The sequence below is a fragment of the Triticum aestivum genome, chromosome 2A (genome assembly GCF_018294505.1).
Source record: "Triticum aestivum cultivar Chinese Spring chromosome 2A, IWGSC CS RefSeq v2.1, whole genome shotgun sequence".
Lineage (NCBI taxonomy): Eukaryota > Viridiplantae > Streptophyta > Magnoliopsida > Poales > Poaceae > Triticum > Triticum aestivum.
In genome coordinates this window covers 497,585,383-497,657,471 of record NC_057797.1, presented here as the reverse complement: position 1 = coordinate 497,657,471, position 72,089 = coordinate 497,585,383, and the positions used below count along the sequence as shown (strand labels likewise).

Genomic DNA, 72,089 nt, shown 5'->3' with positions numbered 1-72,089 from the left:
CCAAGCCATGGCAAGAACGCCGCAACGCTACCGGACCTGCCGAACATCCCTATGGCACAGGATCCGGACAACCCTATGGCACAGGATCCGGACGGCGACGACAACGACGACGGTACATTTACCAAAGTTGATAAGTACTTTGCCGAACATGGGTACGCTGACGAGTTCTGCGGGCCTCTTTCTCAAGAACCCAACCAAGACCACCGCGATCTAGCTGGTACGGTGGAGAAATCCAATTGCAACAAGCGTCGTCTGGCGTTCAGTTCTCAGGACACGCCTCCAGCTCCCGCCTTCACCGAGCCTCAGATAGCTGAGGCGCGAAATATTATCAGCCCCAACACGCTGAAGAAGGCGGTCTGTGAGCAGAACTCGGTCCCATTACAGGAGATTAAGAAGAAGGGCCGGAAACGAAAGACTAACAAGGGCGCCGGTGCGAGCCAGCCGGCACCGAGTTCGATCCGTGCTCAGGACGGGCCACCTTCACCTAAGGATATCTCGAGGAGGGTGCATGTGGCGGGTAGGGCGATGCTACCGCCAAATATGCTGAATGCTGCAACCGGTGCTATGCGGAGTCTGCACGACAGTGTTCTGATTTTGGAGAAGCGGCATCTCAGAGAGAAGGATGTGGCATACCCGGTTTTCGTGGCCAAGGTGCCAGAGAGCAAGGGCTTTGTGGATGGCGACATCGGGGGTATGATCGTCCTGCGGTTTGATGACATCTTTGCTATGTTTAACCTTCATCCGTTGCACTACACCTTCGTTCGGCTGTTTTCGCTGAGCATGCAGATGCGGATCATTAGAGACAATACCCCGGACATCGTGATAGTCGACCCCTTCTACATGCGTGCCAAGCACTTGAGCAGCGCTGGGGACCGCCAAGTTGCGAGTTCACACCTCGAAGGCGTCATTCTGGCAAACGCAGATAAGGATAACTTCCTTGTGCCTTACTTTCCCGAGTAAGTCATCCCTTAACCGCCCCGTAACATATGATTTCTTAGATTTCGATCGTTCTTTTTTTTCTAACATTCCGTGTTCTGTGCAGTGACACACATTGCACACTCATCCTCTTAAGCCCGAAATATTCCATGGCCACGTATTTCGACCCGAACCGTAACTCCATGATAGACTACACAAATGTGAAGAAAGTTCTTGATGATGTTCTCCCCGGCTACGCCCAATCTGGAGGCACCTTCACCAGGCCAGTTCGTAAGTACGACAAGCACATCTTCTCACACAATACGAAGTTCTGATGCGTCAAGCAGCCGCCTGGCGGTTAGAAGGATGCCTACTACGCCCTCCATCACATGCGGGCGATCGTAAGGGACCATCATCACCTTCTGCTACCAGATAATCTCAAAGGTTGGGCCGCGAGCTTGTCGGCAGTCCAGGACGCGGACCTCAGACAAGAATTCTTTCGCATCCAGTCGGAGTTTGCGGACATCATCCATCAAGATGTCCTTCATACCGCGGGGCAGTTCTTCCTCAGATATCAACCGTCCAACAGTGAGATAGATGAAATGCTACAAATGCAGGGTGACAACGACCGTGATTTCATGACCATCACGACAGGCGGCGGCTTCACCCACGCTCCTGTCCGATGAGTTGAGTCGAAAGTAGTGATGTGTAGTTCTGAAACATTGATTGGCTCATGTTGTAATTAAACTTTAATGAATTCGGATGTCTCTTTGGTTTGGATGGTTGTTCAACTTAGATGTAATCGATGCTATTTATTAGTAGGACCATGAATCGTGCTATTAATGTCTTGCTTTTCTCTTCCGATCCTTTTGTTGCATACTTACACATTGCTTATGTATTGTCTGTTGTTTGGCTTGTGCATAGAGATGCCGTCGTATGTCGTGTACAAGGGTAAGGTTCCCGGAGTCTACGATGACTGGGAGGAGTGTCGGAGACAGGTTCACCATTTCAGCGGTAACAGTTACAAAGGGTACACCACTAGGGCGGAGGCCGAATCTAGATACGCCCGCTATCTAGCGGGAGAGAGGAGGGAGCGTTGGAGGAACCGGATGAAGACCAGTTTGATCGCGATGATGCTCATCGTGATGACCACAGCTCTCTTCTATGTGATGGTAGTTTAGATGATCGATATCGACTTGTAATGTGAAGGCAAACTCGATACTCGCGGTCTTGAGACTTGTAATGTTTTATCTTTGTCCGGTCTTTTGAATCCGGAGACTAATATGATGAATTGTATTCGGAGACTAATCTTCTATTGTATTTGATGAATCTGATGTTGCTGTGTGCTGCTGTCTATATTCTATGCAATAATATATTTTGTAACCTGTGCAAAAATCAGAAAAGCAAAAAAAATAAAACCTAATATTCATACTAATGGCGCACCACACAAGACACTAATGGCGCACTGTGATCACCACACTAATGGCGCATTAGCTGCTGGTGCGCCATTAGAATGCCAAAGCACATTTGTACATATGGCCCCTGGGAGGCATTCTAATGGCGCACTGCAGGCTATACTAATGGCGCACTACACGGTGCGCCATTAGAACACCAGATACTAATGGTGCACCAGTAGTGCGCCATTAGAATTTAATTCTAATGGCGTGATGCCAGTGGCGCACCAGTAGTGCGCCATTAGAAGGAAAATTCGGTGCGCCACTAGCATGCCTTTTCCTAGTAGTGCTTACTGATCATCCTCAAAAGAGGCACGGATCACTAGGAAACAACATGAACACATGGCATATTGAGATAAACAAATCAAGGACTTAGTGGAATTGCTAAGTCCTTGAAATCAGCATTAACGAATGCTCCACTTTGCAAGCTTGTGCTAGTCACCACACACATCACAAAAATACATGGGTTGCACCTCTGGATAGATGGCAAAACATATAACAAAACTCATGTAGAGCTCAGGGGCATATCATGCACACATTAAACATGGCCAAAATGACAAATATCTAATTGGAGCAGCAGATCTGACAATTATCTCAAATAGCATTCTTCCAATAGCATTTCGGGCATCAAGATGAACTCAAATGAAAATGATGCAATGAGATGAAATGATGTGCTCTCCGGGATGAACATTTTGATATGCTATATGCCCAAAACGGAGCTAGGATGCAAAGTTATGATGCGATGAACAAGAGCAAAATATTAGGGTTTCAGGGAGAAGTCAACCGTCCAAATCCTCAGATCCAGATCTGGCGCGGATTTCGAGGATTGCCACTGTTACTATTCACCGGAGAGAGCTGGGGCGGCTGGAGCTCGAGGACGAGGAGGAGGTCGGCGGGGCCGGGCACCGGACGTCGAGGAGGCGGGCGCGGTGGCTCCGGTGGAGGTTGCTGGCGTCGGGCGGCGCGGACGAGGCCGGACCAGGGCGGCGCGGCGAGCTCGCCTGAGGTGGCGTACGGCGGCGTGGGTCGCAGGAGTAGAGGAAGAGCGGGGCGGCTCGGCGGCCGCGCGGGAGGGCGAAGGCTCTCGGGCGGCGGCGGCTCCGGGCCGGGAGGGCCCCGCCTGGGCCCCGGCGGGCCGGCGCGGTGATGTGGGCGATGACACATGGCGTCGGCGGGCGGACCGGACACGTCTGTCAGCGGTTTTTCTATTCGGCGGCGGCGGATGGAATGGATCTAGGGTTAGGGGAGAGTGGAACCGCAAATTTTCAGGAGGGGTCTATATATAGAGGTAGAGGGAGCTAGGTGTGTCCAAATGAGGTGCGGTTTTCGGCCACGCGATCGTGATCGAACGCTCTAGATGATGGAGAGGGTTTTGGGCCAAAATGGAGGGGTGTTGGGCTCACACACGAGGCCTTCTCGGTCCCTCGGTTAACCGTGGGAGCATCAAACGAAGTCCAAATGGTACGAAACTTGATAGGCGGTCTACCGGTAGTAAACCAAGGCCGCTTGGCAAGTCTCGGTACAATCCAGAAATGTTTAATCCCCACACACGAAATAAAGGTAGAAATGACCACCGGAGGAGAACGGAGCGCCAGAATGCAAAACGGACAACGGGGAAAATGCTCGGATGCATGAGGCGAACACGTATGTAAATGCAATGCACATGATGACATGATATGAGATGCATGACAATGACAACAACACACGGAGACAAAAACTCGAACCCGAGAAAATAAAATAACTTAACGCCAGAAACGGCAAGAGTTGGAGTACATATTGGGAAAATCATATCCGGGGTGTTACAACACTCCACCACTACGAAAGGATCTCGTCCCGAGATCTAGGACTAAAAGAACGCCGGGTATTCAGAACGGAGGTGATCCTCGCGTTCCCAGGTAGCTTCACGGTCGGAATGGTGTGACCACTTGACTTTGAGGAATTTGATTGACTTGTTGCGAGTCTTGCGTTCAGTCTCTTCAAGAATAGCAACGGGGTGCTCACGATAAGAGAGATCTTCTTGGAGCTCAATGTCCTCGAAGTTGACGGTGCGGTCAGGGGTCTTGAAGCACTTCGGAGCTGAGAGACATGGAACACGTCATGAACATTTGCAAAGTTTGAAGGAAGCTCGAGTTGATAGGCGAGATCGCCTCTCTTGCTGACGATCTTGAAAGGTCCCACGTATCTAGGGGCAAGCTTCCCTTTGATACCGAAGCGACGAGTACCTTTCATTGGAGAGATGCGGAGGTAAACATGATCTCCGATCTCGAAAGCCAAATCACGGTGCTTACTATCATAATATCTCTTCTGGCGGGATTGGGCTGCTTTGAGGTTATCTCGAATGACTTTGCACATTTCCTCTGCCTCTGTGATTAAGTCATTACCCAAAAGCTGACGTTCACCGGTTTCAGACCAGTTGAGAGGGGTACGTCACTTCCTTCCATACAGAATTTCAAATGGGGCCTTGCCCGAACATGCTTGAAAACTGTTGTTGTAGCAGAATTCAGCATATAGAAGACAATCCTCCCACTTCATGCCGAAGGAGATCACACAAGCCCTGAGCATATCTTCAAGAATCTGGTTGACACACTCGACTTGACCACTAGTTTGAGGATGGAAAGCTGTGCTGAAGCGGATGTTGGTGCACATGGCCTTCTGAGAAGAATCCCAAAACTTGGAGGTAAAGATGTTGCCACGGTCTGAAGAGATCACTTGTGGAATACCGTGCAGAGAGACGATTCGAGAGGTATAGAGCTCCGCCAATTGAGCTGCAGTGATTGACTCTTTGATAGGCAGAAAATGAGCCACTTTAGTGAGTTTGTCGATGACAACGAATATAGCATCATTGCCACGCTTGGACTTTGGAAACCCAGTCACAAAGTCCATCTCAATGTGGTCGAACTTCCATTCTGGAATGGCAAGAGGTTGGAGGAGACCAGCTGGCCTTTGGTGTTCTGCCTTCACTCTTCTGCAGACATCACATTCATTCACGAACTGAGCAATCTCGCGCTTCAATCGAGTCCACCAATAAGCCTGCTTGAGGTCCTGATACATCTTCGTGCTCCCAGGGTGGATGGAGAGGAGAGAATTGTGAGCCTCATTCATGATCACTTTACGAAGGTCACCTTTGGGCAAAACAATACGATCCTCGAAGAAGAGAGTATCCTTGTCATCAAGGCGGTAGCACTTGTACTTGGGTTGACTCTTGGCAATCCCAATATTCACCTTTTTCACCATAGCATCAAGAAGCTGAGCTTGGCGAATCTGATCTTCCAAGGTAGGAGAGACTTGAAGGTTGGCGAGGAAACCTTGAGGAACAACTTGCAGATTAAGTTTGCGGAAAACTTCACAAAGCTCGGGTTGATAAGGCTTGAGAATCAGGCGGTTACAATAAGCCTTTCTGCTCAATGCGTCAGCAATCACATTGGCCTTGCCTGGAGTATACTCGATACTCGGATTATACTCTTGAATCATTTCGACCCATCGAGTTTGCCTGAGGTTGAGATTAGGCTGAGTGAAGATGTACTTGAGACTCTTGTGGTCAGTGAAAATGTCCACTTTTCTTCCCAATAAGAGATGTCTCCAAGTCAAAAGAGCATGCACAACTGCCGCCAACTCGAGGTCATGAATGGGGTAGTTCTTCTCGTTGGGCTTCAACTGGCGAGAGGTATAAGCCACAACTTTCTTCTCTTGCATCAACACTGCACCAAGACCTTGGAGAGAGGCATCGCAAAAGACCTCGTACGGTTTGGATTCATCAGGAGGAGTCAGAACTGGAGCAGTGACCAATTTCTCTTTCAAAGTGTTGAAAGCAATGTCACACTCCGGAGACCAAACGTACTTGACGTGCTTCTGGAGAAGATTTGAGAGAGGCTTCGCGATCTTAGAAAAGTTCTCAACGAATCTTCGACAGTAGCTTGCGAGACCGAGGAAGCTATGGAGTTGCTTCATGTTTTGAGGTGCTTCCCAATTCATAATTGCAGACACCTTCTCAGGATTCACCACAATGCCCTTGGCAGAGATGATATGACCAAGATAAGGAACCTCATCGAGCCAAAATTCGCACTTGGAGAACTTGGCGTAGAACTGGTGTTCCCTGAACTTATCGAGTACCAAACGCAAGTGCTTGGCATGATCTTCCATGTTCTTCGAAAAGACCAGAATGTCGTCGAGATAGACCAAAACAAAGTCATTGGTGTAGGCGTTGAAGATGAAGTTCATCATGCAAGAGAAAGTCGGAGGAGCATTGACAAGGCCAAAAGACATGATAGTGTATTCATATGAACCATATCTTGTCCTGAAAGCCGTCTTGGGAATATCTTGCTCACGGATTCGAATCTAATGATAACCCATACGGAGATCAAGCTTGGAGAATACTTGGGCACCTTTGAGTTGTTCGAACAGCTCATTGATGTTGGGAAGTGGGTATTTGTTCTTGATGGTCTTCTTGTTCAATGGACGGTAATCAACACAAAGTCGGTCCGTTCCATCCTTCTTCTTCACGAAAAGAACACCACAACCCCATGGAGAAGAACTAGGTCGGATCAGGCCCATTCTCTCTTGAACATCGAGTTGTTTCTTCAGCTCCTTCAACTCTTCAGGTCCGAGCTTGTAAGGACGCTTGCACACTGGTTCAGTGCCAGGCTCAAGATCCATGACGAATTCAACTGGCCGGTGCGGAGGCATTCCTGGAAGCTCTTCTGGAAAGACGTCTTGATATTCGCAGACGACTGGAATTTGCGAGATAGCATCCAGTTCACCCTTCTCATTGAGAGAAAATAGACGGATGGTATCATCACGAGCGGCAAAGACAATTACATCCTCAGACAAATGAGTCAATTGAATCTGCCTGGCTGCACAATCAAGATGCGCCTTGTGCTTAGAAAGCCAATCCATTCCGAGAATAAGATCAATATCCGAGTTGCCAAGAACCACCGGAGAAGAAAGAAACTTGTAGTCGCCCAACGTGATAGTAACATCCGGGGCCATAGCGCTTGCATTCATGAATTTACCCGGAGAAACAACAGATAACTGACTAGGCAAATCTTGTAAAGGCAACTCATGCTTAGAAACAAATGGTCTCGAGATGAAACAATGCGATGCACCAGTGTCAAAAAGAACTTTTGCAGGAATATCGTTAACAGGAAGGTTACCCATGATGACATCTGACGAGTCCTCTACCTGAGCTGCATTCATCAAGTTGACCTTTGCAGACTTGGGGTTATGCTTGACCACAGCTGTACTTGCCGATATCATAGGAGGAGGAGGAGGGAGACGCCTCTGGTTGAAGCACTTGTTGGCATAGTGACCCTTCTGTTGGCACCTGTTGCACGTGACCTCTGAAAGCGGACGGTGATACGGAGCACTCGATCTTGGAGCTTGAGACGAAGTCTTGTTCTGAAAGCCAGGGTTGGGTGGGTGGGAAGATCCACTGCCACCTTTGCTCTTCTGATACGGCTGACGGAACGGAGGAGGAGGAAGCCAATACTTCTGCTGCTTGGCCACTTGAGTAGAGGAAGAAGGAGTAGCATCTCTAACTCGCTTCTTGGAAGCATCACATCTCAGTTGAGCGGCCTCTTGCTTCAATGCCATGTTGTAGAACTCATCGTACCTCAAGGGCTCAAAGAGAACAAGAGCTAGCTGAATTTCTTCTCTGAGACCACCCCTGAACTGGTATATCATGCTCTTCTCATCAGGGACGTCCTTCTTAGCAAAGCAGGCGAGCTTCTGAAACAACTTGTTGTAGTCATCGACAGACAAAGAGCCTTGCTTCAGGTTGCGGAATTCCTCACGCTTGCTTTCAACCATGCTCTGAGGGATATGATGAGCTTTGAAGTCTTGACGGAATTCATCCCAGGTAATCGCACGGCCTCCTCTTGAATCCTTGTACTGCTGGAACCATTCTGCAGCTTGGTCTTTGAGTTGGAAGGAAGCGAACTTGACAAAGTCCTCAGGCCTGACGTTACTGCACTCAAAATGCTTGCACAGATCCACGAGCCAATCGTCAGCATCAGTTGCCTCAACACAATTGCTGAAAGTCTTTGGCTGATTTGCAAGGAACTGGTTGAGTGTAGCAAAGTGATTCTGATTGTTGCCTTGGTTGACTTGGTTCGCTTGATTGTGCTCTTGAAGAATTTGCATGATCAACTATGTGTTTGCACTGGTTGTGGCCATCACAGCTTGCCATGCCTCCGGAGGAGGGGGAGGTGGTGGCGGATCCTGATGCTGATTCTAATTGCTGCTCTTAGTGGGAGCCATCCTGAAGAGGGTGACAACCGTTAGCACATTACAAGATAAAATGAAGCTGAATCCAAACGGGTTGAAATTGCAACATCAAGTCTTCACATCCGAACATAAGAACGAATGCATTCCACTTGAAATGGTCACAAATCCATAAATTGAGAAGCCACTTAGAATTTAGGTAGAGGAATAAATCAACCAGGTACGGATCAAGAACGAATAGTCGGTAAGAAATCCCAATCTCAAACCAAATATCCGTGGAAGAAGAACTAGAGCTACAAGAATTCCCACCTATGAAACTCCCGAACCTTTCCGGTTATGCAATCAGGTGTTGGGGATACAGGGGAAGCATAATATCTCACCCAAATCTAGCAAATCCTACATCCAGCTGTATCCATCCTTCAACACATAACCGAGAAAACTTTGGAAACCATCTACCGCAACCTTCGAAAAGCATCTGTTATACAAGTTATGGCGATACTCCCGAACTCCCGCCCCAGTACTGGGTGGCGTAGAGGTTATCTCACCAACGAACTGCTTAAAAGAGATTTTCAATGTCGACGTACTAAACTCAGGTATTCCAAAACTGCAACGATAAAATTGTGACGACAACACCTCGGAGCTCAACTCCCTGGGACACTGCCACAACCCCTAAAGACAGGAGGCACCAAAAACAATGTTCTCGTCACAAAACCATCAGAAGATTCCAAGATACCTGCGTGATCCTAAAAAAATTTAGTGAAATTTGAGAAGAGAATAGTCAAAACTCTACGTCAGGATGCCTTACCAGAGCGATGAGGAGACTGGGGAGTAAAAAGAATTCCTAAACTCTCCGATATATAATTCCTAAATGACCCAAAACATTTTTTCTAGACTCAACAACGGCTACTAAAAACGATCAAGCAATGGGTGCTCCTAAGGTCGGGGAAGGCTCTGATTACCAACTTGTAACGCCCTCGATGCGGCTATATCTCCTACGTGTCGAGGCACGACTTAGAGGCATAACCGCATTGAAAGCAATGTCGCAAGTTAGGCAATCTTCACAACATCCCATGTAATATATAGATAATAAAAGGGGAGATACATAGTTGGCTTACACTCGCCACGTCAATCAAAGTACATAAATAGTATTACATCAAACAAATACTCATGGCCCGACTACAGCGCCAAAATAAAAGATAAACCCAACATGCGACACGGTCCCGATCACCCCAACTGGGCACCACTACTGATCATCAGGGAAAGACACATAGTAACGGCGTGAGTCCTTGTCGAACTCCCACTTGAGCTCAAGCGCGTCATCTAGAACGGAGTCATCACGCCCTGCATCTAGTTTGGAAGTAATCTGTGAGCCACAGGGACTCAGCAATCTCGTACCCTCGCAATCAAGACTATTTAAGCTTATAGGTAAGACAAGGTAAAGTATGTGGAGCTGCAGCAAGCGACTAGCATATATGGTGGCTATCCTGTTCGCAAAAGAGAGCGAGAAGAGGAGGCAAAGCGCGAACGAGTAACTAGAGAGCAACCTGCGGCAAGCATTACTCCAACACCGCGTTCACTTCCCGGACTCCGCCGAGAAGAGACCATCATGGTAACTCACATAGTTGATTCATTTTAATTAAGTTAAGGTTCAAGTTATCTACAACCGGACATTAACAAATTCCCATCTTCCCATAACCACCGGCACGGCTTTCGAAAGTTCAAATCCCTGCAGGGGAGTCCCAACTTAGCCCATGACAAGCTCTCACGGTCAACGAAGGAATAGACCTTCTCCCGAGACATTCCGATCAGACTCGGTATCCCGGTTCTGCAAGACACTTCGACAAGTTAAAACAAATCCAGCAACACCGCCAGAATTTGCCGACAAATCCCGATAGGAGCTGCACATATCTCGTTCTCAGGGCACACTCAGATGAGCCAGACGTTGGGTAGGCCAGCCCAGAGTTGCCCCTGGTCGCCCCGGACATCGCTCGGTTGGGCCAACACTTAGAGGAGCACTGGCCCGGGGGGGGGGTTAAAATAAGATGACCCTCGGGCTCCGGAAACCCAAGGGAAAAAGAAGCTAGGTGGCAAATGGTAAAACCAAGGTTGGGCATTGCTGGAAAAGCTTTAATCAAGGAGAACTATCAAGGGGTTCCCATTATCACCCAACCGCGTAAGGAACGCAAAATCCGGGAACATAACACCGATATGACGGAAACTAGGGTGGCAAGAGTGGAACAAAATGCTAGGCGAGAGGCCGAGCCTTCCACCCTTTACCAAGTATATAGATGCATTAAGATAACAAGGCAATATAATGATATCCCAACAAGTAAATAATGTTCCAACAAGGAATGGTCTCCAATCTTCACCTTCAACTAGCAACACTATAAGAGGGGCTGAGCAAAGCGGTAACATAGCCAATCAACGGTTTGCTAGGACATGGTGGGTTAGAGGTTTGACATGGCAATTTGGGAGGCATGGTAATCAAGTGGTAGGCATCGTAGCATAGGCATAGCAAAAGAGAGAGCATCTAGCAAAGCAAAGATAGTAGTGATTTCGAGGGTATGATCATCTTGCCTGAAAAGTTGTCAGAGTTGACTGGATCCTCGAAAGCAAACTCAACGGGCTCCTCGTTAGCGAACTCGTCTCGCAGCTCTACCCAAATAAGACAAAACAAGCAAACAGAACACAATCAACCACGTGCAAACTCAAACAACATGATGCAAACATGGTATGCTATGCGGGATGCGATATGTTATGCATATGCGAGATTTGACAAGGAATGAATGAACCTGGCCTCAACATGGAAATCCAAGTGTGCCACTGGAAAGGTGAGATGAAATCGCTTGAAAATGATATAAAGAACGCCGGAATCGGAGTCACGGTTTGGAAATGGCAAGCAAAACAAATATGGCACCGGTCTGCGATATACAGCACGTAGCCATCTAAATGCAACAAGGTGAACATGCTACAGCACTCAAACATGGTAACAAAATACATGGCAGGGATCCATTCAAGAATCTTAACAAAAGATGAACACTGAGCTATGGCCAATTCATCCATTAACAGGTTCAAACAAGCATGGCAAATATGCATTTGGTAAACAGATTTCAGACTTAGTGAAATTAACACTTGTCTGGAATTTCAGATCAGGTAGCACACTTTAGAGCATGAAAACTATATGCTACAGGGCCTGAATATGGCAAAGTAAAGCATGGCATGGAGCTACTCAAAGAGCTTAACAAAAGTTCCTTAGTGACCTTGAGCCAAAGGGATCAGAAAATACAATTGCAAGCATGTGAACATGGCAAAAACTTAAACAGATCACGGACTTCGAGAAAAACCGGAGCATGCAAATCTAGATATCAAGTAGGCATGTTTACGAGCTGGATGCACCCACTACAGAGCATGTCATGACAATCTAAGCATACACCCATCAAGAATACATATTATACAAGCTAGACATGGCAAGAATAACAACATAGCATGCACGATCAACTACAACATCCTCGGCAAAATCGCTAACAAGTAGACAATCTGCCCAGATTCACGAAATAGCAAAAGTAGACCTCGATTGACTCAAGCTAGGCTGCTCCATAATTGCAAGCAAAGACATGGATGGATAGAGCACTACAAGATTAACAAAACATCCTTACTGATCATCCTCAAAAGAGGCATGGATCACTAGGAAACAACATGAACACATGGCATATTGAGATAAACAGATCAAGGACTTAGTGGAATTGCTAAGTCCCTGAAATCAGTATTAACGAATGCTCCACTTTGCAAGCTTGTGCTAGTCACCACACACATCAAAAAAATACATGGGTTGCACCTCTGGATAGATGGCAAAACATATAACAAAACCCATGTAGAGCTCAGGGGCATATCATGCACACATTAAACATGGCAAAAATGACAAATATCTAATTGGAGCAGCAGATCTAACAATTATCTCAAATAGCATTCTTCCAACAGCATTTCGGGCATCAAGATGAACTCAAATGAAAATGATGCAGTGAGATGAAATGATGTGCTCTCTGGGGCGAACATTTTTATATGCTATATGCCCAAAACGGAGCTACGGATGCAAAGTTACGATGCGATGAACAAGGGCAAAATATTAGGGTTTCGGGGAGAAGTCAACCGTCCAAATCCTCAGATCCAGATCTGGCGCGGATTTCGAGGATTGCTGCCGTTACTGTTCATCGGAGAGAGCTGGGGCGGCCGAAGCTCGAGGATGAGGAGGAGGTCGGCGGGGCCGGGCACCGGACGTCGAGGAGGCGGGCACGGCGGCTCCGGCGGAGGTTGCTGGCGTCGGGCGGCGCGGACGAGTCCAGACCAGGGCGGCGCGGCGAGCTTGCCTGAGGTGGCATATGGCGGCATGGGTCACCGGAGCAGAGGAAGAGCGGGGCGGCTCGGCGGGCGCGTGGGAGGGCGAAGGCTCTCGGGCGCGGCGGCTCCGGGCCGGGAGGGCCCGCCTGGGCCCCGACGGGCCGGCGCGGCGATGTGGGCGATGACACGTGGCGTCGGCGGGCGGACCGGACACGTCCGTCGGCGGTTTTTTTGTCTGGTGGCGGCGGATGGAATGGATCTAGGGTTAGGGGAGAGTGGAACCGCGAATTTTCAGGAGGGGTCTATATATAGAGGTAGAGGGAGATAGGAGTGTCCAAATGAGGTGCGGTTTTCGGCCACGCGATCGTGATCGAACGCTCTGGATGATGGAGAGGGTTTTGGTGGGTTTTGGGCCAAAATCGAGGGGTGTTGGGCTGCAACACACATGAGGCCTTCTCGGTCCCTCGGTTAACCGTTGGAGCATCAAACGAAGTCCAAATGGTACGAAACTTGACAGGCGGTCTACCGGTAGTAAACCAAGGCCGCTTGGCAAGTCTCGGTCCAATCCAGAAATGTTTAATACCCACACACAAAAGAAAGGTAGAAATGACCACCGGAGGAGAACGGAGCACCGGAATGCAAAACGGACAACGGGGAAAATGCTCGGATGCATGAGACGAACACGTATGTAAATGCAATGCACATGATGACATGATATGAGATGCATGACAATGACAACAACACACGGAGACAAAAACCCGAACCCGAGAAAATAAAATAACTTAACGCCGGAAACGGCAAGAGTTGGAGTACATATTGGGAAAATCATATCCGGGGTGTTACAGTGACCGACAAAGAAAATTGGAATGAGGAGCTTCTGCTACAATTCTATGCCACTCTTCATGTTCGCGGCTACAATAGGGATCCGAAGACTTGGGTCCTTGAGTGGATGACAGGCGATGTACACCATGAAGCCAAAGCCCAAGATATAATTGAGCTTACTGCCCTGCCCACTCTAGGTGAATACTATGAACCTGGTTGACAGCTACACGGGAATGCTTTGGAGAGCATATTCCAGAAGCCTAAGCCGAACATGTGCCAAATGCTGAGTATGATGAAGCCACTGCCACAAGATGCTGAATATCCAAAGGAGTTCTTTGTTGACAACTTGGAGTATCTACCCCGCACCATCTATCATATCATAAGGCGAACTCTCTGTCCTGTCAAAGGACATTCTCCTGCAGCGAGGCTTGAAGGAGCAATGAAGACATTGGTTTTCTATCTCTCAAATGGCATCAGATCAATGCTCAGGATTTCTTCATCGGGCAACTTGCTGCATCTGGCTCTGATTTGTTCGATTTGAAATTTTATGCTCCATGGGTAATGCGCCTCATTATGCTTCACTCTACTATCAACTATCAGCCCTTTGCGTGCAACCACCTTATCTTCTTACCAGAGGTTGATATGTCTGTAGAAGCCATCTACCCTGAACCTGCCAAGGAGCTTATATATCTTCACAATGCAGATCACCAAAGCTTCACTCAACCCATTGAAGGAGTTCTTGCTGCTACTCGAGTTTATCCTCTAGCTGGTAACACACGTGCACCTCATCGTGCAACAACTGAAGCCACTGAGAGCACAATTGCACAAAGGCCTCGGAAGCGATCTCGCGTTCTCAATGACCGAGAGCTTTGGTGGGCATGCATAAAAAACAGATAAGCATCATGACTGGCTCAAGGGTCAGATGCAGAGCCTCTTGGTGGATGTTAATCGCATTAGAAATCTTGCCACCAAGAATGCATTTGTCACTCATGAAACCTGTCGCCGGTCGTGGAAGATGATCTTCAACAAGATGGCTTCACTAAGAGATTCAAATTTGATTCCACTCCTCCCAGGAACGTTGTCTTGCATCGGACTCCCTCCCTCGAAGACTCTGGGTACTCCTCAGCGGCAACTGTCGATGCCAGAGTCGTCGATGACGAACATGATGCTACTTCACCAACTACAACTTCGCCTCGAATCGACACTGCACCAAGTTCTTTTGTACCACCGGACTACAACGTCGACCCTGAACCTTCTCCTCCTCATGGGAATGAGTAGATGCTCTATGTCTTCAAACCTTTTTGGTCCTTACTGACAAAAGGAGGAGAAGCATTTGAGTTGATAGTCTTCAAGCGGATCATTATTGGGTGGTTGCTATACCTTTTTGCCAAGTGTTTACAACTCTCGCTTTTGATACTTTGGTCCTTCGAGTTGTAACACTTAAACCTGATGGTCGTCTGCTACATTTTTCTGCTACACTTAAACCTGATGTGATGCGACGATAAATTCCGCATGTGCGATGATAAATTCCGCACGAAGTCATTCCGCAGACGTCCATTTTTCATTGTGCATGTCATTATCTTCATTATATCCGTTCATGCATGATCAATTGTCTTCATAAGTTAAAAGGGATCTCCACAAATAAAACCTGCCATGTGCATTTGCATTCAAAGCAAACTATTTAGATGCACATCTTCAGGGGGAGCCTTTTGCTAGTTATGAAGACAATACCTTATCCTTACAATTTCACATACTTTTATCCCCGTTGAAAACTTCAACCAGTTTGTCATCAATCACCAAAAAAGGGGGAGATTGTAAGTGCATCTAGTGCCACCCCTAGTTGGTTTTGGAGTATTGACAACAAACCTGGTTGAGGGACTGATGTGTTTGTGAGAATTGCGGGATAACACGGGTAGTAGTCCCTCACTGATTCGGTTTAACTACCAGAGATGACCCCTAAAAATGTGTGAAGACATTGAAGACAATAGTGGTCTGTGAAGAGTTTCACATTGAAGACTATGACATGAGAAGACATTGTATGAACACTATGGATTGCAAAGACATAGTTGATTCGTAGTTTCCGTTTCTTCTTTGTTGAGTCATAGGAACCACCGTACTGTTAACTGGGGTCCAAGTGAACAAAGTCAGAGTGACTGAAGTGATGCTCAACCAAATCCTATGTCTTCGAGTGAAGACTATGAGAGTGAATCTTATCTAGAGCTGGATAAGTCAGCTTTACTTGTTGACCAAGTCAAGCTGCTGCATGTGTTTGAAATCTGACCGTTGGACACGTGCCGATTCCTTAGTGACACAGGGTCACTTCGGACAAATCAGGTCGGGTTGCCTCGTGGCTATAAATAGCCCACCCCCTACACCATAAATTGGTGGCTGCTCAGAGTTAGTGCATGGCTTTTGTCGTTTGAGAGCAACCCACCTCAAAGCCTTTGAGAGAGAAATCCTCGCGAGGACAAAGCCCTAAACACCCAGAGCCAAAGAGTGTTAGGCATCACTGAAGTATTTCTGTCCACGTGACCTGAAGACTTGTTACACTTGAGGACTGTGAATCCTCCAGCCGGTTAGCCGTCGCGTTCTGAGCATCCAAGAGTCATTGTGGATCGCCGGTGAACGAAGTCTATGAAGGTTTGGAAGTCTACCTTGAAGACTTACCAGAGTGATTGGGCGAGGACTGTGTGTCCTTAGCTCAAGGGGAATAAGGTGAAGACGCGGTCTTCGGAGTTGAATCTCAGCCTCCCTAACCAGACGTACAGTTGTCACAACAAATGGAACTGGTCTAACAAATACATGTCCTCAGCAAGCAACTGGTGTCGGTGTTCTGGGAACAAGGGTCCCCGGACTTGCCTGCCTGCGGCCCATGGCGTGGCTCTGCGAGCCGGCCCGTACGACCCATCTTCAACAGCAAGGACTCAAGACCCTCGCGAGGCGGACGACACAAGACCTCCTCAGGAGCGGCCTCATCAGGCTGGCTCGCGAGGGTCGGAGAGATCAAGGCCAGGCAAACCTCGCGAGGTTCCGATTACATGAGCCATGACGATCGAGATCAGGCGGGCGTCAGGCGGGCGCTAGCGCGCATAGTGTCCTTGTTTCCTCTTTGGTGCTAAGGAAGCAAGCGCAGGCGCGAAGTACTAAGGCGTCAAGCAAAGGTTTCCATATCAGTGCAACGAGACCAAGACCAATGGGGCAGCAAGACGTAGGTCACCATGGATCCCAAGACAGCGTCACCACTAGAGCCTTTGGCAGGTGAAGACTGCTTTTGTCAGGATAAGCTGTACTAGTTGTCCCCCTTCGAATTGGCCATTGTTGGCTCCCTTCCCGCTCAATATTTGGGGAGAGGACTAGGGCCTCTATAAATAGGATTATCCACCACAGTAGGAGGGGGATCCAACTAGGCTGGAACTCATTCAGCTCATCCTCTCACCCACCAAGCACAAGAACACCTCGCCTCAGGAGGCTGTTCTTCCCCTTGTACTATTCGTCCTCAGCCCAAGAGGCAATCCACCACCACCACACTAGAGTAGGGTATTACACCAAAATGGTGGCCCGACCAGTATAAATCTTGTGTTCTTTGTGTTGCGAGTTCTTCGAGTTAGCCAGTGAGATCTTAGCGAAGCTAGGACATGGATTGGTAGGGGGAGATCTTCGCGTGCACCCCAACGTGCGAACCTTGAGGGTTTTGCCGAAACCCTTTGATCCGACATTTGGCGCGCCAGGTAGGGGGTGCACCGGAGTTTTTCTTTCGTCGATCTATGCTCCGCCACCACCTCGCTTCGCCCTCATGACAGGCATATCGCTCCCTGCTCCGACGACCGGTGCCGACAGCGGGGCCAAGGGAATCCTAGCGTGTGGCGAAGATCATCACGTCAAGCCGTTCTTTCGCTAGGTTGGCGCTGCTTCCAAGCGCCCCGGGGTTTCGCCCGGCTGGGCCGCGCCCAAGGCCGACCTCACCTTCGACTCAGGGGATCATCCCGCCTCCACTATCGGCTCGGGTGCGCTCCCAATGCTTTGCATGCCCACCATCTGCCACGTGTCCATCACCAAGAAGCTCATCGACGGCGGCACCGGCCTCAACATGCTTTCCGTCGAGGCCTTCAGCCTTCTTCACGTACCGCTCGAGCGGCTCCGCCCTAGCAAGCCTTTCTCAGGGGTTGGTGGAGGCTCCGCCCGCTCCCTGGGGCAGATCCACCTCCCCATGACCTTCGGCACGCGCGACAACTACCGCACCGAGCTCATCGACTTCGACATCGCCCACATTGGCCTCCCGTACAACGCCATCCTCAGGTAGCCAGCTCTAGCCCAGTTCATGGCAGCGACCCATCCGGCTTACAACCTCATGAAGATGCCGGGGAGCGAGGGTGTCTGAGGGAGTCCTGGATTAGGGGGTGTCTGGGTAGCCAGACTATACCTTCAGCCGGACTCCAGGACTATGAAGATACAAGATTGAAGACTTTGTCCCGTGTCCGTATGGGACTTTCCTTGGCGTGGAAGGCAAGCTTGGCGATGCGAATATTTAGATCTCCTACCATTGTAACCGACTTTCTGTAACCCTAACCCTCTCCGGTGTCTATATAAACCGGAGGGTTTTAGTCGATAGGACGACTTCATCATACAACAATCATACCATAGGCTAGCTTTTAGGGTTTAGCCTCCTTGATCTCGTGGTAGATCTAATCTTGTACTACCCATATCATCAATATTAATCAAGCAGGACGTAGGGTTTTACCTTCATCAAGAGGGCCCGAACCTGGGTAAAACGTCATGTTCCTTGCCTCCTGTTACCATCCGGCCTAGACGCACAGTTCGGGACCCCCTACCCGAGATCCGCCGGTTTTGACACCGACATTGGTGCTTTCATTGAGAGTTCCTCTGTGCCGTCGCAATCAGGAAGGATGCCTCTTCCCGTCTTTAAAGACGGCGCCGTTACTAAGGGAGCCTTGGTTGTCGGCCAAACTCTCCAGCTAGGCGGTTTTCTCATGACCGCCTGTTCGGCCGTTGCGCCAACGGTGACCTCTCGGGTCATCAAAAGCAATCTTCACGTCAGCTCGGAACTCGTCGAGCAGTTAGATCCAATGGAGCTCTCTTCCGTAAACGAGCTCTTGGATCGCATCGCCGCCTTGGGGGTCACTACGGATTATGACCAGGTTGGGCTTAAACCCGATCTAAGAGAAATTAATTCTCCCCAAGTCACCCATCACGTTGCCGTGGTAGAGGCACAGTGCGGCGACTCTTCATCTATCTTAAGGACTAGCTACGTCCGGATTCCCGATCCCTCCAAGCCGGATACCCGCGGAGGGGAGGATGTAACTCAAGACCTGAACTTAGAATCAGGCAACGGGCTAGATTCACTGGACAACATCCAAGAATCCAAACTTCAGAGTTCGGAAACTCCTTGGCCTCTGAGTCTTAGATTGGGTGAAGTTCCGGATTTAATTCCACCCACCCACCCGAACATAAGCGATCTATCCCAAATCAGGCAAAAGCCCGAAGAAACAGTACATCATTACTGGGCAAGGTTCCTCCTGGTTATGAACAGGATAAAGGACTGCCGCGAGGAAGACGCAATCTCAATCTTTTGCAATAATTGCACGGACAAGGGAATCCTCAACGCCACAGGTCGTCGTGATATTACACGCTTCTCTGACTTGGCGTCCATAGTACAAAAGTACTGTGCGATGGAAAGCGCCCGGAAAACCGAAACTAAATTTTGGGACAATCCGGCCCTGAATAGAAACCTCGTCCGAAATAAAAGGGTGCATCATCATCAGACACCCGGGTTAAAAACCAAAAAACCAAAACCCTCTACAGGGCATGGAACCGTACTGGAGGGATGGCTTAATGGACCCTGTAAAATTCATAGTACAGAGGACGCCACACCAACTCATAGCCTTAGAGCATGTTGGATACTCTGGCAGGTGGCCAAAAGGGGCGAAGATCTCCTAATTCCGGAGGCCGCAGAAAACCACCTCAGGGACTCCAGTACAGTCTTAACAGTCTTCGAGACTTTCGCATCAAATAATATGCGAAAAAGAACACTCCGCAGCCTCGCCGAAGTCTATCAAGTAGCAACAATAAACCCATGGAGTGACACGGCTATTACTTTTAATGCCAGTGATGAACCTAAAATCCGAACAGCTCGAGCACCAGCCGCATTGGTACTCAGTCCTATAGTGGACGGCTTTCGCCTCACCAAGGTACTCATGGACGGAGGCAGCGGATTGAACCTCATTTATGAGGAAACCCTTCAAAAAATGGAAATAGACTGGAACCGCATTGAGCGAAGCAGCACAACCTTTAGAGGAATAATCCCCAGTCGGGAAGCGCGCTGTGCAGGAAAAATCACACTAGATGTGGTGTTCGGCACGCCGGATAATTATAGGTCCGAAGAGGTCACATTCCAAGTGGCCCCGTTCAGTAGCGGATACCACGCTCTGCTGGGGCGGGAAGCGTTTACAATCTTCCAAGCAATACCCCATTACGGGTACATGAAGCTCAAGATGCCCGGGCCGAACGGAATCATCACTCTCGCTAGTGATCCGGACATAGCACTCCGCGCCGAAAACAAGACAGCCGCATTGGCCCTTGAGGCACTGTCCGAAGCCCTAGCGGCTGAGGAACTGACTACGCTGCGCTCCACGATAAACAGGGACGATGTGATACTCGATAAAAGATCCAAGTCCACCTCCTTTAAACCAGCGGATGAAATAGTCAAATTCCAGGTCCATCCAACGGACCCCAATAAAACAGCTTCCATCGGGGCACGATTAAACCCCGATGTAGACGCCGCACTGCGAGAATTCCTACGGGAGAACTGGGACATTTTTGCCTGGCACCCTTCAGACATGCCAGGAATCCCACGCAGGCTGGCCGAACACAGCTTAAATATCCTAAAAGGATTCAAACCTGTCAAACAAGCCCTTCGGCGTTTCTCTGAGCCCAAGAGACAGGCAATGGGAGAGGAGCTAGCCAAACTATTGGAGGCCGGATTCATCAGAGATATAAAACATCCGGACTGGCTAGCAAACTTGGTGATGGTACCAAAGAAGGACAAATCCTGGCGCCTGTGCGTTGACTTCAAAGACCTTAACAAGGCTTGCCCAAAGGATCCCTTCCCCCTCCCCCGCATCGATCAAATTATCGACGCCACTGCAGGACACGATTCGTTGTGCTTCCTCGACGCATACTCCGGTTACCATCAAATCAAGATGGCCGAGTCAGACCAAGCCGCAACGGCATTCATCACCCCATACGGCCCATTCTGCTTCAACACAATGCCTTTCGGGCTCAAAAACGCCGGCGCAACATATCAGCGCATGATTCAGACATGTCTGGCAAACCAGATCGGCAAAACAGTAGAGGCATACGTGGATGATGTGGTCGTAAAAACAAGACATGTCGAATCTCTAGTAGACGACTTGAGGCTTACATTTGACAACCTCCGAGCATATGACATCAAGCTAAATCCGGAAAAATGCGTTTTCGGCGTTCCAGCCGGAAAGCTCTTGGGCTTCATTGTATCCGGTAGAGGAATCGAAGCAAATCCAGCCAAGATCCGAGCTTTGTCACAATTGGATATCCCAAAGGACCTCAAACAAATACAAAAATTAACCGGATGCGTGGCGGCTCTAAGCCGCTTTATCTCCCGGTTGGGAGAAAAGGCGCTACCCCTCTATCGCCTCCTTCGGCGCACCGAACACTTCGAGTGGACGGATGCCGCCACGGCCGGACTCGAGGAAATAAAAGCCATATTGGCAACAAACCCCGTCCTGGCCGCGCCAAACATCGGCGAACCAATGCTATTGTACATTGCAGCAACCCATCAAGTTGTCAGCGCAGTACTCGTCGTCGAGCGGGAAACGGACGGACACAAATTCCCCCTTCAAAAGCCGGTTTACTATGTGTCCACTGTCCTCACCCCATGCAAATCACGGTACCCACATTATCAAAAGATTGCATATGCGGTATTCATGGCATCCCGGAAGCTACGACACTACTTTCAAGAGTGTTCAATCACAGTAGCATCGGAAGTACCACTCAACGATATTATAAACAACCGTGACGCAACGGGCCGGATTGCAAAATGGGCCATCGAGCTCCTCCCGTTCGACATAACTTATAGGCCACGGCGAGCTATCAAGTCGCAAGTTTTGGCCGACTTCGTCGCAGAATGGACGGAGGCCGAACTCCCTAAAGAGTACGGCACATATTCAAACTGGATCATGCACTTCGACGGTTCCAAAATGTTGGCCGGACTAGGGGCCGGCGTCGTTTTGACGTCCCCCACAGGAGACACAGTTCAATATGTACTCCAGATTATGTACACGGACTCCAACAATGCAGCCGAATATGAGGCCCTTTTACATGGTCTCCGGATGGCAGTATCCATGGGCATTCAACGCCTAGAGGTGCGCGGGGATTCGAACCTCGCGATATCCCAAATAAATGGAGACTTCGATGCCAAGGATCCAAAAATGGCAGCTTACCGCAACGCCGTCCTCAAAATGTCAGCTCGGTTTGAGGGGCTCGAATTTCACCATATAGCCCGAGAAAACAATCAGGCGGCAGACGTCCTGGCACGCATCGGCGCAAAACGCGATGCGGTCCCCCCCAACATCTTCCTGGAAAGGTTGTTCAAGCCATCCGTAGTATGGGAAGGGGAACATGGCAATATTAGCCCGGACCCAACCGCACTGTCCGACGCCGAACAATCTGACATAATCGGAGGCTCTGCCAATGAAATCACAACCTCAGCCCACGTACTAATGGCCGTTATCGCCCCATGGACAGAACCATTCCTAGCCTACCTTACTAGGCAGGAACTCCCAGAGGACCAAAACGAGGCACGCTGTATAGTGCGGCGATCTAAAGCCTATAAAGTCCATGAGGGAGAACTTTATAAGAAAAGCACTACCGGAGTCCTTCAAAGGTGCATCTCCGAAGAGGAAGGGCGGAACCTGCTGGCTGAAATTCATGCCGGACTCGGTGGCCATCACGCCGCAGCTCGGTCCCTTGTAAGCAAGGCTTTCCGTACAGGCTTTTATTGGCCGACGGCCCGGGCGGACGCTCAGGACTTGGTCCAACGATGCGCCGGTTGCCAGCTTTTTGCAAACCAAAGCCATATGCCACCCACCGCCCTCCAAACTATCCCCATCACTTGGCCTTTCGCGGTCTGGGGGCTTGACATGGTGGGACCCCTTAAAGGCGGAACCCACAAGAAAAAATACTTACTGGTCATGGTGGATAAGTTCACCAAATGGATAGAAGCCAAGCCTGTTAAGACGGCCGAATCCGGACCTGTGATAGACTTTATATCCGGGGTCGTACACCGTTATGGCGTCCCCCACAGCATCATCACCGATAACGGCACGAACTTTACGGCCGATGAGGTAAAACTCTGGTGCAAAAACATGGGCATCAAGCTCGATTATGCTTCCGTCTATCACCCACAAACTAACGGTCAGGTCGAACGTGCAAATGGTCTCATCATGAGCGGCATCAAACCCAGATTAGTGCGGTCCCTCAAGGAATCTAACACGCACTGGGTAGAGGAGCTCGACTCCGTACTCTGGGGGCTGCGGACCACGCCGAATCGCACCACCGGATACACACCATTTTTATGGTGTACGGCGCAGAGGCAGTCTTGCCCTGCGACATAATTCATGACTCACCTCGAGTGCGCATGTACGAAGAAAGGGAAGCCGAGCTCGATCGGCAGGACGGTTTGGACGCCTTAGAGGAGGAGCGCGACGTGGCAAAAGCCCGTTCCGCATTCTATCAACAGCAGGCTCGAAGATATCAAAGCAGAGAAGTGCGGGCCAAAAACTACAACGTTGGCGAATTAGTTCTACGCCTGCCAGACAAGAAAAAGGACAAGCTGAAGCCCAAGTGGGAAGGTCCCTTCATAATCGACCAAGTCCTGACTGGTGGAGCATACCGCCTGCGAGATGCGTCGGATAACCGACTCGAGCCGAACCCATGGAACGCAGCCCGTCTCCGAAGATTCTACGCCTAGCGCGGACTCTGTGTTTGTCTCCTTCCTCTGTCCATTTTTTACATTTTCTGTCTTACATTTCTCTCCTTCCCCTCTTTTCTTTTATAGCCCTTAAAGGCTCCTCAAGTGATGTGCTACTCGCGCTCATTAAACCTGGGGGCTTCTTTAACAGAAGCTTATTTATACGGGCTTCACGCCCACCACATGTGTCAAACTTCCGCATGTACCTTTTCTTCACCATTATATGCATCGATATGACTTAAGTTTTGGACAAGCTGGGTTGCCTGGCTCCTGTGCTTACCCCTACGTTCCCGATTGTTCGGCTAGGTGGTAAAGGGAGCACCTCTGCGATTGTTACTGCCGGATCAGCCGGATGTGTACCTCAGACTGGGTGAAGCCGAAAGCTAGCGTTCTTAAGGGAATATTCGGTCGGTGAACTAAAAGATGACCTTTTTTACTTATTTATATATATGCCCCCAGATGATTTTCCTGCGTTTGCAGTCCGGACATGCACTTTAGGGCATGCCTCCCAGAGAAAGGAACCCCTAACGGAACTATTCTCTCTCGAAGATGTTTCTTACTAACCATGTAATATAACATAACTAGTTGGGCACTTGTCTGATAAAGCACTAATGACCCCTACGCCTGGTCTCCATGCATACCCCGGTTCTTACATAACCGGTAGGGTATTCGGACACACTCCGGACCGTCAGGTCCTGAGGTTGAAGCGAAAAGGTCGGCAACGACAAACGATCTACAATCCGGCTAGAAGGCATTACACATGTCAATTAAAAATTACATAGTCACTCCGACTGATTGTATTCCTCTTCAATACCATCTAAGAGGTTGTCTAACTTACAGTCCTGTTGGGAATACTTTGCGGCCAATTCTACTTGGACGTACACTAAGCTTACAGGGATCTCCTTCCCGTCAGGCCCCACAGGTCCGACCTCGGCCATGTGGTTTGGGTCAGACTTCGTGTACCGCGTCTTCACCATGGCCCAGGCCTCCCTAGCGCCTTGTCAGTAGGCCGATATCTTCCACAACCGGAAGCGCCGCCGAGCTCCCTTAAGCTTCTCCGAAAGCTCTCCAAGGCCCTCGGGCATGGAGTGGGAAGGCCATAAGGCTCGGGCCACGCCTCGCATCGCCTGCCGAACTCGCTCGTGCAGTTGTGAGAGCTCGGGAAGAAGGTCACCCATAGAACCGGGCATCTCCTCTGCGGGACGACCCGATAGCATACCTACAGACATTACTCTGTTAGTCGACTTCCTCGCCGAACTCTTTTCTTTCAAAGATTCGCTTAAGCACTTACTAAATATGCCGCGTCGAAGCCGCTGATTCTCCTTAGTAGAGTCCGACAGCTGGCCACGAACATCTTTAAGTTCAACGTCCAGCTTGGTGTTGGCATCCTAAAGATCATTCTTCTCCCGCCTCACCCTTGTCAACATACTCTCACCGGCCTTTAGCCGGCGCAAGAGTTGTTGCCTCTCCGGATCTAGTCCGGCGCCATCTGCAATATGATTTGTCAGATTTACACCCACGCCGCACTTCGCAAGATACTAATCTTTCGAAGGGTATCTTACCAGAGGGGGTCTCTTTGGGCTCCCCTGCCGCGGCTAGTGCGGCCTCCAGTTGGGCTTTGCACTCTTCCAGCTCCTGGGACAGTACGGTATTTTTCTCTGTAAGAACCTGCATAACAAATGATCCTTAAATCAGTTACCCTAACTGTTTCAAGTCTCGGGGGCTACTGGTATATATATATATTTACCAAAATTTTCTTACCCGTATGTCTTTTACATATTGCTCCGTGGCTCTGGCTAAACCATTTTAAGCGGCATGGAGATATGCATCTCCCGAATTGAAGGCATCTAATGCCTCTTGGGAGAAACAAGCGTCGCGAAGAATTGTCCGGCGACGCCTGTGGTTCATGGCACTCTCCACCTCGGAATTGGTGGCAGACAGCCTGTCTGCATCCTCTGTCGGAGGAGCGTCCGGTGCGCGCCTTGTGTTCGCTTCCGCTTCTAGGCCAGGCGTTGGAGCCTGGCTGGTGGAGGCGCGATTGGCAACCTCTCCGGATGTAGTCCAGCGAGGTCTCTTCGTCCTGAAGACAGCACGAACGTTAATATGCCCTGGAGGAATAACACCAGGGAAAAAGAGGGTGCGCTATACCTTTGCGCTGGTGTCTCAGTCCGGACTACACTCCTTTTTACCCCACGGGGCCCTGCGGCCCCTCGTTGGCTAGCCATCGCAGGTTCGGCCTCCCGCCTCGGAAACCTCCCCTGCAAAATACGGCCGTTGTCAGGAAAACTAAAATGCGTGAGAATGGATTCCTTCTCAAGGGGATGAGACTCCGCTCTCTGTTACCTGGGAGGCCGGGATTAACCCTGGGTAATCAGCCGTAATGGCCACCAAGGTATTGTCCTTGCTTAGCTGATGAAACACCCCGTCAATCAGCTCCACCGATATGTCCGAATCCTCTTCGGAGTCCGGATCGAGGGACCGTTCTGGATCCTCGGGCTGTGGGGGATGGCTGTTTATATCCTTTACTTCCTGACGCAGTTCCTGCGTTGAAATCGGAAGACTACATATTTAATCATGGGAATATAAAACGGATGGGCAAGCACAATTGTCCACTTACCCAACTTGGAGGGTTGTACATAGAAAATCCACCCTGCGGGTTGACGCGGAGGAATTCCTCCTCTTCTCCCTTGTACAAAGAGGATAAGATCTTTACTAGAGCGACAACTGAGGCTGGCCCCTTACGACCGTAACGGGTGGTGTCATCCTCCCCGTTAAAATCCCACATGGGGTGGCCTCTATATTGAAGCAGCTGCACCCCCCGCATAATGCATGCGGCCATGACTTCAATCATGGTTAGTCCGGAATGAGCCAATAGTCTTATCCGACCCATCAGGTGAAGGACGTCCCTGTCGCCTTCTCTCTGAGAGCTCCGCGGACGCCAGCTTAGGCATTTCTTTAAGGAAGCACTGTTGAATTCGGGGAGACCGGCCCGGATAGGATCCAGCAGCGAGACATCATCTATATAAAACCATTCTGAAGGCCAGTCCTCGGACGTCTTCTTTGGGGTTCCATATAGATATCTAGTCCCGGCGATACGCCACACTTCGGCTCCGCCCACTTGATATATAGACCCCTCTTGAGAGCGGGGCACCAGGCAGAATAACCTCTTCCACAGCGTGAAATGAGCCTCAACACCCAAGAATAGCTCGCAAAGGGCGACGAAGCCTGCGATATGCAATATAGAGGCGGGCGTGAGATTGTGCAGCTGGAGGTCGTAGAACTCCAGAAGCCCACGGAGAAATGGATGAATTGGAAATCCAAGTCCTCTTACTAGATAAGGGACGAGGCACACCCGCTCTCCTTTGGAGGGATTGGGGGTGCTCTCCGCTTACTCTCCGCCATTATAGGTGGCGAGTCCGGCTCGGACCGGGACCATATAGGCCTGAGGGAGAAATCCCTTGGCCTGAAGCGACACTAGCTCGCTGTGCGGGATGGAGCACCTCTCCCAGTCTCCAGGTTTAGGACTGGAAGGCGAGAGGAGGAGCTACGACAGCTGGCCATGTTGGAATGGACCTTTGGTGGAGGCGCTCTGATGATTACTCGCGGAGAGGAGAAGGTGTGGTTTGGATCTGAATCCCCATCCCATTAAATAGGCGGCTTGTTTATGCGGCTAGGGGTGTGAATCTAAAAACACCCCGACTTTTCGCATTCGTTTAACACGTGGAAGACGGCCATTATTGGGCGTGGAAGCCAAGGTGCGCTACATTACGAAAATCGGACATTATTCAGTAGGTACACGGAATTTGGAGAAGAACCCGCCTTGCAATGCCGAAGACAATCTGCGCGCCGGACTCATCGTCATTGAAGCCTGGTTCAGGGGCTACTGAGGGATTCCTGGATTAGGGGGTGTCCGGGTAGCCGGACTATACCTTCAGCCGGACTCCAGGACTATGAAGATACAATATTGAAGACTTCGTCCCGTGTCCGGATGGGACTTTCCTTGGTGTGGAAGGCAAGCTTGGCGATGCGGATATTTAGATCTCCTACCATTGTAACTGACTTTGTGTAACCCTAACCCTCTCCGGTGTCTATATAAACCGGAGGGTTTTAGTCCGTAGGACAACTTCATCATACAACAATCATACCATAGGCTAGCTTTTAGGGTTTAGCCTCCTTGATCTCGTGGTAGATCTACTCTTGTACTACCCATATCATCAATATTAATCAAGCAGGACGTAGGGTTTTACCTCCATCAAGAGGGCCCGAACCTGGGTAAAACATCGTGTTCCTTGCCTCCTGTTACCATCCGGCCTAGACGCATAGTTCGGGACCCCCTACCCGAGATCCGACGGTTTTGACACCGACAGTGTCCTCACCATAAAGGGGGACGCCAAGGAAGCCTTGATGACGCTCAAGCTCGCCCTCAAGACCACCGTAACAGCACAACCCTCCGACTCAAATACCTCCAAGGCCAAGGGAGCCGCACCAACCAAGAAGAAGCAATTTTTCACTCAGGGCAAGGCAGAAACCAAGTGAGTGCAAGCTGAGGAGGACGGGTCCTCAGGGGCAACCTTTACCATAGGCCCCAACCTCGAGCCTGGCCAGGAGGAGGCGTTGGTGAAGTTCTTGCACGCAAACAAGGAAGTGTTCGCTTGGGAGCCCGATCAGCTGGTGGGGATCCCAAGAGAGGTGATAGAGCACCACCTGAAGGTGTGCCCCAACGTACGCCCTGTGAAGCAGAAGGCGAGGCGGTAGTCCACGGAGAAGCAAGCTTTCATCGTCCAAGAAACCCGCAAGCTGGAGGCTGCGGGTGTCATTCGCGAGGTTCGGCACCCCGAGTGGCTGGCAAACCACGTCGTCGTCCTCAAGAAAGGCGGCAAGGAGCGGATGTGCATCGACTTCACCAACCTCAACAAGGCCTGCCCCCAAGATCCGTTCCCGCTTCCACGCATCGACCAGATCGTCGACTCCACTACCGAGTGCGACTTGATGTGCTTCCTGGATGCATTCTCAGGATATCACCAGATCAAGATGGCGGTAGAAGATGTGGAGAAGACGGCCTTCCTAACCCCGTGTGCGGTGTACTGTTACACTTGCATGCCTTTTGGACTGCGTAGCGCAGGCGCAACCTTCCAGCGGCTCATGCACATCGCCTTGGGTCGGCAGATCGAGAGGAACGCTGAAGCCTACATCGACGACATCATGGTGAAGTCTCGGGAGGCGAGGACCTTGATCCAAGACCTGGAGGAGACCATTGAAAGCCTTCGCCAGGTGGACTTGCGGCTCAACCCAGAGAAGTGTGTGTTTGGAGTCCCTTCCGGCAAGCTGCCGGGATTCCTTGTGTCCCACAGGGGGATCGAGGCCAACCCAAAGAAGGTCAAGGCCATTGAAGACATGAGTCCACCGCAAACCCTCAAGGAAATGCTGAAGCTTGCTGGACGGGTGACCGCGTTGGGACGCTTTATTTCCAAGCTGGGAGAGCATGCCCTACCCTTCTTCAAGTTGATGAAGAAGAAGGGCCCATTCAACTGGACCCCAAAGGCCGATCGAGCATTTCAAGACCTCGAGAGATACCTGACTAGCCCTCAAGTGATGGTGGCGCTGCGACCTCTCGAGCCCCTAGTGCTCTATCTTGCTGCCACTCCCTACTCCGCCAGCGCGGCTTTAGTGGCGGTTCAGGAAGAATACCAAGCCAAGGGCGCATCGCGCCGAGCTACACCCCCAGCAGAGACGATGCAAGACCAGGAGGGCGCCACAAGGGCCGCCGCAGCAACAGTAAAAGAGCAAGCTCAGTAGGACGACGCTCCCAAACCCGCAAAGGCCTCGACAAGCGATCAAGCATTGGGGGCTCCACCACCTCAAGAGGCACCCCAACTCCCGGAAGACGCAAGCCTCATCGACACACCTACCCTTGTCGAGCACCCGGTATACTTCGTCAGCACGAAGTTGCGGGACGCAAGAGCATGGTACCCCATGCCTCAGAAGCTCCTGCTCACACTCTTGGTGGCCTCACAAAAGATGCGACACTACTTTCAAGGCCACCCCATTAAAGTCATCTCGGCCTACCCACTGGAGAGGGTGCTCAGGAGCCCCAACTCTGCTGGAAGGGTCGCTGAGTGGAACATCAAGTTGCAAGCATTCTAGTTGGAGTTCAGCACTACCAGGGTCATCAAGGGAGCCGCACTCGCTGATTTCGTGGCAGAATGGACAGACGCCCCGGTGCTTGAAGTAGGCGAAGATCGGTCCCTCTCACCGGGAAGTGAGGCGCCTGACGGCTGGGTCATGTATTTTGATGGTGCCTTCGTACACCAGGGCGCGGGGGCTGGAGCGGTGCTCATCTCACCCACTCAGGACAAGCTCTACTATGCCGTGCAGCTCTGCTTTCAGCAGGGCGAGAAGGTCTCCAACAACATCGCAGAATACGAAGGCCTCATAGCTAGCCTGAAAGCTGCGGCGGCCCTGGGGGTGAAGCGCCTTACCGTTAGGGGTGACTCGCAGCTCCTCGTCAACTTCTCCAACAAGGTGTACAAGCCGAAGGACGAGCACATGGAAGCATACCTCGCGGAGGTGTGCAAGATGGAGAAGCAATTCCTGGGCCTGGAGTTGCAGCACGTGCCCCGTGGCACCAACAAGGAAGCTGACGACATCGCTAGAAGGGCATCCAAGCGACAGCCCCAAGAGCCTGGCGTCTTCGAGGAGCGGCTCTTCAAGCCATCAGCAACACCACCGCTTTCAAGAACAGCTCAGCCTCGGGAGGAACTCCTGCAGCCGCCTACCACAGGAGCCCCAGCCTATGGCCCGACCTCGGGAGCACGCCTACTCTTGGCGCTTGAGCCCCAGGAGGGATGCTGGACCAAGGAATTTAAGGAATACCTGATGCAAGGGACGTTGCCGGAGAAGGAGGAGGACGTGGAGCATGTGGCCCGGCAGGCCACAACATACTGCATCCAAGACGGTGAGTTATACAGGAAGCAGCCAAATGACGTTTCACTGCGTTGTATCTCCAGGGAACAGGGGAAAGAGCTGATAGCCGACATACACTGCGAGGACTGCGGGCACCATTCGTCATCGCGAACCCTCGTCGGCAAGGCATTCCGCCGCGGATTCTACTGGCCTACGGTGCTCAATGATGCATGTGAGCTAGTAAAGTCCTGCGAGGCCTGCCAATTCCACGCCAAGCAGATCCATCAGCCAGCTCAGGGCCTCCAGACCATTCCACTCTCATGGTCGTTCGCAGTGTGGGGGCTAGATATCCTGGGCCCATTCCCTCGGGCGCCTGGGGGCTATCGATACCTCTACATCGCCATCGACAAGTTCACTAAGTGGGCGGAGGTTGAAGCCGTCCGCACCATCCCAGCTGGCTCTGCGGTCAAGTTCATCAAGGGCCTTGTGAGCCATTTTGGGGTCCCCAACTGCATCATCACCGATAATGGCTCGCAGTTCACTAGTAATCTCTTCAAGTCATATTATGCTAACCTTGGAATGCAGATCTGCTACGCTTCGGTAGCGCACCCCAGGAGCAATTGCCAGGCCCAACGTGCCAACGCGGAGGTCCTGAGAGGCCTCAAGACCAGGACCTTCAAGAAGAAGCTCGAGGCATGCGGTAGGGGCTCGCACGATGAGCTCCAGTCCGTGATGTGGTCCATCCGCACCACCGCCACCAATCCGGCGGGCGATACCCCATTCTTCCACGTCTACGGAGCAGAAGAATTCCTCCCTCACGAGTTCAGACATCGCTCCGCACGGGTCTTGGTGTTCGATGAAACGCAGTAGGATGCCAGGCGGGGGACGAACCTCGTGATAGGGGAGGAACGTCGCCGCGAAGCTGCACTACGGGCAGCAAGATACCAGCAGGCGCTGCGGCGGTACCACTGTCGCAGCGTCCGCTCCAGGACGCTCGAGGTGGGTGACCTCGTCCTGAGGCGGGTCTTCTCCAGGGAAGGGATGCATAAGATCTCACCCATGTGGGAGGGCCCGTTCAAGGTCGTCCATGTCTCCAGGCCTGGCGCCGCGCGCCTGGAGACACAGGACGGGGTACCCATCCAGAACGCGTGGAACATTCAGCACCTCCGAAAGTTCTACCCCTGAAGAAAGTCCCAGCACCTATGAAGAAGGTCCGGCGCCTATGAAGAAAGGCCCAGCGCCTATGAAGAAGGACAAGCGCCTGTGAAGATCGCCTCCCGTGACACTCTCACGTAATAACGAGTGGGGTTGTACACGCCCCAGAGTCTCAGGAGTACCGCCCTTGGGCCTCGGGGGCTCCCTCCCATCTCTTAGTGGTAGCACTTAGCTCCGCGCTGGTGAGAAGACGTCGAAGACTAGACTAGGTGCCGGACGTGCCTTTTCATTTGCTTTCTGAAGTTGGCTCACCCCTCTTTAATTGAAATTTGCTTTTCGGTGTCTCTTGTTGGTCTCGCCCTTTCGCTTTCTGCCTCTGTCTCTGCCTTCATTTCTTTGGTCGGGCTATACTCTCTCGCGCGTTTCTCGCAAGGGGGCTAAACAGATACCTTCGTGAGCTTCCTCCTATTTTTTACGAGGTACCCTCGTTCAAGCCCGCAAGCTGGCGCACCTCTCTCTCTCAATCCGTGCCCCTCGGGTACCGCGATACGAAGCGCTCGGTCAAGGCCAGCGGCGCCTGTGACCAAGCCTTGGGTGAACGATAAAGCTATTAATGAATTTTTTGCAGCTCCTAAGCGCCTACCAGGCCAAGGAGGCCTTGGCAGGCACCAGGAAGCAAGTGCCTCGTGAGGAGGAGGCTACTCCGAGCAAGTCAAGCTAAGTTATCCCTACATAAAATGACGATGTTGCGACACAGCACAGGAACGACAAACATAGCATAATGATTGAGATCATAGTTCGATACACGCCCCTCCGGGGCCCATTCTGGTTTCTTTCTGATGCAGGAAGGAAAGGAAGAACAAAATAAAAGTAGTGTGTGCCCCTACAGCGACCCGTGAGGGCAGGCTCTTGGCGCCATCCCAAGCTCAGCCAGACCCCTCCTCGCGCTTCACGGAGACACAGCGACGAGACGACCCACTGCCTCCTTCGAAGCAGGCATGGCGGCGTGGCGGCTGGTCGTAACCGCCGCTGTTGAAGCTGTCGCTGGAGGAAGAGCCGCCGTAGCTGGACGAGACATGGTCAGCCCCAAGGGTGGGTTCGCCCTCATCCTCATCATGACCATCACCAAGGCCGAGCACTTCCTCGCCGTCGTTGACCTCGGGGCAGCACCTGGCGCGGCGACCATCTTCCCCAAACATCCTCATGTAGAGAGTCGCGTCACTGTCATACTTGAAATGGAGGGTGTACCGCCTGCCCAGGCCACGCACGTAGGCAAACGGCTGCCAGCCACGGGCCAGGGCTATGTTGCCCGCGACGGAGACCGTGACCGCGACCCAGGAAGCCCTGCTGCAGCAGCCGTCCGCCTGCAGCTAGAACCCGCCTCGACCAGAGGCTGGCAGCTCGTCACGAAGAAACGCGGGAGCTGAAGCCAGTTGTCGGCCGGATTCTCTAACTAGACGACGAACTCCGGCAGCACCTCCACCGAGTTGAAGTGTGACCGGGGAGGCCACGCAACCACGGTGTGTCTCCCTTCATCGACAGGACAGCCACGACCGGAGCGACCCCTGCCACGTGAAGCGGCGCCGCCACGGCTGCACGGGGCTGCGGCGGGGGTAGCGGTGTGCTTGCGGGGACGGTTGCATCCACGCTTGGGCATCGAAGAGCCAGGCCCCTCGGGAGGGGCCTTCCCCTTCTCCGCGGCGGAGAACCTCTTCGGCGGCGCCATTGGTGTCGCAACTAACGATGGAGCAAAGGGGGAGAAGCGAGCCGAATGGGAAGAGATGGGCGACGGGTGCTCTGCCCCCCTCCCCATTTATAGCAGAAGGAGGCCAACCAGTGCCCCCCATGATCACAGGTAATGATGGTTTTTCCCTGCATGCAGCAGAGACTCGTCAAATCAGGCAGTTGCCGAGGCAACATGGGGAAGCGAAGACGCCCATGTCCAATCAATCTCCAAGCGTGAACGAAGGCCGCAGGCTAATGGGGCCCGCGGCGCTCCGCGCTCGCCCTTCGGCTTCGCCTCGAAGCCAAGCCCGAGCGCGCCTTGGGGCCGGGGGCTACTGTCGGCGTTCTGGGAATGGGGGTCCCCAGACTTGCCTGCCTGCGGCCCACGGCATGGCTCTGCGAGTGGGCCCGTACGACCCATCTTCACCAGCAAGGACTCAAGACCCTCGCGAGGGGCCAAGCCTCGCGAGGCGGACGACACAAGACCTCCTCAGGAGCGGCCTCACCAGGCTGGCTCGCGAGGGGCGGAGAGATCAAGGCCAGGCAAACCTCGCAAGGTTCCGATGACATGAGCCATGACGATCGAGATCAGGCGGGCGTCAGGCGGGCGCCAGGCGGGCGCCAGTGCGCACAGTGTCCTTGTTTCCTCTTTGGTGCTAAGGAAGCAAGCGTAGGCGCGGAGTACCGAGGCATCAAGCAAAGGTTTCCATATCGGTGGAACGAGACCAATACCAACGGGACAGCAAGACGAAGGTCACCATGGAGCCCAAGACGGCGTCACCACCAGAGCCTTTGACACGCGAAGACTGCTTTTTTCAGGATAAGTTGTACTAGTTGTCCCCCTTCGTATTGGTCGTTGTTGGCTTCCTTCCCTCTCAATATTTGGGGAGAGGACCAGGGCCTCTATAAATAGGATTAGCCACCACAGTAGGAGGGGGATCCAACTAGGATGGAACTCATTCAGCTCATCCTCTCACCCACCAAGCACAAGAACACCTCGCCTCAGGAGGTTGTTCTTCCCCTTGTGTTGTTCATCCTCAGCCCAAGAGGCAATCCACCACCACCACACTGGAGTAGAGTATTACACCACAACGGTGGTCCGAACAGGTATAAATCTTGTGTCCTTTGTGTTGCGAGTTCATTGAGTTAGCCCATGAGATCTTAGCGAAGCTAGGACGTGGATTGGTAGGGGGAGATCTTTGCGCGCACCCCAGAGTTTGAACCTCGAGGGTTTTGCCGGAACCCGTGATCCGACAAGTGGTCCTATCCTTACCTTTCTCTTTACTTACAATTTGTCTTCATGAAGTCATTGTCTGCTTGGATGATCTGATTGTCTTCACTGAGTGAAGATTGTTGTTGATTGGCTTCATACTATCTTCCATCTTGATCCATACTACCTAGCTGTTGGTAGTCTTGATATGTCTCCAATGTATCTATAATTTTTGATTGCTCCATGCTATATTATCTCCTGTTTTGGAAATTATTGGGCTTTATTATTCACTTTTATATTATTTTTGGGACTAACCTATTAACCGGAGGCCTAGCCCAGAATTGTTGTTTTTTGCCTATTTCAGAGTTTCGTAGAAAAAGAATATCTAACGGAGTCCAAACGGAATGAAACCTTCGGGAACGTGATTTTCAAAACGAACATGATCCAGGACACTTGGACCCTATGTCAAGCAACCAACAGGGAAGCCACGAGGTAGGGGGCGCGCCTACCCCCCTCGTGGGCCCCCTGTTGCTCCACCCTCGTGGGCCCCCTGTTGCTCCACCGACGTACTCCTTCCTCCTATATATACCTACGTACCCCCAAACGATCAAATACGGAGCCAAAACCCTAATTCCACTGCCGTAACTTTCTGTATCCACGAGATCCCATCTTGGGGCCTATTCCGGAGCTCCGCCGGAGGGGGCATCGATCACGGAGGGCTTCTACATCAACACCATAGCCTCTTCGATGATGTGTGAGTAGTTTACCTCAGACCTTCGGGTCCATAGTTATTAGCTAGATGGCTTCTTCTATCTTTTTGGATCTCAATACAATGTTCTCCCCCTCTCTCGTGGAGATATATTCGATGTAATCTTCTTTTGCGGTGTGTTTGTTGAGACCGATAAATTGTGGGTTTATGATCAAGTTTATCTATGAACAATATTTGGATCTTCTGAATTCTTTTATGTATGATTGGTTATCTTTGCAAGTCTCTTCGAATTATCAGTTTGGTTTGGCCTACTAGATTGATCTTTCTTGCAATGGGAGAAGTGCTTAGCTTTGGGTTCAATCTTGCGGTGCCCTTTCCCAGTGACAGTAGGGGCAGCAAGGCACGTATTGTATTTTTGCCATCGAGGATAACAACATGGGGTTTTTATCATATTGCGTGAATTTATCCCTCTACATCAAGTCATCTTGCTTAAAGCGTTACTCTGTTCTTATGAACTTAATACTCTAGATGCATGCTGGATAGCGGTCGATGTGTGGAGTAATAGTAGTAGATGCAGGCAGGAGTCGGTCTACTTGTCTCGGACGTGATGCCCATATACATGATGATACCTAGATATTCTCATAACTATGCTCAATTCTGTCAATTGCTCAACAGTAATTTGTTCACCCACCGTAAAATACTTATGCTCTTGAGAGAAGCCACTAGTGAAACCTATGGCCCCCAGGTCTATCTTCCATCATATTAATCTTCAACACTTAGTTATTTTCATTGCCTTTTATTTCACTTTGCATCTTTATCATAAAAATACCAAAAATGTTATCTTATCATATCTATCAGATCTCACTCTCGTAAGTCACCGTGTAGGGATTGACAATCCCTTATCGCATTGGTTGCGAGGATTTATTTGTTTTGTGTAGGTGCGAGGGACTGGCGCGTAGCCTCTGATACGTCCATTTTGCATCATGCTTTTACGTCGATATTTATTGCATTATGGACTGTTATTTCACTTTATGTCACAATACTTATGGCTATTCTATCTTATTTTACAAGGTTTCCATAAGGAGGGAGAATGCCGGCAGCTGGAATTCTGGGCTGGAAAAGGAGAAAATATTAGAGACCTATTCTGCGCAACTCCAAAAGTCCTGAAACTCCACGGAACATCTTAAAATAAATAAAGAAAAATCCTCGCCAAAGATGAAGGCCAGGGGGGCCACACCCTGCCCACGAGGGTGGGGGCGCCCCCCCCCCCTAGGGCGCACGCCCCTACCTCGTGGGCCCCCTGGTGGCTCTCCGACATCCATCTTCTCCTATATGAAGTCTTTCGATGATAAAAAAATCGGAAGGAACTTTTCGGGACGAGACTCCGTCACCACGAGGCGGAACCAATCTAGAGCTTCGACAGAGCTGTTCTGCCGGGGATACTTCCCTCCGGGAGGGGGAAATCATCACCATCGTCATCACCAACGCTCCTCTCATCGGGAGAGGGCAATCTCCATCAACATCTTCACCAACACCATCAAACCCTGGTTCTTCTCTTGTATCCAATTCTTGTCTCAAAGTCCGGGATTGGTGCTAGTAGGTTGCTATTAGTGTTGATTACTCCTTGTAGTTGATGCTAATTGGTTTATTTGGTGGAAGATCATATGTTCAGATCCTATATGCATATTATTACCCCTCTTATTATGAACATGAATATGCTTTGTGAGTAATTACGTTTGTTCCTGAGGACAAGGGAGAAGTCTTGCTATCAATAGTCATGTGAATTTGGTATTCGTTTGATATTTTGATAAGATGTATGTTGTCTAGCCTCTAGTGGTGTTATGTGAACGTCGACTACATAACACTTCACCATTATTTGGGCCTAGAGGAAGGCATTGGGAAGTAATAAGTAGATGATGTGTTGCTAGAGTGACAGAAGCTTAAACCCTAGTTTATGCGTTGCTTCGTAAGGGGCTGATTTGGATCCACATGTTTCATGCTATGGTTAGGTTTACCTTAATACTTTTGTTGTAGTTGCGGATGCTTGCAATATAGGTTAATCATAAGTGGGATGCTTGTTCAAGTAAGAACAGCACCCAAGCACCGGTCCACCCACATATCAAAGTATCAAAGTATCGAACGCGAATCATATGAACGTGATGAAAACTAGCTTGACGATATTCCCATGTGTCCTCGGGAGCGCTTTTCCTATTATAAGCGTTTGTTTCGGCTTGTCCTTTGCTACAAAAGGATTGGGCCATCTTTCTGCACTTTATTTACTTTTGTTACTTGTTGCTCGTTACAATTTATCCTATCACAAAACTATCTATTATCACTTATTTTAGTACTTGCAGAGAATACCTTGCTGAAAACCGCTTATCATTTCCTTCTGCTCCTCGTTGGGTTCGACACTCTTACTTATCGAAAGGACTACGATAGATCCCCTATACTTGTGGGTCATCAAGACTCTTTTCTGGCGCCGTTGCCGGGGAGTGTAGCGCCTTTGGTAGGTGGAATTTGGTAAGGAAGAATTTATATAGTGTGCTGAAATTTACTGTCACTTGTTACTATGGAAAGTAATTCTCTGAGGGGCTTGTTCGGGGTATCTTCACCCCATCCAGTAGAGCAAAGAGTTTCTCCTCAACCTACTGAACCTATTGAAAATGAAACTCCTTCTGAATTTCCTTCAGGTATGATGGAAAAACTGCTAGCTAACCCTTTTACAGGAGATGGAACAAAGCATCTTGATGAGCACTTAATATATGTGGATGAAGTTTGTGGATTATTTAAGCTTGCAGGTATACCCGATGATGTTACTAAGAAGAAGGTCTTCCCTTTATCTATGAAGGGATACGCATTGATATGGTATAGGCTATGTGATGATATGAGATCATGGGACTATAAAAGATTGAAGCTGGAATTTCATCGAAAGTATTACCCTATGCATCTTGTTCATCGTGATCGCAATTATATATATAATTTCTGGCCTCGCGAAGGAGAAAGCATCGCTCAAGCTTGGGGAGGCTTAAATCAATGTTATATTCATGCCCCAATCATGAGCTCTCAAGAGAAATGATTATTCAAAATCTATATGCTCGGCTTTCTGATAACAATCGCACCATGCTCGATACTTCTTGTGCTGGCTCTTTTATGATGAAGACTATTGAATTCTGATGGAATTTATTGGATAGAATTAAACGCAACTCTGAAGATTAGGACCTCAACGAAGGTAAGGAGTCGGGTATGACACCTAAGTTTGATTGTGTTAAATCTTTTATGGACACCGATATTTTCCGCAAGTTTAGCACTAAATATGGACTTGACTCTGAGATAGTAGCTTCTTTCTGTGAATCTTTTGCTACTTATGTTGATCTCCCTAAGGAGAAGTGGTTTAAATATCATCCTCCCATAGAAGTAAAAGTAGCTGCACCTATTAAAGTTGAAGAAAATACTGTCACTTATAATGATCCTATTGTTCCTACTTCTTATGATGAGAAACCACCTTTCCCTATTAGAATAAAGGATCATGCTAAAGCTTCAACTGTTGTTCGTAAAAGAAATATTAGAACTTATACACCTCCTGAGCAAGTTAAAGTAGAACCTAATATTGCTATTGTTAAAGATCTCTTGTCTAATAATATTGATGGGCATGTTATTCAGTTCGAAGGTGAAACTACTAGAATTGCTAAACCTTGTGCTACAGATAAACATAGACCTGTGGTAGGCGTGCCTGTTATTTCTGTTAAAATAGGAGATCATTGTTATCATGGCTTATGTGATATGGGTGCTAGTGCTAGTGTTATACCGCATACTTTATACGAAGAAATTAAGAATGAAATTGCACCTGTTGAGTTAGAAGGTATTGATGTCACAATTAAACTTGACAATAGAGATAATATTTCACCAATTGGAATTGTTAGAGATGTTGAAGTCTTGTGTGGGAAAACTAAATATCCTGCTGATTTTCTTGTTCTTACTTCTCCGCAAGATAGCTTTTGTCCCATTATATTTGGTAGACCCTTCTTGAACACTGTGAATGCTAGGATAGATTGTGAAAAGAATGTTGTTACTATTAGCTTGGATGACATGGTTCATGAGTTTAATTTCTCTAAATTTAGTAAACAACGTCGTGAGGAAGAATTACCTAGTAAGGATGAAATTATTGGTCTTGCTTCTATTGTCGTACCTCCTAGTGATCCTTTAGAACACTATTTGCTAGACCATGGAAATGATATGTTCATGAATGAAAGAAGGGAAATAGATGAAGTATTCTTTAAACAGGAACCTATTCTGCAACATAATTTGCATGTTGAAATTTTAGAGGATCCTCCTCCACCCAAGGGTGATCCCGTGTTTGAGCTTAAACCTTTGCCTGACAATCTTAAATATGCTTATCTTGGTGAAAAAAAGATATATCCTGTTATTATTAGTGCTAACCTTTCAGAGCATGAAGAAGAAAGATTATTGAAAACTCTGAAGAAGCATCGTGCTGCTATTGGATATACTCTTGATGATGCTAAGGGCATTAGTCCCACTCTATGTCAACATAAAATAAATTTGGAAGTAGATGCCAAACCAGTTCGTGATCCTCAACGACGTCTGAATCCTAAAATGAAAGAAGTGGTAAGAAAAGAAATACTCAAGCTTCTGGAGGCAGGTATAATATATCCTGTTGCTGATAGTGAATGGGTAAGTCCTGTCCATTGTGTCCCTAAGAAGGGAGGTATTAGTGTTGTTCCTAATGATAAAGATGAATTGATTCCACAAAGAATTATCACAGGCTATAGGATGGTAATTGATTTCCGCAAATTAAATAAAGCTACTAAGAAAGATCATTACCCCTTACCTTTTATTGATCAAATGCTAGAAAGATTATGCAAACATACACACTATTGCTTTCTAGATGGTTATTCTGGTTTCTCTCAAATACCTGTGTCGGCTAGAGATCAATCAAAGACTACTTTTACATGCCCTTTTGGTACTTTTGCTTATAGACGTATGCCTTTTGGTTTATGTAATGCACCTGCTACCTTTCAAAGATGCATGATGGCTATATTCTCTGACTTATGTGAAAAGATTTTTGAGGTTTTCATGGACGATTTTTCCGTCTATGGTTCCTCTTTTGATGTTCTTGAGCAATCTTGATCGAGTTTTGCAGAGATGTGAAGAAACTAATCTTGTCTTGAATTGGGAAAAGTGCCACTTTATGGTTAATGAAGGTATTGTCTTGGGGCACAAAGTTTCTGAAAGAGGTATTGAAGTTGATAAAGCCAAGGTCGATGCTATTGAAAAGATGCCATGTCCCAAGGACATCAAAGGTATAAGAAGTTTCCTTGTCACGCCGGATTTTACAGGAGGTTCATTAAGGACTTCTCAAAAATTTCTCGGCCTCTGACTAATTTATGGCAAAAAGATATACCATTTGTCTTTGATGATGATTGTGTAGAAGCATTTAAAATACTTAAGAAAGCATTAGTCTCTGCACCTGTTGTTCAGCCACCTAATTGGAATTTACCCTTTGAAATTATGTGTGATGCTAGTGACTATGATGTAGGTGTTGTTCTAGGGCAAAGAGTTGATAAGAAATTAAATGTTATTCATTATTCTAGTAATACTCTAGACAATGCTCAAAGAAATTATGCTACTACTGAAAAAGAGCTCTTAGCAGTTGTATTTGCTTGTGATAAGTTCAGATCTTATATTGTTGATTCTAAAGTAACTATTCAAGCTAATCATGCCGCTATTAAATATCTTATGGAAAAGAAAGATGCTAAACCTAGACTTATTAGATGGGTTCTCTTGCTACAAGAATTTGATTTGCATATTGTTGATGGAAAGGGAGCTGAGAACCTCGTTGCAGACAACTTGTCTAGGTTAGAAAATATTCTTGATGACCCACTACCTATTAATGATAGCTTTCCTGATGAACAATTAAATGTTATAAGTAATTCTCGTAGTACTCCATGGTATGCTGATTATGCTAATTATATTGTTGCTAAGTTTATACCACCTAGCTTCACATACCAGCAAAATAAAAAGTTTTTCTATGATTTAAGATATTACTTTTGGGATGACCCACATCTTTATAAAGAAGGAGTAGATGGTGTTATTAGACGTTGTGTACCTAAGCATGAACAGGAACAGATCCTACGCAAGTGTCATTCTGAGTCTTATCGAGGACACCACGCTGGAGATAGAACTGCACATAAGGTATTGCAATCTGGTTTTTATTGGCCTACTCTCTTCAAGGATGTCCGTAAGTTTGTCTTGTCTTGTGATGAATGTCAAAGAATTGGTAATATTAGTAGACGTCAAGAAATGCCTATGAATTATTCACTCGTTATTGAACCATTTGATGTTTGGGGCTTTGTTTATATGGGACCTTTTCCTACCTCTAATGGATACACACATATTCTAGTTGTTGTTGATTACGTTACTAGGTGGGTAGAAGCTCTTCCAACTAGTAGTGCTGATCATAACACTTCTATTAAAATGCTTAAAGAAGTTATTTTCCCGAGGTTTGGAGTCCCTAGATATTTAATGACTGATGGTGGTTCACACTTTATTCATGGTGCTTTCCATAAAATGCTTGCTAAATATGATGTTAATCATAGAATTGCATCTCCTTATCACCCACGGTCTAGTGGTCAAGTAGAGTTGAGCAATAGAGAGCTCAAATTAATTTTGCAAAAGACTGTTAATAGGTCTAGAAAGAATTGGTCCAAGAAACTTGATGATGCATTATGGGCTTATAGAACTGCATATAAAAATCATATGGGTATGTCTCCGTATAAAATGGTTTATGGAAAAGCATGTCACTTACCTCTCGAACTAGAACATAAGGCATATTGGGCTATTAAAGAGCTTAATTATGGTTTTAAACTTGCCGGTGAGAAGAGGTTATTTGATATTATCTCACCTGATGAATGGAGAACCCAAGCTTATGAAAATGCCAAGTTGTTTAAAGAAAAAGTTAAAAGATGGCATGACAAAAGGATACAAAAGCGTGAGTTTAATGTAGGTGATTATGTATTGCTATACAACTCTCGTTTAAGATTTTTTGCAGGAAAACTTCTCTCTAAATGGGAAGGCCCCTATGTTATCGAAGAGGTCTATCATTCCGGTGCCATAAAAATCAACACCTTCGAGGGCACAAATCCGAAGGTGGTAAACGGTCAAATAATTAAACATTATATCTCAGGTAATCCCATAAATGTTGAAACTAATATTATTGAAACCGTAACCCCGGAGGAATACATAAGGGAAACTTTCCGGAACGTTTCAGACTCCGAAAAGGAATAGGTATGTGGTACGGTAAGTAAACCGACTCCAAAACAATTTTTAAGGCAATATTTCTCCGTTTTGGAATATTTAGAAAAATAGAAAAATAAGTAGCAGTACGGGAAGGACACAAGGGCCCCACGAGGGTGGTGGGCGCGCCCTACCCCCCTGGGCGCGCCCCCCTACCTCGTGAGCACCTCGTGTGCCTTCCGGACTCCGTTTTCTTGCACGATACGTATTTTGGTCGGTAAAAATTCATTATATATTCTCCCGAGGGTTTTGACTCCCGTATCACGCAATTATTCTCTGTTCTTGTTTCGAGCTGTTTTTCTGACAGATCTAGATTATCATGACGTCCCCAAGTGCTTCCAAGGACAAGTTCTTCGAGAAGGTCATCAACCCTTACCTCGCAGAGGTGCTGCGACACCCTCAAACCATTGAGATGCGTGATGGGTTGTTGCACATCCGCGATGTTGAGGGACCAAAGGGAACCGGAAGCATGGAGACGAGGCTCGAAGCAATGGAGCAACAAGTTTTCAAGTGCCAGGGGATGGTGGAGCGTGGAATCAACGCTAGCCACATGATGCTCGCGGAGTTCACTAACAACTACTAGCCGGATGCCAAGAACACCGAGGAGGCCATCTTCAAGCTATATGAGAAGATCGAGCACCTCCAAGCCCAAATCTATGACCTGCAAAACCAAAACTGTGAGTATGAATATAGATTCAAAAGAATGAGTTTGGCTGCAGATTCGAGGATTCCGGAGACTCGATCATCCTTCTATGATGGTGAACCGATGCCTTGGAAGATGGATGACAAGCCTGCATCATCAACAACACCTCCACCTTCTTCACCAACAAAGGATATATAATCACATGGGTATGGGCACTCCCCTTGGCAACTGCCAAGCTTGGGGGAGGTGCCCCGGTATCGTATCACAATCACAACTCTTATCTTTACCGTTTTTCTTAGTTCGATCCTATTAGTAGTATCTTGATCTAGTAGAATAAATTTTATGGCATAATCTAGTTTTGAGTTTTGCTTTATGATCTCTCTTTGTAATCGAGCCCGTGAGTTATATATAATAAATATTAGTGTTGAGTCAAGGGCTTGATTATTTTGCCATGATCTTGGGCGAATAAAAGAAAAGAGAAAAAGAATAAGAAGAAACAAAGAGTTCATATTGATCTTATTGAGAGTAATGACTTCACATAGAAAGAGTATGATGATTAAAAGTTGTTGGGAGTTGGCAAACATAGCTTTGGTCATTGTTGCAATTAATAGGAAGTGATAAGGAAAGAGAGGTTTTCACATATAGATATATTATCATTGACATCTTTTATGATTGAGAGCACTCATTAAAATATGACATGCTAAAGAGTTGATGTTGGACAAGGAAGACAACGTAATGAGTTATGTCTTTCTTATATCCAAGATAAAGTATGTTCTCATGGATCCTCTAACTTGTTGAGCTTGCCTTTCCCCCTCATGCTAGCCAAATTCTCACCACCAAGTAGAAATACTACTTGTGCTTCCAAATACCCTTAAACCAGTTTTGCCATGAGAGTCCACCATATCTACCTATGGATTGAGTAAGATCCTTCAAGTAAGTTGTCATCAGTGCAAAGCAATAAAAATTGCTCTAAATATGTATGATTGATTGGTGTGGGAGAAATAAGCTTTATACGATCTTGTGATGTGGAAGTAATAAAAGCGACGGACTCCATAATAAAGGTTCATATCATAAGGGGCAATATAAAGTGATGTTCTTTTGCATTGAGATTTTATGCATCCAACCATAAAAGCGCATGACAACCTCTGCTTCCCTCTGCGAAAGGCCTATCCTTTATTATTATCTTCTACCTTATGCAAGAGTCATGGTGATCTTCACCTTTTCTTTTTCATTTTATCCTTTGGCAAGCTCAGCATGTTGGAAAGAACATGATATATATATATATATATATATATATATATATATATATATATATATATATATATAATTGGATGTAGGGGAGCATGAACCATTATTGTTGACATTACCCTTGAGGTAAAAGGTTGTGGAGCAAAACTATAAGCCCCTATCTTTCTCTGTGTCCGATTAAAACTCTGTAACCACAAATATTGCGTGAGTGTTAGAAATTATGGAGGACTAAATGATAGTTGAGTATGTGGACTTGCTTTTTGGCTCTGACATAGACTCTTTCCGATGTTATGATAAATTGCAATTGCTTCAATGACTGAGATTATAGTTTGTCGGAGCCCAATAAGGTTTATGATTTATAATTTTGCATTGTGGATAGATCATCACTTGAACATAAGTAATCATATGACAAAATCTATATATGCTATTGTTATGAGAATAATCATGATGCCTTCATGTCCGTATTTTATTTTTATCGACGCCTCTACCTCTAAACATGAGGACATATTTATTGTTATCGGCTTTTCTCTTGAGGACAAGCGAGGTCTAAGCTTGGGGGAGTTGATATGTCCATTTTGCATCATGCTTTTACATCGATATTTATTGCATTATGGATTGTTATTTCACTTTATGTCACAATACTTATGGCTATTCTCTCTTATTTTACAAGGTTTACATAAGAAGGGAGAATGCCAGCAGCTAGAATTCTGGGCTGGAAAAGGAGCAAATATTAGAGACCTATTCTGCGCAACTCCAAAAGTCCTGAAACTCCATGGAACATCTTAAAATAAATAAAGAAAAATCCTCGCTAAAGATGAAGGCCAGGGGGCCCACACCCTGCTCACGAGGGTGGGCCCTACCTCGTGGGCCCCCTGGTGGCTCTCCGACGTCCATATTCTCCTATATGAAGTCTTTCGATGAGAAAAAATCGGAAGGAACTTTTCGGGACGAGACTCCGCCGCCACGAGGCGGAACCTTGGTGGAACCCATCTAGAGCTCCGGCAGAGCTGTTCTGCCGGGGATACTTCCCTCCGGGAGGGGGAAATCATCACCAACGCTCCTCTCATCGGGAGAGGGCAATCTCCATCAACATCCTCACCAGCACCATCTCATCTCCAAACCCTAGTTCATCTCTTGTATCCAATTCTTGTCTCAAAGTCCGAGATTGGTGCTAGTAGGTTGCTATTAGTGTTGATTACTCCTTGTAGTTGATGGTAATTGGTTTATTTGGTGGAAGATCATATGTTCAGATCCTATATGCATATTATTACCCCTATGATTATGAACATGAATATGCTTTGTGAGTAATTACGTTTGTTCCTGAGGACAAGGGAGAAGTCTTGCTATCAGTAGTCATGTGAATTTGGTATTCGTTTGATATTTTGATAAGATGTATGTTGTCTAGCCTCTAGTGGTGTTATGTGAACGTCGACTACATAACACTTCACCATTATTTGGGCCTAGAGGAAGGCATTGGGAAGTAATAAGTAGATGATGGGTTGCTAGAGTGACAGAAGCTTAAACCCTAGTTTATGCGTTGCTTCGTAAGGGGCTGATTTGGATCCACATGTTTCATGCTATGGTTAGGTTTACCTTAATACTTTTGTTGTAGTTGCGGATGCTTGCAATAGAGGTTAATCATAAGTGGGATGCTTGTTCAAGTAAGAACAGCACCCAAGCACCGGTCCACCCACATATCAAAGTATCAAAGTATCGAACACGAATCATATGAACGTGATGAAAACTAGCTTGACGATATTCCCATGTGTCCTCGGGAGCGCTTTTCCTATTATAAGAGTTTGTTCCGGCTTGTCCTTTGCTACAAAAGGATTGGGCCATCTTGCTGCACTTTATTTACTTTTGTTACTTGTTGCTCATTACAATTTATCCTATCACAAAACTATCTGTTATCACTTATTTCAGTACTTGCAGAGAATACCTTGCTAAAAACTGCTTATCATTTCCTTCTGCTCCTCGTTGGGTTCGACACTCTTACTTATCGAAAGGACTACAATAGATCCCCTATACTTGTGGGTCATTAGCCTCCTACTGGATTGATACCTTGGTTCTCAAAAACTGAGGGAAATACTTACGCTACTTTGCTGCATCACCCTTTCCTCTTCAAGGGAAAACCAACGCAGTGCTCAAGAGGTAGCAAGAAGGATTTCTGGCGCCGTTGCCGGGGAGGTCTACGTAAAAGTCAACATACCAAGTACCCATCACAAACCCTTATCTCCCGCATTACATTATTTGCCATTTGCCTCTTGTTTTCCTCTCCCCCACTTCACCCTTGCTGTTTTATTCGCCCTCTCTCTCTATCCTCCCTCTCTTTCTCTATTTGCCTCTTTTTTGCCCGTTCCTCGTTTGCTTGTGTGTTGGATTACTTGCTTGTCACGATGGCTCAAGATAACACTAAATTGTGTGACTTTACCAATACCAACAACAATTATTTTATTAGCACTCCGATTGCTCCTCTTACCGATGCTGAATCTTGTGAATTAATGCTGCCTTGCTGAATCTTGTCATGAAAGATCCGTTTCTGGCCTTCCTAGTGAAGATGCCCCTACCCATCTAAATAGCTTCGTTGATTTGTGTGATATGCAAAAGAAGAAAGATGTGGACAATGATATTGTTAAATTGAATATATTTCCTTTTTTGCTTAGAGATCGTGCTAAAGCTTGGTTTTCGTCTTTGCCTAAAAATAGTATTGATTCTTGGAATAAGTGCAAAGATGCTTTTATCTCTAAGTATTTTCCTCCCGCTAAGATCATCTCTCTTAGAAACGATATTATGAATTTAAAAAACTTGATCATGAACATGTTGCACAAGCTTGGGAGAGGATGAAATTAATGATACGTAATTTCCCAACACATGGTTTGAATTTGTGGATGATTATACAAAATTTTTATGCCGGATTGACTTTTGCTTATAGAAATCTTTTAGATTCGGCCGTGGGAGACACTTTTATGGAAATCACTTTAGGAGAAGATACTAAACTCCTAGATAATATTATGGTTAATTATTCTCAATGGCACACTAAAAGATCTACTAATAAAAAAGTGCATGCGATAGAAGAAATTAATGTTTTGAGTGGAAAGTTGGATGAACTTATGAAATTATTTCCTACTAAGAGTGTTTCTTCTAATCCTAATGATATGCCTTTGTCTACTTTGATTGAGAATAATAATGAATCTATGGATGTGAATTTTGTTGGTAGGAATAATTTTGGTAACAATGCGTATAGAGGAAACTTTAATCCTAGGCCTTATCCTAGTAATTCCTCTAATAATTATGGTAATTCCTACAACAATTCTTATGGAAATTTTAATAAGATGCCCTCTGAATTTGAGACTAGTGTTAAGGAATTTATGAATTCACAAAAGAATTGCAATGCTTTGCTTGAAGAGAAATTGCTTAAAGTTGATGATTTGGCTAGGAACGTTGATAGAATTTCTCTTGATGTTGATTCTTTAAAACTTAGATCTATTCCTCCTAATCATGATATCAATGAGTCTCTCAAAGCCATGAGAATTTCCATTGATGAGTGCAAAGAAAGAACCGCTAGGATGCGTGCTAAGAAAGATTCCTTTATAAGAGCGTGTTCGTCTAGTTTTCATGATAATAAAGATGAAGATCTAAAAGTTATTGATGTGTCCCCTATTAAATCTTTGTTTTGCAATATGAATCTTGATAATGAAGGGACTGAATATGATCCACCTTTACCTAGAAGGCACTCCAAAAATTCGGAGTTTTTAGATCTTGATGCTAAATTTGATAAAAGTGGGATTGAAGAGATCAAAACTATAGATGTTAATGAACCTACTATTTTGGATTTCAAGGAATTTAATTATGATAGCTGCTCTTTGATAGATTGTATTTCCTTGTTGCAATCCGTGCTAAATTCTCCTCATGCTTATAGTCAAAATAAAGCTTTTACCAAACATATCGTTGATGCTTTGATGCAATCTTATGAAGAAAAACTTGAGTTGGAAGTCTCTATCCCTAGAAAACTTTATGATGGGTGGGAACCAACTATTAAAATTAAAATTAAAGATCATGAATGTTATGCTTTGTGTGATTTGGATGCTATTGTTTCCATGATTCCAAAGACTTTGTGTGATTTGTTAGGTTTTCGTGATTTTGATGATTGCTCTTTAAACTTGCACCTTGCGGATTCCACTATTAAGAAACCTATGGGAAGAATTAATGATATTCTTATTGTTGCAAATAGGAACTATGTTCCCGTAGATTTTATTGTTCTTGACATAGATTGTAATCCTTCATGCCCTATTATTCTTGGTAGACCTTTCCTTAGAATGATTGGTGCAATTATTGATATGAAGGAAGGAAATATTAGATTCCAATTTCCGTTAAGGAAAGTCATGGAACACTTTCCTAGAAAGAAAATTAAATTATCTTATGAATCTATTATGAGAGCCACTTATGGATTGCCTACCAAAGATGGCAATACCTAGATCTATCCTTGCTTTTTATGCCTAGCTAGGGGCGTTAAACGATAGCGCTTGTTGGGAGGCAACCCAATTTTATTTTTATTCCTTGCTTTTTGCTCCCGTTTAGTAATAAATAATATATCTAGCCTCTGTTTTGGTTGTGTTTTTTGTGTTTAATTAGTTTTTGTGCCAAGTAGAACCGTTGGGAAGACTTGGGGAAAGTCTTGTTAATCTTGCTGTAAAAAACAGAAACTTTAGCGCTCACGAGAACTGCTGCCATTTTTATTTGGAAAGTGATATTTAGTTAATTATTTTTGAAGGTGATTAAAAGATAAATTCCTCACGTCCAGAAATTTATTTTAGAATTTTTAGGGTTCCAGATCTTGCGATAGATACAGATTACTACAGACTGTTCTGTTTTTGAAAGATTCTGTTTTTCGTATGTTGTTTGCTTATTTTGATGAATCTATGGCTAGTAAAATAGTTTATAAACCATAGAGAAGTTTGAATACAGTAGGTTTAACACCAATATAAATAAATAATGAGTTCATTACAGTACCTTGAAGTGGTGTTTTGTTTTCTTTCGCTAACGGAGCTCATGAGATTTTCTACTTTAAGTTTTGTGTTGTGAAGTTTTCAAGTTTTGGGCATGGATTTGATGGATTATGGAACAAGGAGTGGCAAGAGCCTAAGCTTGTGGATGACCATCGCACCCCCAAGATAATATAAGGACACCAAAAAGCCAAAGCTTGGGGATGCCCCGGAAGGCATCCCCTTTTTCATCTACTTCCATTGGTAACTTTACTTCAAGCTATATTTTTATTCACCACATGATATGTGTTTTTCTTGGAGCGTCTTATATGATTTGAGTATTTGGTTTTTAGTTTACCACAATCATCTTTGTTGTACACACCTTTTGAGAGAGACACACATGATTCGAAAATTATTAGAATACTCTATGTGCTTCACTTATATCTTTTGAGTTATACAGTTTTGCTCTAGTACTTCACTTATATCTTTTAGAGCTCGGTGGTGGATTTGTTTTATAGGAACTATTGATCTCTCATGCTTCACTTAGATTATTTTGAGAGTCTTAAATAGCATGGTATTTGCTTAAATAATCCTAATATGCTAGGTATTCAAGATTAGTAAAAACTTTCTTATAAATGTTTTGAATACTAAGAGAAGTTTGATGCTTGATGATTGTTTTGAGATATGGAGGTAGTGATATTAAAGTTGTGCTAGTTGAGTAGTTGTGAATTTGATAAATACTTGTGTTGAAGTTTGCAAGTCCCGTAGCATGCACGTACGGTAAACGTTATGTAACAAATTTGAAACATGACGTGTTCTTTGATTGTCCTCCTTATGAGTGGCGGCCGGGGATGAGCGATGGTCTTTTCCTACCAATCTATCCCCCTAGGAGCATGCACGTAGTGCTTGGTTTTTAATGACTTGTAGATTTTTGCAATAAGTATGCGAGTTCTTTGTGATTAATGTTGAGTCCATGGATTATACGCACTCTCACATTTCCATCATTGCTAGCCTCTTCGGTATCATGCATTGCCCTTTCTCATATTGGGAGTTGGTGCAAACTTCGCCGGTGCATCCAAACCCCGTGATATGATACGCTCTTTCACACATAAACCTCCTTATATCTTCCTCAAAACAGTCACCATACCTACCTATTATGACATTTCCATAACCATTCCGAGATATATTGCCATGCAACTTGCCACCATCCCTTTTATCATGACACGTTCATCATTGTCATATTGTTTAGCATGATCATGTAGTTTACATAGTATTTGTGGCAAAGCCACCGTTCATAATTCTTTCATACATGTCACTCTTGGTTCATTGCATATCCCGGTACACCGCCGGAGGCATTCATATAAAGGCATACCTTGTTCTAGTATCGAGTTGTAATCATTAAGTTGTGAATAAATAGAAGTGTGATAATCATCATTTAATAGAGCATTGTCCCAATAAAAAAAGAAGGCCCAAAAAAGAAATGAAAAGGGACAATGCTACTATCCTTTTTTCCACACTTGTGCTTCAAAGTAGCACCATGATATTCATGATAGAGAGTCTCTTATTTTGTCACTTTCATATACTAGTGGGAATTTTTCATTATAGAACTTGGCTTGTATATTCCAACAATGGGCCTCCTCAAGTGCCCTAGGTCTTCGTGAGCAAGCAAGTTGGATGCACACCCACTAGTTTCTTTTGTTGAGCTTTCATAGATTTATAGCTCTAGTGCATCCATTGCATGGCAATCCCTACTCCTTGCATTAACATCAATCGATGGGCATCTCCATAGCTCATTGATTAGCCTCGTTGATGTGAGACTTTATCCCTTTTTGTCTTCTCCACATAACCCCCATCATTATACTCTATTCCACCCATAGTGCTATATCCATGGCTCACGCTCATGTATTGCGTGAAGGTTTACAAAGTTTGAGATTACTAAAGTATGAAACAATTGCTTGGATTGTCATCGGGGTTGTGCATGATGAGAGCATTCTTGTGTGACGAAAATGGAGCATGACTAAACTATATGATTTTGTAGGGATGAACTTTCTTTGGCCATGTTATTTTAAGAAGACATAATTGCTTAGTTAGTATGCTTGAAGTATTATTATTTCTATGTCAATATTAAACTTTTATCTTGAATCTTTCGGATCTGAATATTCATGCCGCAATTAAGAAGAATTACATTGAAATTATGCCTAGTAGCATTCCACATCAAAAATTCTGTTTTTATCATTTACCTACTCGAGGACGAGCAGGAATTAAGCTTGGGGATGCTTGATACTTCTCCAACGTATCTATGATTTTTTATTGCTCCATGCTATATTATCTTCTGTTTTGGACATTATTGAGCTTTATTATTCACTTTTATATTATTTTTGGGACTAACATATTAACCGGAGGCCCAGCCCAGAATTGCTGTTTTTTTTGCCTATTTCAGAGTTTCGCAGAAAAAGAATATCAAACGGAGTCCAAACGGAATGAAACCTTCGGGGACGTGATTTTTCGGAACGAACATGATCCAGGAGACTTGGACCCTACGTCAAGCAACCAACAGGGAAGCCACGAGGTAGGGTGGCACGCCTACCCCCCCCCCCCAGACGCGCCCTCCATCTTCGTGGGCCCCCTGTTGCTCCACCGACATACTCCTTCCTCCTATATATACCTACGTACCCTCAAACGATCGGATACGGAGCCAAAACCCTAATTCCACCACCGTAACTTTCTGTTTTCACGAGATCCCATCTTGGGGCCTGTTCCGGAGCTCCGCCGGAGGGGGCATCGATCGCGGAGGGCTTCTACATCAACACCATAGCCTCTCCGATGATGTGTGAGTAGTTTACCTCAGACCTTCGGGTCCATAGTTATTAGCTAGATGACTTCTTCTCTCTTTTTGGATCTCAAAGCAATGTTCTCACTCTCTCTCGTGGAGATCTATTCGATGTAATCTTCTTTTGCGGTGTGTTTGTTGAGACTGATGAATTGTGGGTTTATGATCAAGTTTATCTATGAAGAATATTTGGATATTCTGAATTCTTTTATGTATGATTGATTATCTTTGCAAGTCTCTTCGAATTATCAGTTTGGTTTGGCCTACTAGATTGATCTTTCTTGCAATGGGAGAAGTGATTAGCTTTGGGTTCAATCTTGCGATGTCCTTTCCCAGTGACAGTAGGGGCAGCAAGGCACGTATTGTATTGTTGATGTCGAGGATAACAAGATGAGTTTTTTTTATCATATTGCATGAATTTATCCCTCTACATCATGTCATCTTGCTTAAAGCGTTACTCTGTTCTTATGAACTTAATACTCTAGATGCATGTTGGATAGCGGTCGATGTGTGGAGTAATAGTAGTAGATGCAGGCAGGAGTCGGTCTACTTGTCTCAGACGTGATGCCTATATACATGATCATACCTAGATATTCTCATAACTATGCTTAATTTTGTCGATTGCTCAACAGTAATTTGTTCACCCATCGTAAAATACTTATGCTCTTGAGAGAATCCACTAGTGAAACATATGGCCCCCGGGTCTATCTTCCATCATATTAATCTTCAACACTTAGTTATTTTCATTGCCTTTTATTTTACTTTGCATCTTTATCATAAAAATACCAAAATATTATCTTATCATATCTATTAGATCTCACTCTCGTAAGTGACCGTGTAGGGATTGACAACCCCTTATCGCGTTGGTTGCAAGGATTTATTTGTTTTGTGTAGGTGCGAGGGACTGGCGCGTAGCCTCCTACTGGATTGTTACCTTGGTTCTTAAAAATTGAGGGAAATACTTACGCTACTTTGCTGCATCACCCTTTCCTCTTCAAGGAAAAACCAACGCAGTGCTCAAGAGATAGCAAGTCTTCGTACTTTTACTTCATTGCTTACTTGACTATGGCTTGTCTAGTGTAGTCTACCTTTCGTTGCATGTTAATAGGTTGATTTCTACTGGCTGTCTTCAGAACCCCTGTGTATTGAAGACTTTCATAAAAATCGCCTATTCACCCCCCTCTAGTCGATAACTAGTACTTTCACCCTTGATCCGGACTAAGCCCTCCGGTTTATATAGACACCGGAGGGGACTAGGGTTGTACAAAGTCGGTTACAGAAAAAGGAATCTTCATATTTGATCGCCAAGCTTGCCTTCCATGCCAAGTACAGTCCCATCTGGACACGGGTAGAATCTTCGGCCTTTGTATCTTCACGGCCCATTAGTCCGGCCCATATCCAATAGGTCGGACGCCCGAGGACCCTTTAGTCCAGGACTCCCTCACCCATTGACACCTATTGCAAGCTCTCTACAGATGAGGGTCCACTCCTTGCCGATGCCACTGAGTACCGGAGCTTTGCCAGGGCTCTTCAGTACCTGACGCTCACTCATCCTGACATTGCCCATGCTGTTCAGCAAGCGTGCCTCTACATGCACGCTCCCCGGGAACCTCATCTCAACCTCATCAAGAGGATTCTTCACTACGTATGTGGCACGCTCGACCTCGGACTTCAGCTCCACTCCACGCCGGTCGCCTCACTCACTGCCTACTCCGACGTGGATTGGGCCGGCTGCCCTGACACACAACGCTCCACTTCTGGCTACTGTGTCTATCTCGGTGACAACCTGGTGTCCTGGTCCTCCAAACGCCAGGCCACAGTGTCCCGCTCCAGTGGCGAGGTTGAGTACCGAGCCGTGGTTCGTTCTTCTTGAGCTTCAACGTCCTGTTCCATCCGCGTCCGTTGTCTTTTATGATAACGTCAGTGCTGTTTACATGGCATGTAACCCGGTACAGCATCGCCGAACGAAGCACATCGAGATCGACATCCACTTCGTTCGCGAGAAGGTGTCTCTCGGTCATATCCGGGTTCTTCACGTGTCGTCCTCGCAGCAGTTTGCCGATATCATGACGAAGGGCTTACCTTCTCAGCTCTTTGAGGACTTTCGGTACAGTTTATGCATTCGACCGACGCACAAACTGCGGGAGGATGTTAAGGTATGACTTTGTATAGCTAACCTGCGCGTATTATGTTTGCATACGGCTGTACATATACGTGTATAGGGTTCTTTCTTGGTTTTCAAGACTTGTAATCCTGCTATAAATATATGAGCCGATCGCCCCTTGAGAGTCGTCTTTCCTGAATCCGTTTCACGTTCATACCCCGTGTAATTTTTTTCTACATCATCTGCTTTGGAGATGCTCTTGCGACGACTGCTCTAACCAGTCCGCGAGTGCACGGACCATTTAGCAGCCGCGGTGTGAATGCTAGGGCGAGAAGGCGCGGCCGCAAAGGTTGAAAAGGCGCCGGGACTGAACTGCGCCGTCGGGCGAGCCGAAAGTTTTGAACCAACTCGAGACGTGCGTAAAGCTGCAACCCGCAGCCTCACATGGTTTCACGGGAGAGGGACGTACGTGCGCGAGCCGGCGCTACGTTGCGATAGATCGGATTAGATAGAGGAAGAATTGCTGTCCGCCACGAACGGGTGAAGCCTAAAACTTTGTCGCTTTGACTAGGCCAATGACCAGTGCGTGCATGCGTGTATCTGGTACAAGTGCCAAATTAAAGACACGGATTGCCTGCTTGATACGGGTCAATGTGACATCGCCATGCTATCTGCCGCAGCGCCACTTGGTGGAGCCTGAGTTGGTCTCTGTCCGGCCGGCTCCAATCCCATCACTCGATATTTTTTTTCTTTCTTTTTCCTTTTGGAAAAGCATCACTCAAATCTCACTGGCATACTAGGAGTAGCAGTGGCTAGCTACAGTGCGGTGGTACTACGAAGTGTTCGGGAGCGAGCGACCCATCGGCCGATCGATTTCGTTTCATTAGACATTTTCTGCTGAAAGGTCGCTGTATCTGTATCACAGTGTTCTTTGCGTGGACTCAACTGACGGCCGATTACATCCATCGATCTCCTTGAGGACTCTCGCTCTCACATAGTCACATTTAGCACGGTTTTTGCTAGCTGCACGTTCTTGAGCTAGCCCCAGTACTGCACGGAGTTTTTCCGGTTGAAATAGTGCCGGCCGGGCGCTGTCGATCTCTCGTTTTCTCGTTGTAGCCATCGGCCGAGAGTACACGCGCACGTCTGATCCAGCAACGGCCTTCATGCTTTGCTTTAACATGCATGGAGTATCTATTTCTATATAGAACGTATGAAAAGAGAGTCGAGGTGCTAAACTGACGTTTTGTACGTACGTTCACATGGTCCGTCCATCGGCCATCCGTCCATCGCGATCGACGGGTCAATTGATCGGCGGTATCTCATCACCGGCGTGAATTGGCGCATCCTTTGCCTGGACGGAGGGAGTAGTACGTAGTCCAGAAGTGAGAAGTGTATTGCCTCTGTGAATCTCCCCTTGGCCTCTGTATCTACTTTTTTTTTTTTTGAGGAGTCGGCCTCTGTAGCTACTGCTAGCAAGTAGTCTCGCAGCAAGAGGCAAAGCTAGTGGCGTGCATGCATGGTCCGGCGCCTACCTAGGAGGCGGTTAGACGGTGGCCCACACGGAGGCGAAGCAGGCGTGCATGAGTTTCTGGCCCAGCAATAGCTAGCCGGCCCACCACCAGATCAGCTTTGCCATTATCCGATCTACGCACCCCTCAAAAAAAAAATTTATCCGATCTACGCGTCGGCTTGTAGTTTGCCACTTGCCACGCCGCATGCGTACATTACACCGACATACTCCTACGTAGACGTGCACGTGCGGGCGTGCTTGCTTGGCTTTCCTTAGTTTGGTTTGCCGAGACGTATCGAACACCCACTCGCGCACGTTATTCACCGGTTCCTCCTCCTCTGGCTTTCGAGGCTGCCCATGTCGTCGCACTACGGAAATATAAATCTTTTTAGAGATTTCAATATAAAGTGCTCCATCCGCTTCATAATATAAGAGCGGTTTTGACACTACATGAAGAAAGTACATACAAAACAAAATAAATGAATCTACACTTTAAACTATGTCTATATAAATCCGTATCTAGTCCATATTAAAGTCTCTAAAAAACTTATTTTAGGAACTTAGAAGTACAATAATACAGTACACTTTTGGCAAAAGAAAATACAGCACACTGGAATGTGTGTATAAACTGAAGGGTGGTTTTCCGCATGTTTCCGAAAATGACGGCACAATCTAATTCCGTGGATACGGCACCTTCTTTCTACAGTACGACTTGGTAAAGCACAGAACCAGATTCCTGTTCATATTCAATGCACGTGCATATTCTCTGAGATGACAGGAAAATGATAATAATTTCATTTCTGTACGCACAAATATGTGGTGATTCACGAAAGGGAAATTAGTTGCGGAAATGGTAGCTGGCGAATGGTCGCCAAGGAGGAGGATCTGCCAGCGACCCCCCGCCCCCACTGTCACTCGATCTGGATCCAATGGTGCAGTTTTGGGTGACCTTTTTACGCTAAATTAAACAAATGTCATGGCAGCTTTGCAAAAACGCCACCCAGGTTCTCAACTGCTAGGCGAACGTTCGCAAATGCCGCATCCTGTGGTGAACGTTCGCCAGATATGCCCGTTCGATCCATTAGTTGTGCTTTATGAAGAGAGGGAAACAAACCTATTCACAATTTGCTAGTACTCCCTCTGTCCCAAAATGGGTGTCACTGATTTAGTACTGTACTAAATCAACGACACTTATTTTGAGACGGAGTGATTATATCATACCAGTCATGTAAATGTGCTTGAAATCTACATATATGATCTACATATATGATGTATGATGAACAAGAGACTAAAATGTACTCCCTTTGTAAACTTCTATAAAATCTTTTAGATCACCAAAGTAGTACTTCACATCAATTTGTCCCCGCATCACTATCCAGATTATTTTTAAACAACACGTTGGAATCTGCCCGAACCACAAAAGCTTCCGTCGATTTGAACCAACTTCAAGGTTCGATCATGAAAAATGGGATTCCGAATGACGATTACAACATATGAATATATGTAGTACTAGTTAGGCATATGTTAGGTCTAGGCCTTGATTAGCTTGTTAGGCATGCCACATGATTGTGATCAAGAAGCTAGATTGTAAGAATATAGTACAAGTTAGATTGTCGTTAATCTATCTTGCCTTCTGCCCTCCCACAATACATGATCATAAAAAGTTAGGTGTCATTCTCATACGACATGAATGCAGAGTGGATACGTGGAAGACCAGGGGAACGCACGGGCACAGCGTGTCTAAAAAGCTTCGGCTCTTAGATATCATTCCCTTTCCTTTGATAAATGATGAGTTGAATTCGATCTGAATGTACGTACGTTGCTTATATATATATACGACATTACGACTCATGCCTAACACCGAAAGCTGGCCATTTTTCATGTGCCGGCTAGCTGCCAGGTAGCATGCAGTAGCACGACCAAACCCAAGGGGAAACCTCCGTGTCAAATTTTGATACTTGAACCCATTATTAAAGCAAAGGGAAAGATGGCCACCCCTGCGTGCTAATCTTTGTGCCGAATAACGAATGAGTTAGTAGTTAATGCTAACGTTGGGACTGTGTCTAAGCAGTTTCGTGTTGGATAAGGACAAATAATTGAGTGTATCTTCATTCATAGCTGGACACTACGCTTCTTCTTTTTTGCGGCAAATAGCTGGACACTACGCTACTACCACTACTCCATACTCTAGCTAGACAGTTGGGTTGACACGCTAATAGAAAAACATATGCAGTTGAATGCATGCATGCATATAGTTCGGCATTTAGTCGGTACAATATCGGCCATATTCTTCTAGAAGCACGGGATGGGGATGATATGTTATAAGTTCCTCCATACCTTCGTTGGTATCATCCCATTATAAGTGCCGGCAAGAAGTTGGTACGTAGAATAAAGCTCGACACATGGGTACCAGATTACAAGCACACGTATATATTCTACTAGTTAACAAACTACTTAGAAACTGAAGATATGCACGTGTCAGACGCATGTTCGTGTCATTATCACCATCATATAGATGCATGGTAGTTTACTCGCAAAAAAAGAAGATGCATGATAGTGCTAGCATCTGGTGATTAAAGCAAGCGATGACTTCAGCAAACTTGGTTAGTAATTAGTACCAGTACTCATGGATGTGCACTTAATACAAAATGCCCTTCACAATATATTCTAGATTATATTCTCGTTACGGTTCTCTCCATTTTATTTCTTATGAAAGTATATCCTCATACCTTGAGTTTGAAAAATGATGCATGTACATACCTGCAAGAACTCTATGGCACATGAATGCATGGTTGATATAGTTACACTTGACAAAGACGTAGCTATATGTCATATTAGCTGGCAAATTGAAAGAACAAATGCTCAATGCAAGATGTTATAAAAGAATAATCAGCACACACAAAGTCAGAATTTTAGGTTAATTGTCAGAAATTTGAGAAGGTTCCCCTTTTTTTCTATGAGTTCAATTTTGCAAACAATGTTCCTAAAGTCATCTGATATTTAACTATTTGACTTGAGTTTTGTGTCTACAATCCAAAGGTATTGGTACTGAATGGATGTACTTTCATCTAAGACTTATGTACAGTTCATAAAAGAGAAGAGAAATGATAAACAATTAAGCAAGGAACAAGGTCTCCCTCTGTTCTATGTTAGTTGTCACTAATTTAGTACAACTAGTACCAAGCTAGTTAAGAGTCACCCATTACCCACAAAAAAAACACCCATTATTAAAGTAAAAATAAACAAAACAATAGCTTTAGATAAACAAATTTGGGGATCAGAAGAAGGAAAGAAATGTTCACCAGCAAAATTAATTGACCAACACTTACCCACATTATTGCATGATGAATGCATGCGTATTCCTCATCTACTGCTAAGACATGTCCCGATGGATCGCAAGCACCTTCGATCCACTGATCTCTCACGGGTCTTTATTATTTTTGTGCTCCCCAGTGTACGGCCATGCAGCACCTGGCGACGATGCCGTGGTCGTGGACGATGAGGTGGACGGCCCCGTTGTGCCTGAGCTCGATATTGCCGCCGCGGGAGACGCTGGGCTCACTCGGATGAGCTGCTGTGTCGAGAAGTCGAGTATGTGCGGCGACGACGAGGACATCGACGGGGGCGACATGGCGCCAAACGGCAGGTTGACAGCGCCCCCGGCACTGCCAGCGCCCTGCAACAGCTGTGCATACCGCATGAGGTCAGGGTACGGCACCACGGTCTGGTGCGGCGGTGGCCGCATTGCCGGCGCCCCCACGGTGGCGGGGTAGTGTTGTTGTTGCTGCAATCTGTCGGGAATGCCGCGCGTGACGACGAAGCCGAGGTCGGTGCGTCCCTGGACGCGCTCGGGGAAGTTGAGCTTGGCCTTGGTGCCCTTGAAGCGCAGCGCCGCTTCGTCGTAGGCGATGGCGGCGTCCTCAGCCGTGTCAAAGGTGCCGAGCCATACACGAGCCGCTTTCTTGGGGTCCCGGATCTCCGCCGCCCACTTTCCCCATGGCCGCTGCCTCACCCCTCTGTAGTGCCGCTTCCTCCCTGCAGCCACATCCCCCAGATGAACACAATTGATAATTAATTTGTGGTTTCGTCAGAGCTAACGTAATACACTTATACACGTACGTATGCGCATAAAATATTCGTGCAGGATTGAATAAGGCGAGGAGTTGAATTTAAGCACTTCGCTGGTAGCGTATCTTCGTGCACGAAACAGGCAAAATTATTGTACTTCTCTCCAGAGTTTATACAGCAATTTTACCACTAAATTAAGCTCGCCACATATTAGGATGAAGAAGACAAGGAAATTAGTAGTTATATCGACGTGTTTGGATGATTCAAAGTTTCCAAATGGCTGCGATTCATCTAGCAGAAGGCGCGCGTGCTATGCTCTCGCCATCCGACGTGCACACGGACAAAAGAAGACTACGTTTGGATACATCGATGGATGCTAGCAGCTATTGTTGATTACCTTGTTCCTCAGCGATGGCCGCGGCAGCCGCCGCATCGTGCTGATGCTGCTGTTCTCCTGAGACAGCGGCGGATCCGGCGGGGTAGTAGGCTTGTTGCTGTTCCGGTGTGGCGCGGATGACGTGGGACAGAGCGGAGACCATGGCGGTGGCGTCGTGGTCGGCGCGCGCCGAGTAGTAGTACTGCGCGTACGCCTCCGGTGACGGGGAAGGGTCGGCCACATCTGCTCCCGAGCTTCCGCCGGCGCTGGCAGCTCCTTGCTGCTGCAGAGCGCGCGCGATGAGGGGGTGATACGGCTGCTCCTCCACCTGCTCGTGCTTGGCTGCTGACGGCGGCGGTGGCGGCTGTTCCTCCTCCTCGTCGGCGGGTAGGGGCCTCTTCCCATGCCTCCGGGGATCCACCTTAGTTGATCGACCTGTCGACCTGCCGCCGCTTCTTTCTCTTTCGTCGCGCCGGGGATCGAGATCGAGCTATGGCTGTTGCTTTGGACTTTGGTGCCTAGGCGCGGACAACGTACTGATAAGAACGCGGAGGGAGAGAGAGGAGACGAGCTCTTCTGAACGCCTTTAATGATAGCTAGGGGAAGTGATAGAAGGAGAAGTCTGTTGTTACTCGGCAGAGGCGCGCAGTGTCCCAGTTCTAGCACCTTTGGCTGAGCACTTTGTACGGAGTATTTCGGTATTGCCATTAAATTTCTTAGTGCAAAATATGTACTGTACAAAATTTCAGCATTTTGGAGTCTGGACAAGAAGTAATATATCTTTTACACTCTAAACAGACAAATTATTACAATATGATGATGTATGAATAACATTGCGCGTTCATTCAATGGAGATAATACCAAATTTACTATGTGACACGTGTGTAAGAAATCAAAAAATATTCGAAAAAGAGATAATACCAATTTTTTTGCACTAAATACTCAAATTATTACACTTTTATATGACATATTTTAGATCTGTATGAACTAATCTCAACGCCAAGTCACTCAACATTTGGTATTCTCGGGTACCACTCCAGGTCAAGATATTTGGTTGGCTTATATTCTCATTCCGTGAGAAGATAAACTCCAAGGCCTACTCGTTACACCAGAACATTGCTCATGACTCCACGTGCCCCGCATGCGCCGCCGTTGTTAAAGGCACATCTCATACATTCTTACACTGCCCCGTGCCACTATCATCTGGGGAATGTTATGTTACTCAGCTTGATTTCTTCCTTGCGAGCAGCGACCCAACCCTAAGGGACGATGGACCGTCTTCTTGACCCTCATCTCTGATATGCCCGAGGCCAGCCCCACCCAGGGAAGCTCTACTTGGGCTTCCTCCGCTGCCGGAGTATCGAGACGCAATCCATCGCTCATTTCTTCCACGCTCATTGCCTTTCCAAGGTTTTTTGGCGCCTGAAAGCAATGTCGTTGGAAATGAACAAAGACTCGGGTTGAACACATAATAAATAATGCAACAACATAGAGCGTAAATATCGATAGCTTATTCAGATCCTGTTGGGATTGGCTGGGCTTCACGACACATCTACCTGATTACCATCGGCGTATTACAGGCGGGGATGGAGGTGGAGGAAAATCAATGATTGCCTATATTGGCATCAACGTGTTGTCTGTGCTAACACTGGTGCAATTCCGCATCTTCTTGTGGCTCTAGGCCTATAAATTTGTCACATTTCTTTGCGATATGGTGATGAGTGATATTTTTCGCTCATCACACAATTGTTTAAAACAGATAATCCCTTATATTCTCACTAATGACTAATGAATGCGAGAGATTGAGAAATGCTTTGTTTAATGTGTTTCTGGGGGGAAAGGGCCTAAACATGGAATAAAATCATCCCAAACAAGGAAATACGAAGTTTGGTGGAAGAGGCAAGTCAATTGGAGGCGGACTTGTCTCAACAGAGTGCAAGACGCCGCATGGTACAAGCTAGCATCAGCACCAGATGGTCCACCTGACCAACTTCTATAAAGGGTTCACCAGAATACCAACAGAGAGAGCACCATTCGCGAACGGAGAACTAGAACTAATCTTCCACTCCTAGCCGCCATTTCCCATCTCATATAATAACCACCACCACCATCATCACCACAATCATTCTCTCCAATTAGTCATACTTGTAATCGGTGTATCATATCCGACAACTATTGTAAGGCATGTTATCAATCAACCATTCATCTTTATGTCGTCTTCAGTGAATTCATCTTGCGATTTGATCGCCATGTGTGAGTAATTCGATAAGGACATGGGTAGAGGCAAGGTATCTCAACCCTATATATTAGCTCAAGGGATCATCGGAATGACTTTCTGTATTTGATATTATTTGTATGTGTTAGACTGCAACGATGTTTTCTCTTGTCTTCCTCTCGTTCTAAGGCCCTACATGTACCCAAGATCCTGTAGGTTGATCAAGGAGAAGGTAAAGAGCGAGGAGGATGTAGAACGATATCCCGAATAATAGTGAGAGAAGGGGTTAGTGTGGTAGCGGAGAACTATTCCTTGCAGACGAATGAGGTGTAGTCAATAAACACTCGATGCTTTTGTATGAATGTTTATTCATAATAATCAAAGTAACCCCAAGTGATGGTAAGGGTTGTTTGTTGGACAACTGACTCTTGATTGAGGAAGCACACCGGTCAAGTCATACTTTGGACACACCCCCCACATCCTCTCGGTTGTCTTCCAGAGCTATGTGTATTATCAAGATGACATCACACACACAAATATAAGGTTGAGAGTAAGACCTGATACCCATGCCTGTTTTTCGTACTAGTGTTTACACCCAAAAAGTTGTTAAAAGTCCAGTTGAAAAACTAAAATTTAATTCATTAGAAATAAATTGCCATAGCCTTGTTGTAGTGCACATCCCCTCATGGGTTTGATAACTCAATGTCACTCCTTAGGAAAAAGGCCCGAGGACCTTCTGCTAACCAAACTAGATCTCAAAGGACACCAACCACCTTTCCTGGTCGCGTTGTTGGGGAGGAATTGTGTCACTAGTCACTGCATTTAGTTTTCCTTGAAGTATTTATTTCAGTTTTTGTTCTTGTCTTTATTTTTTTTCTAGTTATGTTACCGAAACCCCCAAAAAATTACCATGGCGTGAAAACTTGGAGACTTTCTTGCTCCCAATGAAAACTTTATGTGTGCACCAATCACACTACCTGATGTTGCTGCCAAACAATATGAAGTGCCACTTAGTCACAATGGTTCACGAAGACCAATTTGGAGGCGCTCATAAGAGGATGCCGGCATGCACTTAAACAATTTTACCGAGTTGTGTGATATGACACGTATTTAGGATTATGAGCGGGCGCTTTGAAGTTGCATCTATTTCCTTTCTCCTAGAGAGGAAAAGAAAACAAATGTTTTCTAGCATTGCCTAGAGGAACTATAGCTTCATGGACTGCGTGTTGTAGAAAAATTTTATCTAAGTTTTTCCCTGATGCAAAACTTATGAAACTTCGATCGAGATCACTGGTTTTATGTAGGAATATCGCAAGCCACTAGTGATTGCATGGGATTGCACAAAGGGGGCTATAAAAAAGTGCCCCAACCATGGATGGAAGAATGATTAATTCTTCATATATTTCATAATTCTCTTAATCCCATGTCGGAAATTTTTCTTGATACAACCACAAGAGGAATTATAATGGAAATGCCTATTTATGAGGCCTAGAAATTACTTGATGATATGCAAGAAAACCATGCCCAATGGCATATGGAAAGGTTTGCCACAAGAAAGGTCAATGCTATCTCCGGAGAGAAAAACAAAGAGCTGACCACAATGACCAATGAACTCATCAATAACATAAGAGGTAAAGAAGAGGAAAATGATAACGATATTACTGAAGTTGATGTTAATGAATTTAACTTTAATGCTCACAACAATTATAATCCAAACTGGAAAAATCGGTCTGCTCCTAAGCCATCGTATCCAACTAATAACAAAGAACCTAATAATTTTGGAACGAGCAATGGTAATAGAAATTCTTTGGATGAAACTCTTAAAACTTTTATCACTGCAAAACCAAGCAAAATAAAAATGTTTATCAATATTCTGAAGAATCATGATAACTTAGTTGTAGCATGGAGACACACACCGTGAAAATTGCAGAGAGCCAAATAGTGATTCTATCCAAGTTTGTTAGAAAGCTGGAAGCTAATCTGGTTGAGAGTGTCAAGATGATGTGAAGTAGCAAAGAATCTTCAGAGGAACTCGATAATAGCCATATACCCGAACCATCATATTTTATTACAAACTTCATGAATATGTTGACACTAAAGCATCTGCTACCTGACGATGTCCCGGCTAGGGGGGCTCTCACTACGTCGGATCCTAACTTGGCGGGCCAGGCCGAGGAACCCTTGTCAATTCTAGAGTGGGCCACATCGGGCGGCCCATGACACATAAATGGAAGGATCCAGAAGACTTGGCGTGTACTCCAAGAAGCTTTATTTGTAGAAGATTCAATTTCCTCGTAGGTAACTGACTAGGATATTGTAACCCTAGGATCCCCATCTATATAAACCGAGGGCTAAGGCTCACACAAAGGACACACTACCCCAGACACAACCCAATGGAAGAAAACACGACATTTAGAAACAACACCCATTTGATGTGGAGGATGTATACAGATCTACAAGACACATACCTCGAAGAACCAGTGGAAGTGCGCGCTCCATGGAGGATGCACAGTGGAGCCCATGGAACTAAAAAAATAGTGTAACACCCTCGATGCGACTATAGCTCCCACGTGTCGAGGCACGACTTAGAGACATAATCGCATTGAAGGCATATGTCGCAAGTGAGTTAATCTTCACACAACCCATGTAACACATAAGGGAAAGAGATACATAGTTGGCTTACAATCGCCACTTCACGCAAATACATGAATAAAGCATTACATCATACAAATACAATCAAGGTCCGACTACGGAACCAAAATAAAAGAATAACCCCAAATGCGACGAAGGTCCCCGATCGACCCCAACTGGGATCCACTACTGATCAACTGGAAACGGAACAACACAAAGGACAAGATCTTCATTGAGCTCCTCCTGAGCTTGGTTGCGTCATCTACACGGACTCATCGGCACCTGCAAGCTGGTTTTGGAAGTATCTGTGAGCCATGGGGACTCAGCAATCTCGCACCCTCGCGATCAAGACTATTTAAGCTTATGGGTAAGGTAAAGGTATGAGGTGGAGCTGCAGCAAGCGACTAGCATATATGCTGGCTAACATACGCAAATGAGAGCAAGAAGAGAAGGCAAAGCACAATCGATAAAAGTATGATCAAGAAGTGATCCTAAAACAACCTACGTCAAGCATAACTCCAACAACCGTGTTCACTTCCCGGACTCCGCCGGAAAGAGACCATCACGGTTACACACGCGGTTGATTCATTTTAATTAGGGTCGACTTTAGGTTTTCTACAACCGGACTTTAACAAATTCCCATCTGCCCATAACCGCAGGCACGGCTTTCGAAAGTTCAAATCCCTGCAGGGGTGTCCCAACTTAGCCCATGACAAGCTCTCACGGTCAACGAAGGAATAGACCTCCTCCCGAGACATTCCGATCAGACTCGGTATCCCGGTACAACAAGACATTTCGACAGGGTAAAACTAAACCAGCAACACCGCCCGAATGTGCCGACAAATCCCGATAGGAGCTGCACATATCTCTTTCTCAGGGCACACTCAGATTGTCTTAGGTACGGGTAGGCCAGCCCAGAGTTGCCCCTGGTGGTCACCGGCAGCTGACAGGTTGGACCAACACTCAGAGGAGCACTGGCCCGGGGGGGTAAAATAATGATGACCCTTGAGTCTGCGGAACCCAAGGGAAAGAAAAGGCTAGGAGGCAAATGGTAAAACCAATGTTGGGCATTGCGGGAAGAGCTTTACTTAAGATGAACTGTCAAGGGGTTTCCAAAATAACCCAACCGCGTAAGGAACGCAAAATCCGGGAACATAACACCGATATGACGGAAACTAGGGCGGCAAGAGTGGAACAAAACACCAGGCATAAGGCCGAGCCTTCCACCCTTTACCAAGTATATAGATGCATTAATTAAATAAGATATATAGTGATATCCCAACAAGTAAACATGTTCCAACAAGGAACAACATCTCCATGTTCCAACAAGGAACAAACTTCAATCTTCACCTGCAACTAACAACGCTATAAGAGGGGCTGAGCAAAGCGGTAACATAGCCAATCAATGGTTTGCTAGGACAAGGTGGGTTAGAGGCTTGGTTCAACAATCTGGGAGGCATGATAAGCAAGTGGTAGGTATCGCAGCATAGGCATAGCAAAAAAGCGAGCAACTAGCAAGCAAAGATAGAAGTGATTTCAAGGGTATGATCATCTTGCCTGAAATCCCGCAAGGAAGAAGAATGAGTCCATGAAGAAGACAAAACGGACATAGTCGAACGGGTCCTCACAAACGCGATGTTACCGGAACCAACCCAAAGAAGCAACACCGGAAAAGAAGCACACAACATAGTAAACAACCACCACAACAACATGGCATGATGCACAACAAGTATGATGCATGTTCGGTTTAATGAGTCATGGCATGGCAAAGTGCACAAACAACCCTACAAATTAAGTGGAGCTCAATATGCAACTCCGTTGCATATTGGCGAAACACCACGTGACTTATTTAGTTCGATCTTGTTTATGTACTCAGCAATATCAAATGTTGTTAAGCAAGTCAAGAGGTGAAAACATAACAAAACTATACCATCTAAACAATTTAAATGGGGCCAGATATAACAAACAACAAATCAGGTAAATCCCCATATGCAATTATCAATTTGGTGCAACAACAATTTTAAACATTTAAATGTTATTATCATGATGCGAATGACATGTGCAAGTTTTATGCAGTATTTATGAAAATGTTGACATGATAAGATATGAGGCATTTGTCATCGTGGCGAAAACTAAAGGGGTGCCACGGCAACGACAACGGAAATGGTGTCACGGCAACATTCCGGTTCCGGTAACTCGATTGAGATACCGATGCAAAGGAGAAGTGTGCGGATGCATGCAAAAGATGGTGGGGCGCTCTCGGATTCCGGGCGTCCCACGAGTTGGCGACAAGGAAATGGGTGACAAATTGGACATGGTGCAAACATGAGCATCTCAAACATCGCAAGCATTCATTCATGGATGTTGTCTCGGGGTTATACCTTTGAAGCATGCATTATTGGAACGGGTCGAGTTCGGTGGTAGGGGTACACGTGTCGAAGGGGAAGTAGTTGTTCACGGGTCATCGTGGGAAGTAGAGGAAGTAGTCGTTCAAGCGCCCGATGGTAATGGTACTCGGTCGTTTTGAAGAGGTACTTGGGGTCATTCGAACTTGCCGATCTCGTCATCTCGAAGGGGTACTTGACGTTCTTAGCGATTCCGAAGACGAGGTAGAGGTACACTTGTTGTAGGGGTACTTGTTGGATCCACGGCGATGGTAGAGGTACAAATGTTCTCGCGGTACTTGTTGGTCCAGTCTTGGTGTAGATGTACATCGCAAACGTAGTGGTACTCGCGGACTTCGGCGCCGGTAGTCGTACACGGTTTGTAGGGGTACTTGGCATTTTTGTGTAGCCGAACTTGAGGGTCACCGACATTGTGGTACTTGGCGTCCATGGGTACTTGACAAAGACGAAACGGAACGCAATGGTTGTAGTAGTACATGGCGTCCAGGGGCCTCGTGGGTCATCCTATACTTTGGCGTTCGGTGCGGTGGTAGTCCGTGTGCCGTAAGTCGTTGTACTTGCCATGGTACTCCCTGGTGGCACCGAGGTGGTCTAGCAGCAGCAGCAAGGGCGTCGGGGAGGTGATGGCCGTGGTAGGACTGCTCGAGGTAGCTGCGGGCTGGTGAGGAGTTGGACGTCGATGGCCGGATGTGCGGCGATGTGGTGGAGCAAGGCAGGGGCTCCGGTCCACTGTTAGTTGCTGACGCCGGCAGCGCAAGTGAGGTAGGGAGATGACGCGGCGCTCTTGGGGTCCCCTGCCCGCGAGCACAGGGGTGCGTGGGGCTGGTCCTCGAGTAGAATGCCGGCGAGGAGGAAGGGCGCGAGGGAGATGGCTGCAGATCGACGGAACTTGGCGCCTCGATGAAAAGCAACAGCAGCGAGCGGCTCCAGGAGAGGGATTGCTCGGCAAAGGTCATGGAGGCAGGGTCGGCCGGAGCTTCGAGCTCGGCGTCCATGGCAGGACGACGAGGAGGCCGGAGGAGGAGGGCCATGGAGGAGGCGCAGGAGTCCTGCCAGCGAGGAGAAGCAGAGGCTTCAAGGCGGCGGAGGGCGCCGACAGAGGGACCTGGCGTGGGGGTCGAGCAGGGAGCGAGAGAGGAGGAGGCAGAGGAGATCGGGCGCTCTCCCTGGCGTCGATGTGTGGCGGCGGCACAGGAACGAGGGGGAGAGATGGGGATCGGGAGAGAGCGTGGCTGCGAGGCTAGGGTTATAGGCACGGCTGGGCCTGCGGGAGGCCTTGGGCCAAATGGGCCAGCGCGGATGGAGCCGGCTTGGCAGGTTGCAGCTGGGCTGGGAGGCCCAACCGGGCTCTTTTCTCTCCCATCTCCTTCCCTTTACAAAAACAAAGAAAATAAGAGAAGGAAAAAAAGAGAAGAGAAGGTTAGAGGAAGAATTTGGGCACGGGGATAATTTTCACAGACTCAGAAAAATGTTCACGGTCCGGGAAAATAGAAAAAGGTCAAGTTTGAAAGATTAAATTCAAATTCCTTTGAATTTAATTCAAAAGGTTTGAGCTAGGATAGGTTTTTCGAAGTGCCCAAAAATGTTGAGAAATTAGGTGGAGCTCCGGAAAATGATGAAAGGACATGTGGCAAAGTTAGAGGCCAGAGTTGAAATAATAAAAGGCTTTGGGATTTTTGCAAGTGTGTTAAGGTAATTCCACATAATGGGAATATAATTTATATAGCTCCCTAAAATATTGGGAGAATAAGTTTTAAAGAGTAATCACCATAGTGAATATCCCTCGATTTAAATGGACCAAAGATCCATGCAATTTATTTAGTTGAGTTAAGAAAAAAAATGACATGATGGCATGATGACATGATGCAATGCACATGATGCAAAGATGAAAGCGATGAACCAAACAAATCACACGACGAAAACCGGAAACCCTGGAAGGCATCTGAAGCTTCGGTCTTGGGGCGTTACAACACTCCACCACTATGAGAGGATCTCGTCCCGAGATCTAGAATGACACCGGGGGGAAAAGGAAGAGGAAGATAAGAGGTAAAACTAAGTTGCTTCTTTGACAAACGAGTGAAACCAAGGAACCTTGCGAGGTTGAACAAATTTGAGAAAGAACACAACGAAGGTGAATAAGGTCGAAAAAATTCCGATGGAAAAGAGGAACAAAGAACATTGGGAAAAACCTTGAGGTTGGAGGGCAAGATATATATTGAAACCACTCCGGTTAAGAAGTTAAGCAAGACTTGATAATATTAAAAGAACTTAAGCAAAAGGGTACAACACTCCGGTTAAATGGATAAGCATGAAAAGAGCACGATCCTGACAAAGCAAGAAGATGGGTTGGCGAGAGCAACATCACAATGCCTCCGGAACGAAGGGAAACAAGATCTTTGAGAGAGCACGTTTACAACAAATGCTAGAACGGAGTTGTTGAAAACCAACAACGAAAAGAATAAGCTTGATATGGTCTTATGGAATACATCTCAAATTATGAGGTGACAACCAGCCACTCACGGGAAAAGAATTGGATTGATATGAACGAGGAGACGAGAAACTAATATCACCGGGAGGATAAAAGAACTTGGGTCAATAATAAGCACCATAAAAGCAACAATCCTTAGAAAAAGCTTTAGGTGAAATATAACCCAAGATAACTCCAACGAAGAGGTTGATGGATTTAAAATACCTCATTCTTAACAACATGTGAAACAAGAAGCATGAACTCAAATTATCAAGAATGACGTAATACCACCTCCAATGATACGGAAGAAAAGAATTGCACTCCAGATTGCAAAATGAAGAATGCTTGAGCTCCTTAAAAGAATCTCGATGAAAACTTTGAGAAGGAATTAAATCCTTGATGAACCATCATGAAGAACCTTCATGAAGAACTCCGGTAACAAAAGAATAAAAAGATAGAGAAATTGAAACCACAAGGAGAATCCTTGCAATGATTAGATGAAGCTTTCCGACGAGATAGAGTGGAAACTTGGAACTCCGGAAAAAGATAAGATGAACAATTGAGATCAAGAATTTTGATGAGTCTCCGGAATAGGGAATTAATCATTTGGATGAAACAAGAATAAGAATTGCATTATGCTTAACCTTCACCAATTTAGATTGATGACAAGCAACGGGTTTGGCATACTACTTATTCTCGTAGAAAAGATTAAGAGACATATAACATCAGACTTGGGAAGGTATTGAACGAACCACCGGAAGGGTTGAAACAACGAATAAATTGATATGATAAGAAAGAAGAAGAAATCTTGAATGAACCACCGTAAGAATTGAAAATGAACGAATAAAAGATAACGAATCACCGGGAAGAATTTCCAGATGAACGAAGATGCTTGAGAGAAACTAGATACATGAGAACAAAGGGATCACGAACTGATTAAAGATCACTTGAACGAAGCACCGGTAAAATTGGAGAATGATAACTGAAAGCTGAGAATGAATAATCCCGAAATAATGGCCTTCGGAGAATCAAACTGAACAGACTCCTGAATTTGCACCGGATGGATAAAAGAATTGTCACGATCAAAATAATTATGAGAGGATGGCAACAAGCTAGAATCACGAATCTTGAAGAGAATGGAGCAACATATGGAGGAAAAATTCTTCTTCAGTCTTCAAGTGTTATGAAAGACGATGAGAGACACCACCATGAATTATTGAGACAGTCCGGAATGAAGAATGGAAAAGTTGAGCCAACGATGAAAAGAAATTGAAAGATCTTGGAGAAACACATCTGACTGATAAAAAAAAATCGTTCTTACGTCAAACTTCGAAAAGAATTTGAGAATAACTCCGGGAAAATAGAAGAGTCAGGTAAGATCCTGGGAAAAGACCTGTGGGTTAGGGCTCACTCAAAAGAAACACCATAGAACAATTCAAAAGAGAGAAAGCAACGGTTGAATTACATGGCTTGAATGAGATAACAATCTCGAAATAGGTTGAGCGGATCTTGGATGACAAGACTAGCCTTCTGAGATATCTTCAGCACTCCGGAACAATTGAACAGCGAGAGGTGAATGATTAAGATTGCACCGGCATGAGAAGGTATTTGAAACGAGGAAAAAGGATATGATCCACAAAGCTTGACTTGGTTCCACTGGAGAAGAAAAGAACGAAAGATGATGAACTTGAACCTCTATTAGAATCTTCATGAGAATCACCAGATAAGAACATTGACGAAAAAGAATGGAGAGACTTCACATCAATGAGATGATACTTGATGAAGAAATCTGAGTTCTCGAAGAAAAAGGGTGGGAGGGCGGAAA

General features: G+C 46.5%; 1 protein-coding gene across 1 annotated transcript; it reads right to left on the bottom strand.

Moving 5' to 3' along the window:
• Positions 1–59,006: 59,006 nt before the first annotated feature.
• On the bottom strand, positions 59,007–61,165 carry LOC123189098 (ethylene-responsive transcription factor ERF113). Its single transcript, XM_044601427.1, has 2 exons — positions 60,568–61,165; positions 59,007–60,137 (listed from the first exon to the last, which is right to left on the bottom strand). Exons 1-2 carry the CDS (start codon positions 60,707–60,709, stop codon positions 59,524–59,526), a joined length of 756 nt encoding a protein of 251 aa, XP_044457362.1. The 5' UTR covers positions 60,710–61,165; the 3' UTR covers positions 59,007–59,523.
• Positions 61,166–72,089: the final 10,924 nt, after the last annotated feature.

What these genes read in the sequence shown, in the direction of transcription:
- LOC123189098 (XM_044601427.1), bottom strand. Translation starts at nt 60,709, where the DNA reads ATGGTCTCCGCTCTGTCCCACGTCATCCGCGCCACACCGGAACAGCAA. An exon ending in GGCCATCGCTGAGGAACAAG is followed by an intron (nt 60,138 to 60,567) that starts GTAATCAACAAT and finishes ATGTGGCTGCAG; the next exon opens with GGAGGAAGCGGCACTACAGA.